Source organism: Triticum aestivum, chromosome 4B (assembly GCF_018294505.1).
Source record: "Triticum aestivum cultivar Chinese Spring chromosome 4B, IWGSC CS RefSeq v2.1, whole genome shotgun sequence".
Lineage (NCBI taxonomy): Eukaryota > Viridiplantae > Streptophyta > Magnoliopsida > Poales > Poaceae > Triticum > Triticum aestivum.
This window is the reverse complement of record NC_057804.1, coordinates 303,339,624-303,411,712: the sequence shown is the minus strand read 5'-3', so window position 1 is coordinate 303,411,712 and position 72,089 is coordinate 303,339,624.

The window sequence follows — 72,089 nt, the reverse complement described above, 5'->3', positions numbered from 1 at the left end:
AATGGAAACAACAAATATGAACATTTTAAATGTTGTTATCATGATGCGAATGACAGTGCAAGTTTTAAGCAATTTTATGAAAATGTTGACATGATCATATTATGAAGCATTTGTCGTCGTGGCAAAAACGAAAGGGGAGCCATGGCAACGACAACGGAAATGGTGCCACGGCAACATTACGGTTCCGATAACTCGATTGAGATGTCGGTGCAAAAGGAAGTGTGACGGGAGCGAGTAGAGCAAGATGGTTTGGTGTTCCCGGTTACCGGGTTCCCACGAGACGATGGCATGGCAACAAGGAGAAACATGCAAGCGACAATTTCGGACACGGTGCAAACGCGGGCATCTCATACAACACACATGCATTCGTCCACGGGTCATTGTCTCAGCGGTTATACCTTCGAAGCGTTCAAACGGGACGGTTCAGGTTCGGTGCAATGTAGAGGAAGTTGACGTTCACGGGTCGTCATGGGAAGTAGTTGCACTCACGGGCTTGGTGACGGTAGTTGTACACGTTTGAAGACGATCGAGTCATCTGTAGAGGAACTTGGCGGTCCATGGGGTCGACGGTAGTGGAACTTGACGCATCGCCGTGTGTAGTCGTACTCGGTGTCCTCGGGGCATCGGCTGTAGTCGAAGTACTTGGCGTGCATCAACTGTTGACCAACAGTGTACAGGAGGCAGCAAGGCATGGCCGACTTGGTGTGCAACCAAAGATGGACTCCGGGCGTCTGGGTTGACTTGGCCACGACAAAGGCAGCAAGGCCAATGGGGCAGCCAGCTTGTCTTGGAGGGGAGCCCTATCGAATAGAGTAGCTCGCGAGGACATCGGTGGCTCGCGAGGCACCCACAGCAGCAGGACGAGGCAAGAAAAACCGACATCACGGCAACCATGAAGGAGGCGCACGTGGTCGTGGTGCTCGAGCAGAAGGCCATGGAGGAGCGACGGGGATGCAGACTAGGCAGGAGGCGGCGGAGACATGGCCATCGATGTGCGACCGTTTGGAGGTGGGGCGCCACGTAGCTGCGGCTGCTCCCAGCCGAAGCTCGGGCCTCCATGCCGTCGAGGCGCCACAAAGGAAGATGGAAGGATGGATGGGCGCGATCGAGGGTAGCAATCCGGCGAAGGAGCAGAGGCGCAGCAGAGAAAAAGGGCAGGAGCACCGGGCGAGGAGGAAGACAGAGATGGCACGGAGCAGCGACCTGCTGGTGGTTGCCTTCGCGGGCAAGACAAGGGGCGGCAGAGCGCCATGGCTTGGGTGGTGTGCGGCATGGAAGCAGAGGAACGGTGCGAGGGAAGGTCCCGCGGTGAGGGACACCGGCGAACGGAGGCGAGAGGCGGAGGGCATTCACGGGCAGGAGGGCTCGGTGGCGCTTCTGTTGCCGATCGGGACGAAGAAGGAGGTCGAGCGGGTGATGGGATCGGGCACGATGCGGCGGCGGGCACGGGAACAAGAGGGAGAGATGGGGACGGGGGCTCGGGGCCAGGGTTATAGGTTTAGGTGGGCTGGATAGGCATGACGCAAATGGGCCGGCCTGGCTGCAGGTTGTGGCTGGGCTATCTCTCACTACTAAAAGAAAAGAAAAAAACAGAGATTAAGAGAGAAAAGAAAGAGGGGTTAGGGTAACAAGTTGGACACGCAGATAATTTTTTCCGGACTCACAAAAATGTGCTTGTTCCGAGAAAATAGAAAAGGCCAAGATTGAAATATTTGAATTCAACTCATTTGATTTAGAATTCAAATGATTTGAATAGGAAGTGAGGGTAGGGAAGGTCCAAATATGTTTGGAATTTAGGAGGAGCCTTGAGAATATGATGAAAGAATATATGGCAAGGTTGGAGACCAAGAATTAAGATAACAAGGCATTGGGATATTTTGCAAGTGTTTTATGGTTAATTCCAAATAAATGGAATAATCTTATTATAGCTCCCTAATATTGGGAGGATATGTTATAAAGAGAAGTCACCATGTGAATTCCCTCAATTTAAATGGATCGAATATTAAAACAATTTATTTATTTGAGTTTTAAAAGGGGAATGCATGATTACATGATGCAAAGATGAATGCACGAACAAAACAAAAAAAAACGAAAGACAAAACCCAACCACGAAGGAAAATATCATCTCGTATCTCCAGAAAAGGCAAGAGTCATTGTTACATATATGGAAAGTTGTATCCGGGGTGTTACAGTTTGCACACTCCAATCCCATCCCTTTACTTTCTTGCAATTAGCATGCTTTACTCTTTCCGCTGCTTATACTCTTGCCATGCTTGCTTTAAATGTATAGTGCATGCTTAAAATTGTGCTAAAACTCCACCTCAGCTTGAAGAACTTAAAAACTGCCAATTTTGTTTGTTGAGGTTCTAATAACCCCCCCCCCCCTCTAGGTCCTACAATTGGTGTTAGAGAATTTCTTTGCATTGCTTTGGTTTAATCACCATTGGAGGAAGATGGATGAGTCTAGGTTGGGAGTATTAGACGTAGAGTGCCTATGCTTGACGGAGAGTTCTATAGTGCTTGGAAAAATGAAATGCTTGAGATTTTCAATGAATATAATTTGGACAAGTATATTACTAGACCTTGTGTGCCTCCTATTGATCACTTGCATCCTACTCCTGATGAGTATCTTGACATGACCCACACTTAGAGCTATTGATCTTATCATAAGAGGATTGCCTAGAAATTTGCTTGTATGCTTGCCTATATTTGAATGTGCCTATACTATATGGAGATATCTTGAGAAACGCTTTCCAAACTACTCTTTTGAAAAATCTAGATGAGATTCTTGAAAAGTACATTGCTTTTCATAAAATGAATCCTATTGATCCTAATTTTGATGATTATCTATTTGGGCTTCGTGACCTTATGCGTGCCAAAGGAGATGTTGGAGTCATTAGTAGCATCATCTCACAAGTCATTAGAATTCATAAAGATGCACATTGTCATGGTCATAAATCTAATGAATCACTCTCTCTAGGTGATGATCAATCACAAGACGATGTTGAACATGGATATTATGATGAGGATGATGATAGTGACTTTGATCTTGTTGAGTCATTGAGACACTTTGGTCCTATGGCTAACCTTCATTGTTACATGGCCGGAGGAAAGGAATGGGTTCTTGATAGTGGATGTACCGATCACATGACTGGAGACAAGGATATGTTTCAAGAGCTTACTGAAAATGATGGTCCCCGAAAGTACGTCACTTTTGGTGATAACTCAAAGAGTAAGGTGAATGGCCTTGGTAAGGTGGCCATCTCACATGACAGCTCCATCCAAAATGTTATGCTCATTGAATCTCTTGGCTATATTTTACTTTCCGTATCTAGACTAGCTGATTTTTGTTTCGATGTTCTATTTACTGAAGTACATTGCCAAGTGTTTCAAAGATATAATCATAATTTGGTCTTTACCGGTATACGTAGAGGTGATCCATACATTGTTCATTTCTCTAAAATAGCTCAACCTAGAACTTTCTTAATTGCTAAATCCTCTAAAGGCTGGTTATGGCATAGAAGGTTAGGTCACATGGGCATCCGAAATCTTGATAAGCTTATTAAAGATGATCATATCCTTGGTGTTAAAGATGTAATATTTGACAAGGATAGACTTTGCAGTGCTTGTCAAGCAGGAAAAAAAGTTGGAGGAAGTCATCCCATGAAAAACATCATGACCACGAGAAGACCAGTCGAGCTACTTCATATGGAACTTTTTGGTCCCAATGCCTACAAGAGTCTCGGTGGTAACTCATTCGGATTGGTCATTGTTGATGATTTTTCAAGATTTACGTGGGTGTTCCTTATCGATGATAAATCGCAGGTGCAAAAGATCTTCAAGAACTTCCCTAGGAAGGCCCAAAATCTATTTGAAGTGAATATCAAGAAGGTTCGGAGCAACAACAAAATGGAGTGCAACAACGCCAATGTGGATACCTTTCTTGACAAAAAAGTGATTTCACATGAGTTCTCGGCTACGTACACACCTCAACAAAATGGAGTTGTTGCGAGGAAGAACCGGGCACTCATTAAGATGGCGAGAACGATGCTTGTTGAATGCAAGACGCCAAGACCCTTTTGGGCAGAAGCGGTTGAGACAGCTTGTCATGCAACAAATCAACTATATCTTCACAAACTTCTCGGCAAGACGGCATATGAGCACCTCACTGGTAACAAATCCCAAGTTGGATACTTTCGAGTATTTGGCTCAAAGTGTTACATTGTTGATAAGCATCATCGTTCGAAATTTGCCCCTAAATCTCATGAAGATTTCCTACTCGGTTATGGCTCAAACTCTCACATGTACTGTATCTACAAAAATTTCAAGACTTTTCTATTGGCAAGATTCGCCCAACAGAGGTAAAGGAGGGCACTTCGTCCATTCAAGTGGAAGCCTCAACCTCACAACAAGGTGAACCACAAGTTGACTTGGAGGCATCCACGCGTGGAACACGTCAAGACTAAGGAAACAAGGAAGTACAATAGGATGAACCTCATTGATCTCCTTCTCCACCTCCACAAGAAAATAATAACGCCAACAACAATGAAGAAGGACAAGAGGAAGTACAAAACAATGAAGAGGATGTTCCACCCCGATCAAAACAAAAGCTCTCACGAGTTCGAGTAAGATTCTCAAGAGATCATCCCGTCGAACACATCTTTGATGATATTCAAACCGGGAGAATTACTCGCTCTAAAACTCATTGGCTAACTTTTGTGAATAATTCTCATTCATTTCTAGTATTGAACCTATGAAGGTTGAAGAAGCTCTGATGATCCGAATTGGGTGAACGCTATGCATGAAGAGCTAAACAATTTTGAGAGGAATCAAGTATGGACGTTGGATGAAAAGCCCGATGAGAAGCACAATGTCATTGGAACAAATTTTTGTTTCGCAATAAGCAAGATGAGGATGGATAAGCTGTACACAACAAGGCCCATCTCGTCGCCCAAGGCTAAACTCAAGTCGAAGGTATGGACTATGGTGAGACATAGGCCCCCGTTGCTAGACTTCAGTCCGTACGCATCTTACTTGCTTATGCCAATCATCATGATATCACTTTGTACCAAATGGACTTAAAAAGTGCTTTTATAAATGGTGAAATTGAGGAGGAAGTTTATGTTAAACACCCTCCCGGCTTTGTTAATCCCAAGAAACCCGATCATGTTTACAAACTTCACAAAGCTCTTTATGGTCTTAAACAAGCTCCTACAGCTTTGTATAAATGCTTGACTAAGTTTCTTATTGAAAAAGGTTTTGAAATTGGGAAGATTGATTCTACACTTTTTACTAAAAGGTTTAATGGTGAATTATATGTGTGCTAAATTTATGTGGATGATATCATATTTAGTTCAACTAACCCTCATTTCAGTGAAAAGTTTGGAAGGCTCATGTCGGAGATGTTTCAGATGTCTATGATGAGTGAACTGAAATTATTTCTTGGTTTGCAAATGAAGAAAACTAAGGAAGGTACCTTTGTCTCTCAAACAACGTACACCAAGGACTTATTCAAAAAGTTCAACTTGCAAGAAAGCAAAGGTATGAAAACACCCATACCTACTAGTGGATATCTCAGCTTGACAAAGAATGGCAAACCGGTTGACCACATGGTTTACACTTTTATGATTGGTCCATTGTTATATCTATATGCCTCCCGTCCCAATATTATGCTAAGTGTGCGCATGTGTGCACGATATCAAGAGGCCCTAAAGAATGTCATCTTAAGGGTGTGAAAAGGATAGTGAGATACTTAATTCATACACCAAATTTTGGCATTTGCTATCCTAAGAGGTCTTCTTTTGATCTTGTTGGATACTCCGATTCATACTATGCCGGTGACAAGGTTGATCGAAAGTCTAATTCAGGTACTTGTCAATTTCTTGGTAGATCTCTTGTGTCTTGGTCCTCTAGGAAACAAAACTCAGTATCCTTATCCACCGCCGAAGCAGAATACATTGCCGCCGGATCATGTTGTGCTCAATTACTTTGGATGACCCAAACCCTTAAGGATTATGTGATAGATGTGAAACATGTTCCATTGCTTTGTGATAATGAGAGTGCTATTAAAATTGCTCACAATCCCGTGCAACATTCTCTAACTAAGAATATTGAAGTTTGACATAATTTCATTCGAGATCATGTTGCTAAAGGAGACATCAATCTTAAGCATGTTCATACCGATAAGAAATTGGTGGTTATATTCACCAAACCGCTTGATGATAAAGTGTTGTGAGATTTGAGAGGTGAATTGAGCATCATTATCCCTCAAATCTGGAGTAGAAACTCCATCTAGATGCATTCAAGGCATGAGCATTTTTATGACTAATCCTTGATAATTCTCTTATGATGATCATATGTCTTGGATCTAAACTTGTACCCTTGCATGTTATCTAATCCTTGTAGGTACTTGGATGCGCCCAAATCTATGAGACTGCAAGTCACTCATGTCTTAAGCAATCTCTACATCACCAAGATTTTACTATATGGTTGTGGAATACAAGGAAAGATGAACTCACCCAATATATCCTTTGAAAATTTCTATGTATCAAATTTCATTTGGTATCAAGTTTCATGATTGTCATTTTGGATATACAAGTGCTCTTTGTCGGTGTACTAGAGTAGGGGTACCCTAGCACCCCGAACTTGTGCACGGGCAGTTGCAGCGCCCCGCGGCAAGGCTTGCCGGGTGACCGCCAAGACCCTCCGTGGTTCCCTTGAAGACCATTCAAGAACAAAGTACTCAAACCAAGACCCCGGCAAGAGGAGCTTGCTGGGAAGGGACAAGACCCCGGCAAGAGGAGCTTGCTGGGAAGGCCACTCAAGGCATACCAAGAAAGCTTGCCGCGACGCACCCTGCGTCCCGGCAAGATCCGGCGAGCGACAAGCTTCCGGACGCGACAAGACGACGGCCGCGGCAAGGAGCTTGCCGCGGGAAACCCCCACTTCGTGCCTGCGCTCCAGCACACATGCTAACGTGTCGCTCTAGGGCTCTCCCAAGCACACGTGGCAGGAGGCCGTGCAGCTAGGGGTACGTGGTGGCAAGCAGAGAAGAAGAGAAGCCCATCGTGGCAAACGGTGGCGCTCCTAACGGTCACCTTTTGCACTGTTTAGGAGACTCAGACAGGCATTTAATGCCCTTGTCCCCTGCCATCAGAGTTAGGTAGGGCGCACTGTATCCACAGTAGCGGTAGCTGCACCTACCGCATCCTTTTCCATTTTTACCCTTCTTGTCTACATTGCCCCCTGTCGGTGACCCCTTGAGAGTATAAAAGGAGGCCCAGGCGCAACGTAGAGGGGGTTCAACTAGTTGGAGGTTCGGCCATTTCGGCTCATTCAACACCAGGAACACTCTCACGCTCAGTCCGGCAACGTCCATCGCTCCTGAGCAAGAATCCAATATACACAAACAAGCAGCAGTAGGGTTTTACGCATCCGTGCGGCCCGAAGTTGGGTAAAATCACCCGCATGTACTGCCTCGATCCGCTCTTTGTGCGCTCTCCGCCCCCCACCGAACCGAAAGGGGCCCTGTCCCCATAGGTGTCGGTGGAATCAGCATTTCCCCCGCCGACATCTCTGGCGCGCCAGGTAGGGGGCGTCGAGATTGTGCGAACCCGATCCGGCGTGCACGCAAGCTAAATCTTCATCGTCTTCATCGACATGCCACCAAAGAAGAAGGATTCGGAGGCAGCTGTTCCGTCCGCGTCGCTTCCACCGCCTCCGGAGCAAACGGGTGGTGGAGTGGACGCCGGCGGAGGAATGGGCGTTGATGAGGGAGCCCACAATGCTGCCATGTCCAAGGACAAGGCGACACAGACCTCGGCGTCCATGCGCGCACCGCGTCCCTCTCAAGAGGCGCGGGACCAGCAGCGTCATAGCGTTCGCAGCGCCATACGTCCGCTGACCCAAGATCAAGCTGGTGGTTCGCGTGGCGTTCAAGACCAGCATGCACGCCAGCATGCTGGCCCCAGCGAGGTGTGGTCGCCGGGACGGGATGCTGCTCCTTCTAACGTGGTTAGGAGTCCGAGCACGCCCCTCTCCTCGCACCGTTCACCTCCGCTGCCCACCAGCCCAGCAGAAGCCTTGGCGCGGGCCCAGCTGCTCCTGGACTATCCTCCGACAGCGGACAAGACCGATGAATGGAGGGCCACTATCCAGAGCCTCATCGGCTTCGCCAATGGCGACACTGCGCAGCGACCAAGTACCTCGCTGCCGCGGCAGGACAGCCGGACGCGAGCCGATGGCAACAAGACTGAGGGAGGTGCGACTTCCATGCACTCTCCGCTACGAAGGCAAAAATCGCCGACTCGCCAGATCCACCCCAACAGCGGCTCCACCGCGTCGTCGTACCCACGAGCTCGTCGCGACCAGCGCCAAGTTCTCCATGAACGACAACAAGAAGACGCTCGAACCCGCATCGAACGCCGAAGAGAAGAGCGACGTCAATCCGACAAGCGCGTTGTGCTCTCTGTTGACATGCATGCGCCAGGGGAACCAGGCGATCTGCCGTACGCGGTAGGTTGTCCTGCGTTCACCCGTGAGCTGCGGCAAGTCCAGTGGCCCAGCATAAAGAATTTCAAGCCAGACGTGCCGGAGAAGTACGACGGCAAGACGCACCCGTCGGAGTTCCTCAGCATCTACACCATTGCGGTGCAGGCTGCCGGGGGACGAGATGACAAGATACTTGCCAACTACTTCCCCCTGGTGCTCAAGCCCAATGTCAGATCCTGGCTCATGCACTTGCCGGACAACTCCATATCCTCCTGGGCTGATCTGTGCCATCAGTTTGTTGGCGCCATTACAAGTGGCCACAAGCCACATGGCCAAGAAAGCGATCTTCATCTGCTCGCCCAGAAGGAAGGAGAGCCACTGCGCAAGTACATTCAGAGATTCAGTCGTGTACAGCACAACATCCCAGACGTCCACCCTGCCGCAATCATTAGCGCGTTCCATCAGAACATGCGAAACCAAAGGATGAGGGAGGAGATGGCGATGTGTAAAGTCAGAGACATCAGTAAGCTTTATGCCCTGGCTAACAAGTGTGCACGCGCTGAAGAGGGGAGGAGGCTCCCCGGAGAGAGTACAGGAGCAGGAGGATCTGACAGTGAGGATGCCGCCCCGGCAAGGAAAGGCCGGCGGCGGAACAATAGAAGGAATAAGGGTAAGGAAGTTCTAGCTGTCGAGCAGATCGGCAACGGAGGTGGCGCCAAGGAAGCTAAGGCTGGTGGCTCCGACAAGGAGTCCCATCCTGTGGCGGCCGCCGACAAGCAGGACAGCTCCGGCAGGCAGTATTGCAAGATTCACCGCACCAAGGGTCACGATCTCCAGAACTGCAAGAAGGTCGAACAGCTTGCTGAGCAGCAGAAAGTTGAATACGAGCGACGCGACAAAGAGAAGGCCCAGGAAGGAACTAGTGGATCCGGCAAGAAACGCCCCGGCCGGGGAGGACGCCGCGGCAAGGCCAAACAGCGGCTAGGAGACAGACCTCCCCGCGGCCGCGACAACGATGAAGATGACAACAATGACGAAGACGTGGATGATGATGAGGCCGATGAGCAGGAATTTCAGAAAGCCACAGAGGTCCTGTGCGTTGACGGTGGCGCCTCTCTGCATACTTCGCACCGCCAGCTCAAACAGTGGATGCGGGAAGTGAATGCAGCAGAGCCATCCATAGAGTCACGCAAGCCCCTGAAATGGTCCAGCACACCTATCATCTTCGACATTGGGGATCACCCTGATCGCGTAACTGCGGTCGGGTGCTTGCCGATGTTGGTCTCACCAACTATCCGCAACCTCAAGGTCACAAAGATGCTAGTTGACGGCGGGGCCGGCTTGAATCTCATCTCCTCCGCGGTCCTTCACAAACTCCAGATCCCTGACAGCGAGCTCGAAGAGACCGGCACATCCCAAGGAATCAACCCGGGAAGGAGCAAGCCGAAAGGGAAGATCACGCTACCGGTCACATTTGGCAGCGAGCTGAATTTCAGAACTGAGAGGGTCACATTTGACGTTGCCGATTTTCCATTGCCCTACAATGGGATCCTTGGCCGTCCAGCGCTCGCCAAGTTTATGGTAGCCTCTCACTATGCATATAACATGCTCAAAATGCCAGGCCCGATAAGTGTCATCTCTGTCCCCGGCGACAAGAAGGATGCCCTTATCTGCGCTGACAAGATCTACCGGGAAGCAGCAGCCGCAACTGATCACCACACGCTTGCCGCTGAAGCTCCCGGGGGGAAGAAGAAGGCCAAGTCCGGCAAGAGCTCTGATGCCCACTCCGGCAAGCGCACCTCTTCGGAGTGCTGCGCTACCGTCGAGGACGCACCATCGAGCTCCACCGGCAAGTGCAAGAAGACGATGGCAGCTCCACCCGAGACCAAGAAGGTGTCCGCCAAGGAGGACAGCACTGGTGGTACATTCACCATCAGTGCCACGCTTGACCCCAAATAGGAAAGCGTGCTCGTTGCTTTCCTGTGGGCGAATGTCGACGTGTTTGCATGGCAACCGTCTGATATCCCCGGTGTTCCCAGGAAAGTAATCGAGCACCACCTTGCCGTCTGTCCTCATGCGTGGCCCGTCAAGCAAAGAGTGGCTGATGTACTTTGATGGTGCCCTCTCGCTGCAAGGCGCCGGTGCTGGCGTGCTGCTTATCGCACCCACCGGAGAGCACCTCAAGTACGTAGTCCAGATGCACTTTCCCAAAGAGCAAGCAACCAACAATACTGCAGAGTATGAAGGATTGCTTGCCGGTCTCAGAATCGCAGCCGACCTTGGCATCAAGAAGCTCATTATCAGGGGTGACTCGCAGCTTGTCGTCCACCAAGTGAACAAGAACTACCAGAGCCCGTTGATGGAAGCATATGTTGATGAAGTGAGGAAGCTACAAGAGAGCTTTGACGGCCTACAAATGGAGCATATCCCAAGAGCTCAGAATGACATTGATGATGGCCTGTCAAAATGCGCTGCACTAAAGTTGCCTGTGGAACCAGGGATCTTTGTGCTCAAGCTGACTCAACCTTCCGTGACACCATCAACTGGACAGAATAAGTAGAGGAAGTTGGTTTCTGGTGACTACTTTCCGGCAGAGCTCCCCGAAGCCGCCGCCAAGAAAGTCCCCAAGATCAACACCAAGGATGCTGAGGGGCAGTCTGCTCTGGCAAACCTTATGGTTTGTTCCGTCGAAGCAAACACTCCCGACAAGTTCTGCTCCGGCAAGCTTGCCGGGGAATATCACGCTCTGGCAGAGCCGCAGGATCTTGCCATAGAAGCGGATGTTCCCGCAGCAACAGATAGGCCTTTAGTCCTTGTTGTCGAGCCGCAAGCTCCAGCATGGGCACAGCAGATCGTCCATTTCCTTCAGACAGGAGAGCTTCCCGAAGAGCAAGAAGAAGCTGAAAAAGTAGCCCGGCAGTCAAGTATGTACAAGTTTGTCGACAGCACACTGTACAGAATAAGACTCAACGGTGTGAAATTGAAGTGCATTCGCCGGGAAGATGGACAACAGCTGTTGGTAGAGATACATGGAGGCATATGTGGTCACCACATTGGCTCAAGAGCACTTTTCGGCAAAGCATTCCGACAAGGCTTCTTCTGGCCGACAGCCCTCCAGGATGCAACTGCACAAGTAACCAAGTGTGAAGCGTGCCAGTTCCATTCCAAACAGATACACCAGCCAGCTCAAGCTCTCTAGACGATCCCTTTATCCTGGCCCTTTTCGGTCTGGGGGCTCGACATCCTCGGCCCCTTCCCCCGAGCTGTCGGGGGCTTTGAGTTCTTGTACGTTGCAATCGACAAGTTCACAAAGTGGCCGGAAGTGGAACCAGTGAGGAAGGTGACAACACAGTCATCAGTCAAGTTCTTCAGGTCGATTGTTTGCCGTTTCGGGATCCCGAACATGATCATCACCGACAATGGCACGCAATTTACGAGCCGCACCTTCATGCAGTACATCCAAGATCTTGGCGCCAAGGTCTGCTTCGCTTCTGTTGCTCATCCAAGAAGCAACGGTCAAGCGGAGAGGGAAAATGCTAAAGTGCTGCGAGGCCTCAAGACCAGAACTTTTGACAGACTGCACAAGTGCGGAAGAAACTGGATCGAGGAGCTGCCGGTGGTTCTTTGGTCGATCAGACGACGCCAAATCGAGCCACTGGCCAGACACCCTTCGCTCTAGTGTATGGAGCGGAGGCAGTTCTCCCCATGGAACTCGTATACGGGTCACCTCGAGTGCTCGGTTATGATGAGCTCGAGCAAGAGCAGCTGCGGCAAGATGGCACGCTGCTCCTTGAGGAAGACCGTCTCCAGGCTGCTGTGCGAGCCGCTCGCTACCAGCAAGCTCTGCGCCGCTACCATAGCCGCAGAGTCAATGCCAGGAGTCTCGAGGAAGGCGACCTTGTTCTTCGGCGCGTTCAGTCGGCCAAGAATTCGAACAAGTTGACGCCGAAGTGGGAAGGCCCATATCGGGTGAAACGAGTCACTAGGCCCGGCGCTGTCCGCCTTGAGACCGAAGATGGCATTCCGGTGAGAAACTCCTGGAACATCGAGCATCTTCTTAAGTTTTACCCGTAAGGCGCGGTTGTCGGACCCTGTCCGGCAACCACCTTTCTGTACAAGTCTTGCCGCTGTTGCATGTAATCCTTTGTACAGAGCCGGGCGCAGACCCCGTGCACTAGTAAAGTTCATGTGCCCCGCACATCTTGTCAGTTTCCTTATGCTATAATCCTTTTTCGCATATATTATCTGACACTTTGTGCAGCACCAGACCCCGGTAAGCGATAACAAGCCCAAGGCTCCATATCATTGCTTTATTTCTCTGTCTCTTTCTCAAAAGAAGGAAGGTTCCCTCGCCCACAAGGTTTACCGGGGGGGAGGAGAAGATAATGGTGTGGACCAGGCCGTTCAAAAAAAAAGTTTCTCCTTGCCGAGAAGCAGACGACAGAAAAGCTAAGTTGCTAAAGCTTGAGCAATCAGTTTTTTAAGTTTTTGAGTTATTTTCCTTGAACGACCGTGCTTTGTATGGAAAACCTGTGCGCGGAGGAACCAATTCACAGCTAGCTGCGCCCTTACTTTGTTTTGAGTCCGCTCAACAACTTAAGTGAGCTGCTAGCGCCCTTACTTTGCTTCGAGTCCGCTCAGCAACTTAAGTGAGCCGCTAGCGCCCTTACTTTGTTTCGAGTCCGCTCAACAACTTAAGTGAGCTGCAACTAGTTGCGACAAGGTTGCTTGTCGGTAGCGACCCCGCCAGCAGGCTGCTGAAGTTCCGCACTCGGCGCTCGCGGCAAGGGTGCCTGCACCGGCAAGTTTCCCTAGAAAGCGTAGGGCAGGACCATACAAAGCCAAGAGTCGAGTAAAGGAAGTAACACAGCTATTTGTTGCCTAAGATAGAGTTATATTACAAAAATAACTTGTCGCGCCTCTAATAAAGTGTTCCCATGACATGACTGGCAGCGACAAGAGAAGAAGAAAACGGATGGCCTAATCTACGCGACCGCTGTCAACCCTTTTGACCTCGTTCACCCTGTCGACAATGGGTGCGACGAGGGCCTGAAGTGTGTCAAGATCAGCGTCCGCCGGCAGCTTCTTGAGGACGTTGGTGAGGTTGAGGCCCGGATTGCGGAAGGCCACCTTCACCGGCACCTTCTCCAGAACTCTGTCACAAATCGAGCATGACTCGTCGGCCAACTGCTTTGGGATCCGTTCCCGGAGTTGCTGGAGCACCGCCGCCACGCGTTTGAAGAACAAAGTGAGCTTGGCGCTGGGTTGGAGGTTCTCGTCGGAGGAGTACCCGAAGCCTTCCACCCCCAATTGCACCAGCTCCTCTTGGATGACTGCAGCAATGTTCACGAGGCCCTCCGTCCAGAGCTCCACAGTATCTCTGAGAAGATTCTGGGTTTCGGCGGCCCTCGCTAGCAGCGCCTCGTTGGCCTCAATGTCCTTCTTCAAGTCTGCCTCCCGTTTCCTGGCGCTGTCCAACGTCTCCGTCAAGGTGGCCAGCTTCAGCGTCAGAACAGCGTTGGGGGTGAAGTCAAGGAGGTGGAGTCCGTAGGTGTTCATGATATCACAGAAGAAATCAGAGAATGGCGGGCAGATCCCGCAGTAGAAGAACACGACGAAGAAAGGATATCCGTCAGCTGGAGCTGCTTGCGAGGCGACGGCGGAGAGTACCTTTGTGCGCGGATGCGCCCGTGTCTCCGTCGACCAGAAGAGATAGTACCACTCCCTCAGCTCCTCCGCGGAGAGCTCGGGGGGGGGGGGGATAGTGGCCCGCTCCTTCCGCAGCGCCTCAAGCCGCTGCGCTTCGGTCGACTTCACAGCTTTCGCGGCCGCGGCCTTCGTGGCCTTCCCCTTCCCGGGCTTCGGAGGCATGGCGGAGGCGGTGGGGGAGATCGACGGCGCTGGTGGTGGCGACGGCAATGGGAGTGGAGCGCTGCTCTCTTTCGACTTTGGAAGCGGAAGAGGGCGGCGGAGGTTTCTGAGATTGCAGCAGCAAATGGCGAAGATGGAGGAAATGCCCCTGTTTCCCCTGCTTATAAAGAGGGACGGGGCGGATGTTTCGGCCTTCCAAATGAACAACCTCCCACGATCTCTCCCACGACGCCGCGTTTGACGCGTGCCGTTCTGGGCATGCGCGGTGGGAGCGGAGTTAGATTCGGCGTGACCTAGGCCGCGCATGCCCGTGCACTGTTTTGGGCCTGGCCCAACAGCGCTCGGCACCGTGTATGGCCCAGGCCCGGGGGCTCCTGTCGGTGTACTAGAGTAGGGGTACCCTAGCACCCCGAACTTGTGCACGGGCAGTTGCAGCGCCCCGCGGCAAGGCTTGCCGGGTGACCGCCAAGACCCTCCGTGGTTCCCTTGAAGACCATTCAAGAACAAAGTACTCAAACCAAGACCCCGGCAAGAGGAGCTTGTCGGGAAGGGACAAGACCCCGGCAAGAGGAACTTGCCGGGAAGGCCACTCAAGGCATACCAAGAAAGCTTGCCGCGACGCACCCTGCGTCCCGGCAAGATCCGGCGAGCGACAAGCTACCGGACGCGACAAGACGACGGCCGCGGCAAGGAGCTTGCCGCAGGAAACCCCCACTTCGTGCCTGCGCTCCAGCACACCTGCTAACGTGTCGCTCTAGGGCTCTCCCAAGCACACGTGGCAGGAGGCCGTGCAGCTAGGGGTACGTGGTGGCAAGCAGAGATGAAGAGAAGCCCATCGTGGCAAACGGTGGCGCTCTTAACGGTCACCTTTTGCACTGTTTAGGAGACTCAGACAGGCATTTAATGCCCTTGTCCCCTGCCGTCAGAGTTAGGTAGGGCGCACTGTATCCACAGTAGCGGTAGCTGCACCTACCGCATCCTTTTCCATTTTTACCCTTCTTGTCTACGTTGCCCCCTGTCGGTGACCCCTTGAGAGTATAAAAGGAGGCCCAGGCGCAACGTAGAGGGGGTTCAGCTAGTTGGAGGTTCGGCCATTTCGGCTCATTCAACACCAGGAACACTCTCACGCTCAGTCCGGCAGAGTCCATCGCTCCTGAGCAAGAATCCAATATACACAAACAAGCGGCAGTAGGGTTTTACGCATCCGTGCGGCTTGAAGCTGGGTAAAATCGCCCGTGTGTACTGCCTCGATCCGCTCTTTGTGTGCTCTCCGCCCCCACCGAACCGAAAGGGGCCCTGTCCCCATAGGTGTCGGTGGAATCAGCATTTCCCCCGCCGACACTCTTCCTTGCAAAAACTAACCCATGTAGGAAGATGAACTCAAACTACAAGTGGTGCTCTCAACTCTTGATGGAATACATCAAACTTGAGCATCCAACCCAAGTTCAACTACATGACCAAGATCAACATAACCCAAGGTATGTTATTCCATCTTAGAGAAGCTTTGACCAAAGTCATGAGTCAAAGCAACTCAACGAGATGTGAATACATCAAAATGCTTAAAAGAAGAATGGTAACCCCATTTTGAGCTTAAATGATGAGTATGACCTACGATCAAGTGTTATCACTTGACTCCTCAGTCAATATACTCTAACATAGGTGACTTTGTCACCGATCCCCACTCTAGATGAAGTTCACTAGTGTTTCTTTGTTCACTTCATCTAGATCTCTTCTCTGCACATCTTTCTATTTAATTCATTGCAAATCCTAGTGAGATTTAATTGGTCTAGTGAGCTGAGTTGACAGATCTTTTACTCTGCATTGAACTCGGACTCACCGATTCATGCCTATCTGCTAGACCGAACTCCAAGAATTACTTGTAGATAGTTCATCAGAACAACCGACATGGACTAACCCAGTCTGACTGATATGCATCATCCCTGACATTGCCAACTCGGTGTCATCGATGAAAACAGGTCGGCGTTACCAATTTCACTATTGAGAAAACTTTTTTTCATTGCATATTTCTTTTCTTCTCCAGCTCCACTCAATGATTCTTATCCTCTACCCGCATCATAAACTACATGATGCTTTGTAATGTGTCTCAGGGACCAAACCTATTTGACTCATACTCCAGAAGTTCCCTTCTATGAAATTGATGTCAAAGGGGGAAAGAGAGCACATCAAAGCTCATCACATGGGAGAGAAAGCACATCTTAGCTTCTCCAGATGCATGTTAATAGTAGAGGAGAGAAGTCACATGTCTTTAAGAGGGTAAAGACATTGTTGCGGGAAACCACGACCACCTATGGGGCTACGAGCCCCATTTTTGTTCGTTGGGGGAATGTGCACATTGCACAAAGAGCGAAGAAGCATTGCGTAGCATGGAAGAAATCACACAGGCAATTTTACCCAGGTTTGGGCCGCCGTGATGCGTAAAACCATACTCCTCTTTTGGTGAATTGATGGTCGAAAAGATGGTGGTGGACGCAATGCACTTTTCCCGGCAGGGTTGCCTCAGGCGAAGTGGTTACATGTGTGTGGGTACGTGAGGGCCTAAGCTTGGCAACCTCGTGAACCCGAACCCTTTTTACATTTGCCATGGGCCTCATTTTATAGACCAAGGGGTAACCATAGAGACAAATCAGTCTTTGCGTACTGATTAGATAGCAAATAATGCTATCATACCTAACTCTGCAGGCTGACAGATCACATTAAATGTGTCGTCTAGTGTCACCTCACAGCGTGCCCGACAGCCCTTCCTGGCTATTTTGCCAGCTTCGCGCTTGCTTGCTTGACACATCCCAGGATGAGTGTCATATGGAGGCGTTGCTCTAGAAACTTGCTGCCATGTGGCGAAAAGCAGGTACTTAGTCATCTTGGGGCTTGACACCGCACTGACCTATGACTTGTGTCGCTCATGAGGTGGAGAGGTGGCATAGCTTGCCTCCGCCAGTACCGTCAGGGCCTGCCGGGACGATCTGGAAGTATGCTTTCGGTGCAAAACCCATCCCCGGCAGGCTCGCCTGCCCAGCAAGGGTGGTTGTTTCCTTAGTGCTATCTTGCTTGTCTGGCTCGTCTTGGCCTTCCTGATGTGTACTTGAATCTTCCAAAGGAGTCAATCCTCCTTGATTAGTCCTATCTTGGTGCTGGTCCTGCCTTTGAGCCTATGCACAGTCTGGGTAACAGACCTAGGGTTTGTTGTACCGATAGGAGCCCCCAGGCCTGGCACGAATGCGCCGCTGTGCGTCGTCGGGGTAGGTCCTAATCAGTGCACAGGCAGGAGCGCAAAGGGTGGCTCCACCCCTTGGGACCTTCTTTGCTTCTCTCTTAACTTCAATTCCGATCAGCTCCCAGTTTTCCCGCATGTCCTATAATGCCAAACTTGGTGGGGATATCCTTGTAATGGCTCGTGAATGACTTCAATGCACGGGCGGGTAACTACCAATTCACTCATCCCACCACGAACTTATCGTCAGACATGTATGTGCATGCATTGAGTGGAGTAGGTAATGAAGGTGCATGGTGCGGAAGAGCATCAAGGCAGAGGCTCGGTCTTCTGGGATTGGTGGAGGAGGGCGGTGGTTACCCATCGGGGAATCAGCCCCCAACCCCCAGCTCGCCTATAAAAGGAGGAGCGAGGGAGGAATGGAGGCACTCATCCACACCCGTTTCTCTCTCCATCCTCTGATTTATCTCTAGTATGCTAAAGGGGAGAGCCCGAGAGCAGGCTCCGGGCCTTAGCTTGTAGTTGATGACGCCAAGTAATCATGATGATGCTCGGGGAGTGAGTCTTGTCCAGGTCCAAGGCGTAGGGCTTGGGATCATTAGAAATCCCAGTACTACCGCTTTCCTTGGAACTAGGGTTGATGTCGATTAGGAGAGCGCCTTCTTGCCCGCCAAGGTGGGGAGCGGTGTGCTTGGGGTGTCCTGGTTGTTGCGGTCTTCCACTGTCTCCCTAGCGGAAGTGCCGGACTGAGAGGTCGACACTTCTCTAGAGTGGTGTTGATGAAGATGAAGCCAGGGAAGACGTAGAAGGCCGGAGGCAGGCCGCCAGGTTGGAGTACGATTGCACCAATGCGTTTGTCTCATACTGGTGTCCTGCCGCCTCGTCTTTTGCTTCTCCCCTTCCTCTCCCGGCACCGTCGTCACCGGCCTCCCGGTTTCCGGGGAGGGGGTTGCTCTCTTGGTGCCTTCGTCTCCTCTAGCATCCTTCTAGCTGAGCCCCGATGGCCCTTCCTGCCGGGGCCTGTGCTAGGGCTTCTAACTGGCCATGGAGGTGTGAGCAGGGCCCCACCGAGCTGCTCCTTCTGCGTCCCCTTCTTCGCAGCCTCGCCACTCCTGATCTTGTTAGGCTACGACTGGCAAGACACGACGAGACCGGGGCGGGCTCCCGTTTGGGAACTTCTCCTGTACTCTTCTCTTCCCACCGCAGTATCTTGCATCAGAGTAACAGGGAGAGGAGTTTACGGGGTGCTTATCTTTTCTCAATCTTAAATATGCATGCAATCGCCAAATTTTAGTTCAAATAAAGTAATCCCTCGAATCCATGTGTGTCTCTGTAAGGTATGTACTTGTTTGATCTACATATTAATGAAAAGATGAACCTTGCTGAGGGACTCGTGCATGTGTATGTCCATGCAGAGGTGGGCTGCCTCTATATTTTCAGATAAACAAGTTTCTCCCGGCAGGGTATCCGGTCGGCACCCTTTATGTTGTTGCCGGGAATTAAAGCCTACTGGGCATAAATTACACAGAAGGAACAGCCCCCTGCCGTTCCTTGTCCATCAAAGGCCGTTGCGACCACCCTGACTGAAGCCGCATTCGAGTCGAAGAGTGGGAGCACCTAATTTTCAAAGGGTCGCATGGTTTTCTTATGCACATGCCTTTACTTACAGAAGACGTATGGATAAGAGGATCAACTTATCTGTTTGGCTTGCCGGAGACCGCAGTGCTGGCTTATCATCTCATCTCCTCTTAGGGACTAAGTCCATGATAGAGCCAGCAGTTTATGCATGTGAAGATGATGCCAGATGCGATCTTATCTACATGAAAATTCAATGCTCATGATATGCTTATGCATCCATGCACTTGTCGGGGCCCCCAACACTTCATTTATTTCTCTGTTCCTCAGGGTCTCCACCTGGCTTTGTACAAGGGGTTACCTGCAACTAAGGCAAGGCATGTACAAAAGGTTGGCTACCGGGCAGGGCCCGACAGCCACGCCTTACGGGTAGAACTTGCGGAGATGCTCAATATTCCATTAGTTTTGCAATTGAATGTCATCTCCAGTCTCCAGACGGACTACGCCAGGTCTAGTGACTCGTACTACCCGGTAAGGGCCTTCCCACTTTGGTGATAACTTGTTTGCACCATTGGCGGACTAAATGCGCCTAACGACAAGGTCACCTTCCTCAAAACACCAGGACAAACCATGCGGCTATGATAGCAGTGTAGGGCTTGCTGGTAGCGTGCAGCACGAGTAGCAGCCCGGAGACGGTTCTCCTTGAGAAGCACAAGGACAAGGTCACGCCGGTTCTGTTCCTGCGCTACTTCATCATAGGCAAGTACTCGAGGTGACCCGTAAATGAGTTCCGTGGGGATAAATGCTTCTGCCCCATAGGCTAGGGAGAAGGGAATCTGCCTGGTAGCCCGATTTGGTGTCGTTTCGAGGGACTAGAGGACCGTCGGCAGCTCATTGATCCATCGCCTGCCGCACTTCACATCTTATCAAATGTTCTTGTCTTGAGGCCCCGCAACACCTCAGTGTTTGCCCTCCACTTGTCCATTGCTTCTGGTATGTGCAATAGAGGCAAATGAGATCTTGCTTCCGAGGGCATGAACATATTGCATGATGGCGCCGTGTAGCGACCAGACCTCAAACAGTCTAGTCTCTATGCATCAGTGTCATCCTTGGATCGGTAATGCTGACACGCACATTACTTGAGGATTTATAACAGAGTTTCAATCACACACTTATTACATCGAATGTCTCAAAAGAGAACTTATTACAATAATAAGGCTTAAGGCCACCTAAAAACAATAACAACGGAAGGCTTGGAAGATAAAGTGAGTCCATCAACTCCAATGGCATAGCTGAGTGAACGACAACGACCTATGGCAGCTTACTCGTCGTCTGAAAAGTCTGCAAAATGAAATATTGCAGCCCGAAACGGGTCAGCACATGGAATATGCTGGCAATGTAACACATAGAGTAATGAACAGAATTAATTCTATCACTAATTGCATATACGGCTGGTGGAAAGCTCTATGGTTACAGTTTTGCATAAAGCCAATTTTCCCCTACAACGAAGGAATACATTTTATTTAACTATCATGGTGGTTTATAAATATTGAGAAGGTTCCACCAACTCAATCCAAATTAAGCATCATCATTAAACCCAACAAATTAATTTAGAGTGATGAGATCAATATGACAATCCAAGAACCAGATACTCAAGATGTCCATAACTGGGGACACGGCTAACCATGAGTAGTTTGTACACTCTGCAGAGGTTTACGCACTTTTCCCCACAAGACTCGAACACATCCATGATCGTTGATTCGAGACATAGTCTTTCTGAAGCATTAACGCTCTACTACGGGTAGACAGTACCACCTACAACCCACTACATCTTCTAGTCTACCTCTTCAAGAGCTTCACGCAACTTACTCAACTATGTGAGAGCCCATATTGGCTTGTGGCTGCACACGGAAGTTTCCAGCAAGAAAAATCTTATGATCCCTTTGAGCTTGGGTGGCGAACCATAGGATAATCACACGGGTACTCCGGGATATCCTAGGACAACACTTGATTCTCCAGGTGCCCTGACAACCACTTGGTACTCCAGGGTGCCTCAACCAATCCACCCAGATGTGTATTTAAGTGGCCACCTTAAGTTAATCATTAATTAACGAAACTCACATCTGTCATGGATACACTCACCCAATCAACGTCTACGAGCATAACATAGCATTATAAGCATAACGTAAAAGTAACTCCCAAAGGTTTGATAATAAATAGGGCAATAGGTTCTACCTCATCATCTACTTCCCAAAAACCCACATGTTATTCAGATCCTAACCATGCAATGTTTGAGGGTTGATCTAGTGCATAAAAACTGGGTAATAAATAAGGTATGATTAAAGTTTTACTTGCCTTGCTGATGATCCCCAAAACCTAGAGACTCGTAGTAGCACGCTTCACACTCCGGGTACTCTATCACAATCAAACAATAACATACATAAGCACTCAACTAGAAGCACGGGTAAAACTCAAATAAGAGATCTAACCAGAAAGCTCAACTGAAGAACTCCGGTTTGCAAAAAGAATCAAATCAAAAGGAGCAATGAAATTCAAACTACAAAAGAAACAAGATTCATTAACTAATCTGGACTAAAGCCAAATCTTACAGTACCAAAATCTTTTTCAAGTTGGTTAAACAGAAAGAGGGCTTCGAGACGAAGATCTTGGCGCTTGAATCACCTGATTCCGATAAATGAGCAAAAAGATAAACTAAGACGAAGATCAGGGCAGAAATCACGATCGAAAATAATCGCGAAAAACCCTGGAAAAATAAAACACGACAAACAGGCTATCGAACGAACGTTCGTTGTCAGCGGCTAACGGGCGAACAACGTTCGCTAAAATGAATGTACGAACGAACGTCCACTATTTAACTAAACCAGAAAAAATGAACCAATCTATAAAAATAAACCTAGGATTTCTCGTGAAAACCGGCGGCGGCAGCGGCTACCTCGACGGGCGCGACGGAGGCTGCGAGCGGCGGCTCCGGTGAGGCAGGCAGGTCGGCGACGGTAGGTGGCAGCGGCGGGCGGCTCCGGCGGCATCGCGGTGGCGGCAGGAAGCGGCGGCGGCGGCGAGTGGCGGCGGCGGCGGCTCGGGCGAGGCTAGGGTTTCGGTAGGGGTCGGGCCTCCCGGCTTATAAAGGTCGGCCAAGGCAGAGTCCTAGCCGGACACGACCCGATTAGGTCAGTTACTTTTTTTTAAAAATAAATCGCGATGTAGAAAAACTAACAAAAGAAATACTAAACGGAGTCCAAAAATCCCGAAATATATTTTCACGGTCCTCTAGTAATATTGCGGAAAAAGTGAATGTTTATTTGGGCCCCTAGAGCAATTTTGAAAAACGCATTTTTCCTAATTCAAATAAAATAGCAATAAAATTCCGAATAAAACTCTTATTTGATTTTAATATTTTTTCTCCAATATTTCTTCATTTTGGAGAAGTCATTTTATCCCCTCTCTTTTATTTTATTTTTGGAAATATTCGTAGAGAAAAATAATTAAAATCAAATGATCCTCTTTCCAAAATTTGAGAAAACTCAAATATGAAAATAACGAAATCCCCAACTCTCTCCGCGGGTCCTTGAGTGGCGTAGAATTTCTAGGAGCAACCAAAATGCAATAAAATATGATATTCAATGATGATCCAATGTATAACATTCCAAATTGAAAATTTGTGATGTTACAAACCTACCCCCTTAAGAAGAATCTCGCCCTCAAGATTCGGGTTGGCTAGTAAATAGGTTTGGGTGGTCCTTCCGTAGGTCTTCCTCTCGTTCCCAGGTGGCTTCATCCTCGGTATGGTGGATCCACTGAACTTTGTAGAACTTGATAACCTTGCTGCGTGTGACTCGACTGGCAAACTCAAGAATCTTCACTGGTTTCTCCTCATAAGTCACATCACTATCCAGCTGTATCGCTTCCAATGGCACTGTATCTCTCAAAGGAATATCGGCCATGTCTGCATGGCACTTCTTCAACTGGCAAACGTGGAACACATCATGAAATCCCGACAATCCTTCGGGCAATTCCAGCTTGTAAGCAATTTCTCCCATAAACTCCAAAACTTTGTATGGCCCCACAAAACGTGGCGCTAACTTTCCCTTAACTACAAAACGTTTAACTCCTTGAAGTGGGGACACACAAAGATATACTCTGTCTCCGACTTCGTAAACTGTCTCTTTGCATTTAGAATCCGCATAGCTCTTCTTCCTAGACTGGGCTACCTTGAGTCTATCGCGAATCAGCTTAACTTTCACTTTAGACTCCTTAACCAAATCTGGTCCAAACAACTGACGGTCTCCAACTTCATCCCATAGCAAAGGTGTCCTGCACCTCCTTCCGTACAAAGCTTCAAAAGGGGCCATCTTCAAACTGGCTTGGTAACTGTTGTTGTAAGAGAACTCTGCATATGGAAAATTGTCGTCCCAACTAGATCCATAATCTAGCGCACAAGCTCTCAACATGTCCTCCAGAATCTGATTGACTCTCCCGGTCTGTCTATCTGTCTGTGGACGAAAGGCTGTACTAAATTCTAGCCTGGTACCCAAAGTTCCATGCAACTGATTCCAGAACTTTGAGGTAAACTAGGTTCCTCTATCTGTTACAATGGTCCTTGGAACTCCATGCAGACATACGATCCTGGTCATGTATATCTTTGCCAACTTAGCACTGGTGTAAGTGGTCTTCACTGGGATGAAATGGGCTACCTTCATCAACCGATCGACTACAATCCATATCGAGTCATAGCCTGAACGAGTCCTGGGCAATCCTGTGATAAAATCCATGCCTAGCTTGTCCCACTTCCATTCGGGTATCGGCAATGGCTGTAGAAAACCTGCTGGCTTCTGATACTCTGCCTTCACTCTTTGACATACATCACATACTGCTACATACTCAGCAATATCTTTCTTCATTCCAGTCCACTAGAAATTGTCCTTCAAATCCAGATACATCTTGGTATATCCTGGGTGAATCGAATACGGTGAATCATGGGCCTCCTGCAGAATCAACTTCCTGATTTCTGGGTCATTAGGCACATATACGCGATCCTCAAACCATAAAGTATCATGCTCATCCTCACGAAATCCTTTAGCTTTTCCTTTGCTCATCCTTTCCTTTATCTCGGCAGTCAGTCTTCTAAGCTTCTCTGATCTTATCAAATCAAGGTAGATTGGATTTCCAACGCTGCTACATAACCTCTCGGAACTATTTCCAAACATAGCTCGTGAAGATCCTCTGCTAACTCCTTGGGTAATCCTCCGGTCATGAGTGTATTGACATGAATCTTGCGACTCAACGCATCGGACACTACATTAGCCTTTCCTGGATGATAATGCAACTTCATATCATAATCCTTAATGACCCCCAACCATCTCATCTGCCTGAGATTCAACTCCTTCTGCGTGAAGATATACTTCAAACACTTGTGATCCGTGTACACCTCACAATGGCTTCCGATGAGAAAATGTCTCCAGGTCTTCAACACATGCACTACGGCTCTAGCTCCAAATCATGTGTAGCATAATTCAACTCATGGGGTTTGAGCTATTGTGAGGCATATGAAACAAGTCTTCCCTCCTGCATAAGCACTGCTCCAAGTCCTCGACATGAAGCATCGCAATACACTTGATAATCCTTCTGTTCATCTGGAAGAATCAACACTGGGGCTGTAACCAAACGTTCCTTCAACTCCTGAAAACTTGCCTCACAATCCTCAGTAGAATTGAACTTGGTGTCCTTCTTCAACAAATCTGTCATGGGCTTTGCAATCTTAGAAAAATTCTCAACGAACCTCATGTAGTATCCTGCGAGTCCAAGAAAACTCCGGATCTCTTCAACCGACGTGGGTGATTCCCATTTAGTCATAGTGACAACCTTGACGGGGGTCTACTGCTATTCCTTCTCCGGATATAACATGCCCGAGGAATCCAACTTCCTTCAATCAAAACTCACACTTGCTAAACTTGGCATATAATTGACGTTCTCTGAGCTTCCCAAGTACCAAACACAAATGCTCCTTATGCTCCTCTTCATTCTTCGAGTAGACCAATATGTCATCAATGAACACCACAACAAACTTATCCAAAAACTCCATAAACACCTTGTTCATCATGTTCACGAAATAGGCAGGCGCATTAGTCATAACAAATGACATAACGGTATACTCATATAGCCCGTACCTTGTGGTAAAAGTTTTCTTAGGTATATCCTGCTCTAGAATCTTCAGCTGACGGTATCCTGATGGCAGATCGATCTTGGAAAATACTTTAGCTCCTTGCAACTGGTAAAAAATTTCATTATTCATCGGCAGCGGGTACTTGTTCTTGATCGTCACTTCGTTCAACCCATGATAATCAACAACCGTCCTCAACAATCCATCCTTCTTCTCCACTAGAAGCACTGGTGATCCCCAAGGTGACGAACTTGGGCGAATATAGCCTTTATCCAGTAACACCTTAATCTGGTTATTAATTTCTTCCAAATCCTTTGCGGGCATCCGATACGATCTCTTAGATATTGGTCCTGTGCCTGGCAAAAGCTCAATCAAAAACTCAATGTCTCTATCCGGTGGCATGCCTTGCAACTCCTCTGGAAATATGTCAGGGAAATCCTTCACAACTGGTACTTCCTCCTGTACAACTCCTGATAAGGAATTCACTTGAGTCCTCTTCGGCACATGCCAGGATACATACTTGATCCTTCTTCCTTCTGGGGTAGTGAGCAAAATCGACTTACTGACACAGTTAATGTTCCGTCCATACTTTGATAACCAATCCATGCCTAATATTACATCCAGTCCTTGTGACTCCAATACTATTAGGTCTGAGGGGAACATGTAGTTAGCAATCCTTACTGGTAACCGATCACACCATAGGCTAGCCATATACTCTGTCCTGGCGAGGTTACTAACATGGGTGACCTAAGGGCTTGGGTTGGCAGGTTATACTTATCCACAAATCCCCTTGATATGTATGAATGCAATGCACCAGTATCAAAAAGAACGATTGCAGTAAATGACTTAACCGAAAACTTACCTATAACTGCATCGGGTTGCGCTTCAACCTCCTCCGTGCTAACATGGTTCACTTGTCCCCTGTTGAAAGGGTTGGGCTTCTTCGCAGAGCCTCTATTGCCATTTCCATTCTTTGCTTCAGAACACTCCGTGGCGTAATGTCCATTCTTCCCGCACTTGAAACAAGTAATGTGGCTTAGATCCTTCTTGGCAGGCGTTGCTGGGTTGGAACGGTTCTGGCTGTTGCTTCCTCCATTCCAATTCCCATTCTTGGGGCCACTATGGTTATGCGAACTCCCTCCATTGAAATTATGGCCTCCATTGTTATGGTGAATGTGTCCTCCAGAATTCGGTGTAAAACGGGGCCACTACTGAGCTCCTGAATTGTACTTCCCTTGTCCATACTTCCTCTTGCGGTTGTCAATCTGCTGCTGCTTCCATTCAATCATGAGAGCTCTATCTACCAACTCTTGGTAGTTGTTGAAGGTTGCCAACATCAAATGCATGCTCAGCTCATCATTCAGTCCTTCCAGAAGCTTCTCCTACTTAGCAGCATCTGTAGCTACGTCATCAGGGGCATAACATGCTAACTTACTAAAATCATCCACATACTGGCCCACTGTGCGTCCTCCTTGGCGCAAATTGCGAAACTCGTGCTTCTTCATGGCCATAGCTCCTGCTGAAACATGGGTAGTGTGGAAAGCCTGCTGGAACTCATCCCACGTGAAAGTGTCAATGGGGTAAGTGGCTGTGAAATTCTCCCACCATGATGCTGCGGGTCCATCAAGATGATGTGTGGCAAAACGCACTCTCTCCGCATATGTGCATCCTGCAGTGGTCAACTCCCTTCCAATCCTACGGAGCCAATCATCTGCAAGAATCGGCTCGGTGCTACTAGAGAACACCGTCGGATTCAGCCTTAGAAAATAGGCTAAGTGATCAATCGGTGGTGGTGGTGGTGGGTTGTTGTTGTTGTTGTTGTTCCCCTGGTTCGGATTCTTGACTAGTAGCTGCATCAGGGTATTCTGCTGCTAGACCAACTAGGTGAGCTCCGGCGGCAAAGCAAATCCATTGTCACATCTCGGAGGCATCTGATGGGTTTAGAAAAGGTGAGAAAACAGAGTAGAATGAGGTCTAGAGGGAAAACACTACCCATATGCACATGAGACAAACACAATCATATGACTTAAATCAATTCAAACAAGGGCATACAATCGGTCTAACTATCGTTACAAAAGTGCTCGGACTATACTATATACATTGGGGAATACTACTACTGATATGGTGGTCGACTAGAAGTTTTAATCAATAGAAGACTCCATGATATCTGCTCCAGCTTCATCAACATAGTCATCATCGCTATCATCAGGGTCCGTGTCGGTGCGTGGATGATGATGTAGTCCTCCGAATGAATGCCCTTGGAATCGTTGTCATCTCCTCCTGGCGCGGTGTCTCCCATGAATACTCCTAGATTCCTCCTCAGATCCATCGCATGTAGACTTGAGTTCCTCCTCTAGCTCCGTGATCCTGGTCATTGCCTTCTTCAGATCTATCATGCCTACGCACCTTTGGTTCTCCTGGCGACGAATGTGCTGATTTAACTCCTGGATGAAAGCTGCAATGGACCTATCCCTCCTGGTGCTGATCATCTCCCATTGCTCATCTCGGCGCCCACAAATCTGGTAGGTAGTATCCTTAAGATCCTTGTGGTAAACTTCTCCAATGCGTCCCATGGTGATGTGGGCTGCCATGCTCTTTCCTAGACTCCAGGTTGGTGCATCAAAGGAAAACTCTATGGGCTCAGTGACTAGCATGAACGTCCTTCCTAGAACTGGAACTCGAATCATCCAATGCTCCTCTTCTGGTAAAGTGGCGATGTAGGTCCCGGTGAAGCTTGGTATTTTGATATTTAGGTACCTAGTAACTTCCTTCAAGTGTCTTCCAAAAGGAGTGTCTTCATCCGGTTGTGTGAACTTGTTCCTTGCATCCGCCATCCTATAGAGTACAAAAGGGACAGGTGTCAGAAATGAGAAGAGAGGAGTGACCTATGGATTTAGCCTAGTGGTCGTGTCCTACAGTCAGCGTGTGCTATGATACCATCTTGTAGCGACCAGACCTCAAACAGTCTAGTGTCTGTGCCTTGGTGTCATCCCTGGATCGGTAATGCTAACACGCACAGTACTTGAGGATTTATAAGAGAGTTTCAATCACACACTCATTACATCAAATGTCTCAAAAGAGAACTTATTACAATAATATGGCTTAAGGCCATCTAAAAACTATAACAGCGGAAGGCTTGGAAGATAAATTGAGTCCATCAACTCCAACGGCATGCTGAGTGAACGACAACGACCTATGGCACCTTACTCGTCGTTTGAAAAGTCTGCAACATGAAATGTTGCAGCCCGAAACAGGTCAGCACATGGAATATGCTGGCATTGTAAGACATAGAGCAATGAACAGAATGAATGCTATCACTACATGCATATACGGCTGGTGGAAAGCTCTATGGTTATAGTTTTGCATAAAGCCAGTTTTTCCCTGCAACAAAGAAATAAATTTTATTTAACCATCATGGTGGTTTATAAACATTGAGAAGGTTCCTCCAACTCAATCCCAATTAAGCATCATCATTAAACCCAAAAAATTAATTTAGAGTGATGAGATCAACATGATAATCCAAGAACCAAATACTCAAGATGTCCATAACTGGGGACACGGCTAACCATGATTAGTTTGTACACTCTGCGGAGGTTTGCGCACTTTTCCCCACAAGACTCAAACTTATCCACGATCGAAGATTCGAGACATAGTCTTTTTGAAGCATTAACTCTCTACTCTGGTTAGACAGTACAACCTACAACCCACTACATCTGCTAGTCTACCTCTTCAAGAGCTTCATGTAACTTACTCAACTATGCTAGAGTCCATATTGGCTTGTGGCTACACACGGAAGTTTCTAGCATGGAAAATCTTATGATCCCGTTGAGCCTGGGTGGCGAACCATAGGATAATCACATGGGTACACTGGGATATCCTAGGACAACACTGGATTCTCCAGGTGCCTTGACAACCACTGGGTACTCTAGGGTGCCTCAACAAATCCACCCAGATGTTTATTTAAGTGACCACCTTAAGTTAACCATTAATTAACAAAACTCACATCTGTCATGGATACACTCACCCAATCCACTTCTATGAGCAGAGCATAGCATTATAAGCATAACATAGAAGTAACTCCCAAACGTTTGATAATAACAGGTCAATAGGTTCTACCTCATCATCTACTTCCCAAAAACCCACATGTTTTTCAGATGCTAACCATGCTATGTTTGAGGGTTGATCTAATGCATAAAAACTAGGTAATAAATAGGTATGATCAAAGTGTTACTTGCCTTGCTGATGATCCATAAAACCTAGAGACTCGTAGTAGCACGCTTCGCACTCCGGGTACTCTATCGCAATCAAACAGTAACATACATAAGCACTCAACTAGAAGCACGGGTAAAACTCAAATAAGAGATCTAACCAGAAAGTTCAACTGAAGAACTTCGGTTTGCATAAAGAATCAAATCAAAAAGAGCAACGAAACTCAAACTACGAAAGAAACAAGATAGCGAAAAGAGCACCCATGCGCGCTTGACGGCAGGAAGTAAATTATAAACTTACGCTGGGGGTTGTGCTGGGGGCTTCTTTGGGGAGTAGTTGCCGGGTCCGTCAAGGTGGTCTCAGACACACCCCCTGCTGACACGGTGGGATCATCTTCGATGACAATCACCGGGGCCTTGGCTCTCTTCGCCTCTCTCTGGGCCAGCATCCTGAAAAGGAATGGATTCAGATCGAAGCAAGCCAGACACAAGACGAAAGCAACAAGATAGCGAGAATTGAAGAACTACGAGGACAGCAAGGGGATCTTACTCTTCTTCTTTGTCGTCAGAGCTGAGCGCGGAGAGATCAAAGTCCGGCTCGCCTCCGGTGCGGCGAGGCGGAGGGGTAGGATCCCTCGCCCATTTGGCAGGAGTAGCAGGGGTGGACCAGGAAGACCCCGCTCCAGTTTCCGCAGCGGCGTGAGGCGCTCCCGCGGCAACCGTGCTTGCTGCAGTAGAGCGTGTCGCGCGGCTCGGCGGCTGTGGACCCGTCTGCCGCCCCGCTACGTCCGCAGCCTTCCGGAGACGCCTTCCTGGCGGGGCCGGGGGCTCCACCTGCGGCAAGCTGTCTGAAGGCTCGGGCTCTTCCTCGCCGGGCTCGCTCGGCTCAGCTTCAGGGCCGGCAAGATCTTCCTCGCCAGCAAACTCTGCGCGCTCGGAAAGGCTCGCCGCCTCTGCTGCCTCTGCCTCCACCATGGTGAACCCGAACTCGCCCGCGGCAACTACTGCCGCCACCTCTTCCAGCCTGGTGGCGATGCGCTGCATCTCATCATCAGTGGTGTCGCAGGTGAGACTCTTCTGCTCATCAGTGCGGACCCGCACTTCCACCAAGTCGTCGAAGAACGCCCGCACGACGTCATCCGCAGGTTCCTGCCAAGTTGGGGCGATTCCGTGCGAATCGCACAACGGCATCATTGCGCGGATCCGGTCGATCGAAGAATTGTTGCACAAAGGAACAATGGTCATCGGCAATGTGAAGGGATGCTGAGGATCGCGTTTGAACAACTCCAGGAGCATCGCATCCAGCTCCAGGACGGTGAAGTTGAAGTTGTGGCCCGGGCGCAGCCTCATGATATCCGCCGAGTTCTTGAACTCCCAGGCGGGTCTCCCTGTAACGCCCCAAGACCGATGCTTCAGAAGACTTCCAGCTATTCCGAGTTTTGCCATGTGTTTCTTTTGTGCTTGCTCTTTTATTTTTGCATTGCATCATGTCTTCATGCCATCATGCCATTTAATTTTTAAAACTCAACTAAATAAATTGTACGGATCTTCGATCCATTTAAATCGAGGGAAGGGTGACTTCTCTTTATAACATACCCTCCCGATATTTAGGGAGCTATAATAAAATATTCCATTGTTTTGGAATCACCTTAACACACTTGCAAAATATCCCAATGCCTTTATTATCTTAATTCTTGGTCTCCAACTCTGCCCATAAATTATTTCATCATTTTCCGGAGCTCCACCAAAAATCCGAACATTTTTGGACCTTACCAAACCCTCACTTCCGTTCAAACCCATTTGAATTAAATTCAAATGAGTTTGAATTTAAATCTTTCAATCATGCCTCTTTCTATTTTTCTTGGATCAGACTCATTTTTTGTGAGTCCGGGAAAATTGTCCACTTGCGCATAATCTTTCCCTAACCCTCTCTTTCTTTTCCTCTCTCTATTTCTTTTCTGATAGAGATTAGTGAGAGAGAGAGAGCCCAGCCCAGCTGCCCAGCTAGGCCTCTGGCCACTTCTTTCTCCACTGGGCCGGCCTCCCAAGGCCCACCTAACCCCTCTAACCCTAGGCCCCGACTCTCTCCATCGATCTCTCTCCCTCTCATTCCCTGCCCGCCGCCACGCGCACGCCCGCTGCCAGGAAGGGCTTCGCCCGATCCTCGCGATCCCCATCTCCCTCTCGATCTTCCTCCCCTGCGCCCGATCCCCTCGCCGCGACCACGCCCCTGTCGAACCCAGCGCCAGGCTCCCATCTCCTTCCTCTCGCTCACCTCCTCCCTCATCTCCCTCGCAGCCTCTCTTCCTCCCCAGCGCCGCGGCCTCGCCCTTCTCCTCCTGCATCGGGCATCCCCGTCGCCTCTGCGCGCGAGCGCCGCCGCCCTCAACCCTCCTCGCCGAGGCCATGGCCGCCGCTGCGCCTTGCTCCCCGCCGCCTTGCTGCCTCCTCTCCGCCGCGAGTCCTTCCCCTCGTCGCCTCCTCTGCGCCCCGGTGAACCGCGCCCGTCCGCATCAGCCGGCCTCCACCGCCTCCTCGCCAGCGCTCGGCCTCCTCCCCGAGCTCATGCTCCCTTCGTCCATGGCCACGCCTGCGCCTACCTCGCCGGACCCCGCGTTCCGCCCTCGCCGGAGAAACGGACCAGGCCGGGGCTCCTCTGCGCCCCACCTCTCCATCTCCCCCTCGCTCGCGTCCCGAGCTCCGCCACACCTCTGCTCCTGCTTCCCCTTCGTGCACCTGCCGACCACCATTGCAACGTTGGGACATCTACCCCAGAGTACCTCAAGTCCGTCTACGACTAGGCGGACTCGCCTAGTAACACAACCATCGCGTTTTGTTTCATCACCGCCAAGGCCGAGTGGACGCCAAGTACCAGGACGTCAAGTTCCTCGCCGGACCCGAACATCCACGAAAACATGTACCACTACCGCCGCCGAAGACCGTCACGTGTACGACTACTTCCCACGACGACCGTTGCGAGAACGTCTACTTCCATCTACACCGCATCGAACTCGAACCGCCCCGAAACGCACGCTTCAAAGGTATAACCGCCGAGAACGACCGCCGTGGAATGAATGCATGTGTGTTGTATGAGATGCCCGCGTTTGCACCGTGTCCGAAATTGTCGCGTGCATGTTTCTCCTCGTTGCCATGCCACCATCTTGTGGGAACCCGGTATCCGGGATCACCCCACCTTCTATCGCATGTCACGCTCTCGTCACTTTTCCTTTTGCACCGGTATCTCCATGAGCTATCGGAACCGGAATGTTGTCGTGGCATCATTTTCGTTATCTTTGTCGTGGCACCCTTTTCGTTCCGCCATGGTGACCAAATGCTTCATAACATGCTCATGTCAACATTTTCATAAAAACGCTTAAAATTGCATGAACTTGTTCATGTCATCTGCATCATGATAACAACAATTAAAAATATTTAAATTGTTGTTTGTATTAATTTGCTATATGCATATGGGGATTTACCGGATTTGTCATTTGCTATATCCGGCCCCATTTAAATTGTTTAGATAGACAATCCCTTTATGTTTCACCTCTTGCCATGCTTAAACAACATTTAATATTGTTGAGTACCTAACGAGAGAGAACTAAATAAGTCATGTGGTGTTTCGTCAATATGCAACGGAGTTGCATGTTGAGCTCCACTTAATTTGTAGGATTGTTTGTGCATTTTGCCATGCCATGCTTCATTAAACCGGACATGCATCATACTCGTTTGTGCTTCATGCCATGTTGATGTGTTGTTGTTTACTATGTTGTTTGCTTCTTTCCGGTGTTGCTTCTTCGGGTTGTTTCCGGCAACGTCGCGTTTGTGAGGAACCGTTCGTCTACGTCCGTTTGTCTTCTTCATGGACTCGTTCTTCTTCCTTGCGGGATTTAAGGCAAGATGATCATACCCTCGAAATCACTACTATCTTTGCTATGCTAGTTTGCTCGCTCTTGCTATGCCAATGCTTCGATGCCTACCATTTGCTTGTCAGCCTCCCAATTGCCATGTCAAACCTCTAACTCACCATGTCCTAGCAAACCGTTGATTGGCTATGTTACCGCTTGCTCAGCCCCTCTTATAGCGTTGCTAGTTGCAGGTGAAGTTGAAGATTTCTCCATGGTGGACAGGATTTTGGTTGGGATATCACAATATATCTTATATAATTAATGCATCTATATACTTGGTAAAGGGTGGAAGGCTTGGCCTTTTGCCTGGTGTTTTGTTCCACTCTTGCCGGCCTAGTTTCCGTCATACCGGTGTTATGTTCCCGGATTTTGCGTTCCTTACGCGGTCGGGTGATTTATGGGACCCCCTTGACAGTTCGCTTTGAATAAAACTCCTCCAGCAAGGCCCAACATTGACTTTTACCATTTGCCTCACCACCACCTACTTTTCCCTTGGGAGTCGCTCTCTCAAGGGTCATCTTTATTATAGCCCCCCCGGGCCAGTGCTTGTCTAAGTGTTGGTCCGAACCAGAGCCACTTGCAGCGCCACCTCGGGGAAACTCGAGGTCTGGTTTTAGTTGTACGTAGTGTTCATCCGGTGTTGCCCTGAGAACGAGATATGTGCAGCTCCTATCGGGATTGTCGGCGCATCGGATGGTCTTGCTGGTCTTGTTTTACCATTGTCGAAATGTCTTGTAAACCGGGATTCCGAGTCTGATCGGGTCTTCCTGGGAGAAGGTCTATTCCTTCGTTGATCGCGAGAGCTTGTCATGGGCTAAGTTGGGACACCCCTGCAGGGTATAATCTTCTGAAAGTCGTGCCTGCGGTTATAGGCAGATGGGAATTTGTTAATGTCCGGTTGTAGATAACTTGACACCAGATCCGAAATAAAACGCATCAACTGCGTGTGTAACCGTGATGGTCTCTTTCCGGCGGAGTCCGGGAAGTGAACACGGTTGTTGGAGTTATGCTTGACGTAAGTAGTCCAGGATCACTTCTTGATCATACTTTTATCGACCGTGCTTTGCCTTCTCTTCTCGCTCTCAGTTGCGTATGTTAGCCACCATATATGCTAGTCGCTTGCTGCAGCTCCACCTCATACCTTTACCTTACCCATAAGCTTAAATAGTCTTGATCGCGAGGGTGTGAGATTGCTGAGTCCCTGTGGCTCACAGATACTTCCAAAACCAGCTTGTAGGTGCCGATGAGTCCGTGCAGATGACGCAACCAAGCTCAGGAGGAGCTCGATGACGACCTTGTCCTTTGTGTTGTTTCGTTCTAGTTGATCAGTAGTGGAGCCCAGTTGGGGTCGATCGGGGACCTTTGTCGCATTTGGGGTTCTTCTTTTATTTTGGTTCCGTAGTCGGACCATGAGTGTATTTGATTGATGTAATGTTTATTCATGTAATGGTGTGAAGTGGCGATTGTAAGCCAACTATGTATCTCTTTCCCTTATGTATTACATGGGTTGTGTGACGATTACCTCACTTGCGACATATGCCTTCAATGCGATTATGTCTCTAAGTCGTGCCTCGACACGTGGGAGCTATAGTCGCATCGAGGGTGTTACAAGTTGGTAATCAGAGCCTTCCCCGACCTTAGGAGCCCCATTGCTTGATCGTTTTTAGTGGCCGAGTTGTGTCTAGAAAAATGTTTTGAGTCATTTAGGAATTATATATCGGAGAGTTTAGGAATTCTTTTTACTCCTCAGTCCCTTCGTCACTCTTGCGAGGCATCCTGACGTAGAGTTTTGACTCTTCTCTTCTCAAATTTCACTAAAAAAATTTTAGGATCACGCGGGTATCTTGGAATCGTTCCGATGGTTTTATGATGAGATCATTGTCTTGGTGCCTCCTGTCAGGGGTTTTGTGGAAGTGTCCCGGGGAGTTGAGCTCTGAGGTGTTGTCATCATAATTTTATCGTTGCAGTTCTGGAATACCTGAGTTTAGTACGCCGACATCGAAAATCTCTTTTATGCAGTTCGTTGGTGAGATAACCTCGACGCCACCCAGTACTGGGGCGGGAGTTCGGGAGTATTGCCATAACTTGTATAACAGATGCTTTTCGAAGGTCGAGGTAGATGATTTTCGAAGGTTTCTTGGTTATGTGTTGAAGGATGGAGACAGCTGGATGTAGGATTTGCTAGTTTGGGTGAGATATTATGCTTCCCTGTATCCCCAACACCTGATTGCATAACCGGAAAATTTCGGGAGTTTCATAGGTGGGAATTCAAGTAGCTCTTAGGATATCTTTTCGACAGATGTATGATATGAAATTGGGGTTCGACGTCTAGTGGTCCGCCTTTCCACAGTCGTTTTTACAGTGGTCTCGTTGTGTCTTAAAGAACCCTTGGCTATGCTAGTTCGGGGACACTTCGTATGTCATGTGCACTACCTTGTACATGATGGTGCTGTACACTCGAGCCCGTGTGGGCCTCACCACGAAAACTTCAGACGGAATCTCTATCATATGTTTGTTCCGGCTTATTCTGCAAGCCAATCCTTTGTTTTGTTTTATTTGTGGTATTCGAGTTGCTTCGAGTCAAATGTTGAATCCATACCTTTCTTAAATGGTGTTCTCATATTTCTATGGGAGTGCTAATCCTTTCGATCATCGAGATTGTCATGTCAATTGTTTCCAACCGGTGTGCTTCTTTTCAAGTGGATCCGATCATTTCCACATTTGCAAGATCACCTCTAAGTTTTCTCAACAGTGTTTGTTTCATCCGTCCCAAGTTGTCTTTGTTTTCCCGCCCTCCCACCCCTTTTTCTTCAAGGACTCATTTATTTTAATCAAGTATCCATTTATTCATGTGAAGTCACTTCACTCTTTTCGATCAATGTTATGATCCGGTGATCCCTCGTGAAGATGCTCACGAGCTTCAAGTTCATCATCCTTCATTATTGTTTCTTCTCCGGTGGTGTTAATTTCAAGCTTTCGGTGTTGATCATATTTTTTTCCTCGTGTCAAATGCTTGTTCATACCGGTGCACCTCTTAATCTTTCACTTCTCGCTTTTCATTTGTTCTGGAGTGCTCAAGATATCTCGGAAGACTTGTGTTTCCATTCTCAATCCGTTCAAGATATTTCGAGGTTGTTATCTTATTCAAGCCATTTAATTCAACCGGTGCAATCCCCCCTTTCAATCAATTTTTTAACGGTGTTTTCTTTTGAGTGGGCCCTAACTTTTTCCCAGGATCTTACCTGACTCTTCTAATTATTCTGGTGCTATTCCCAAATTCTTTTCAAAGTGTGACGTAAGAATGGATTCCATCAGTCACATGCCTTCTCCAAGATCGCTTTGAAATATTTTCATCGTTGGTTCAACCTTTCCAATTTTCATTCCAGAGTATCTCAACAATTCATGGTGGTTCTCATCATCTTTCTCAACTTTTGAAGACCGAAGAAGGATTTCTCTTAAATCTTGGTCCATTCTCTTGAAGATTCATGGTTCTAGCTTGATGCTATCCTCATAATTGTTTTGATTGTGACAATTCTTTTCAACCATCTGATGCATTTCAGGAGTTGCTTCCTTTCTTGATAATCCGAATGCCATCATTTATGAATATTACTCATTCTCAACCTTCAACTCTTGTTCTCCAAATCTTACCGGTGATTTGTTCATATACCCTCTAGTCAGCTCATGATCTCTTCGTTCTCATGTTTCTAAATCGCCTCAAGTATCTTCATTCGTTTTTCAATTCTTCCCGGTGAATTGTGCCTTTGTTACTTTCATTTTCAATTCTTACGGTGGTTCGTTCAAGAGTTCTCTTTCCTTGGTTATCATATCAATTCATTCGTTGTTTCCAAATTCCACCGGTGGTTCATGAAGATTTTCTAAAGTTTGCGCCATATCTATCTTGATCCTTTCTATGAGACTAAGTAGTATGCCAAATCTGTTGCTTGTCATCAATTTAAATTGGTGAAGGATAGGCATGACATAATTCTTATTCTTGTTTCATCCAAGTGATTAATTCCTTCTTCCAGAGATTGTTCATGATGAAGTAATTCTCGGTTCTAATATTCATCTTTTCTTTCCCAGAGTTCCAAGCTCTAATTATCATTCCAAAGATCTATCTAAATCTTTACAAGGTTTCACCTTGTATTTTCAACTTCTCTTTCTTTTCGTTTGATCATTCTTTTGTTACCGGAGTTTCTTCATGGAGGCTATACATGATGGTTCATCAAGGATTTTATTCCTTCTTGAAGTTTTCATCGAGATTCTTTTCAAGGAGCTAAAGCATTCTTCATCTCGCATTCCAAAGTGCATTTTCTTTCTACCGTATCATTGGAGGTGGTATTATGTCATTCTTGATAATTTACCTTTGTGCTTCGTGTTTCACAAGTTATCAAGTATGAGATATTTTAAATCCACTAATCTCTTTGTTGGAGTTATCTTGGTATAGATTTCACCTAAAGCCTTCCCTAAGGAATGTTGCTATTGTGGTGCTTATCTAAGATCCAAGTTTTTCTCCTATCCTCTCGGCGAAAGGAGTTGTCATCTCCATGTTGACCTCTATACAATCTATTGTTTCCGTTAGTGGCAGAATTTCGCCTCAATTTTGGGATGTTTTCCATATGCCCACTACAAACTTATTCTTTTCGTTGTTGGTCTTCCAACAACTTTGTTCTTACCTTCCTGCAAGGATTCTTTCCAAATTAAATTGTGGTAGGAGTTGACATTTCCTTCTCTGTCCCTTTATCCCAACAATCTAACTTCTATTCTTTCGTTCCGGGGGCATTGTGATGTTGTGCTTTTCACTCATCATCTCGAATTGTGAGGATCGTGTTCTTTTCCTTGCTTATCCATTTAACCGGAGTCTCATCCAAGTGCTTTCATTTTGCCAAATTCATGTTATTTTCCTTCCATGTTCAACCGGGGTGCTGCCCAAATTCTTTCTCTCTCATCTTGTTTTAACCGGAGTGGTTTCGAATTCTATCTTGTCCATTAAACTCTTGATTCGTGTCTTTGCAACCTTCAAGTTCCCGTAATGTTCCTCGTTCCTCTTTTCTAATGGATTGTTTGCAATCTCGTTCATCTCTAATTGCTCAACCTCTCAAGGTTCGTGGTTTCACTCATTGGTCGAAGAAGCAACTTAGTTTTACCGCTTATCTCCCTCTTCCGTTTCCCTCCGGTGCCATCCTAGATCTCGGGACGAGATCCTCTCGTAGTGGTGGAGTGTTGTAACGCCCCAAGACCGATGCTTCAGAAGACTTCTAGCTATTCCGAGTTTTGCCATGTGTTTCTTTTGTGCTTGCTCTTTTATTTTTGCATTGCATCATGACATCATGCCATCATGCCATTTAATTTTTAAAACTCAACTAAATAAATTGTATGGATCTTCGATCCATTTAAATCGAGGGAAGGGTGACTTCTCTTTATAACATACCCTCCCGATATTTAGGGAGCTATAATAAAATATTCCATTGTTTTGGAATCACCTTAACACACTTGCAAAAAATCCCAATGCCTTTATTATCTTAATTCTTGGTCTCCAACTCTGCCCATAAATTATTTCATCATTTTCCGGAGCTCCACCAAAAATCCGAACATTTTTGGACCTTCCCAAACCCTCACTTCCGTTCAAACCCATTTGAATTAAATTCAAATGACTTTGAATTTAAATCTTTCAATCATGCCTCTTTCTATTTTTCTTGGATCAGACTCATTTTTGTGAGTCCGGGAAAATTGTCCACTTGCGCATAATCTTTCCCTAACACTCTCTTTCTTTTCCTCTCTCTATTTCTTTTCTGATAGAGATTAGTGAGAGAGAGAGAGCCTAGCCCAGCTGCCCAGCTAGGCCTCTGGCCACTTCTTTCTCCACTGGGCCGGCCTCCCAAGGCCCACCTAACCCCTCTAACCCTAGGCCCCGACTCTCTCCATCGATCTCTCTCCCTCTCATTCCCTGCCTGCCGCCACGCGCACGCCTGCTGCCAGGAAGGGCTTTGCCCGATCCTCGTGATCCCCATCTCCCTCTCGATCTTCCTCCCCTGCGCCCGATCCCCTCGCCGCGACCACGCCCTTGTCGAACCCAGTGCCAGGCTCCCATCACCTTCCTCTCGCTCACCTCCTCCCTCATCTCCCTCGCAGCCTCTCTTCCTCCCCAGCGCCGCGGCCTCGCCCTTCTCCTCCTGCATCAGGCATCCCCGTCGCCTCTGCGCGCGAGCATCGCCGCCCTCAACCCTCCTCGCCGAGGCCATGGCCGCCGCTGCGCCTTGCTCCCCGCCGCCTTGCTGCCTCCTCTCCGCCGCGAGTCCTTCCCCTCGTCGCCTCCTCTGCGCCCCGGTGAACCGCGCCCGTCCGCATCAGCCGGCCTCCACCGCCTCCTCGCCAGCGCTGGGCCTCCTCCCCGAGCTCATGCTCCCTTCGTCCATGGCCACGCCTGCGCCTACCTCGCCGGACCCCGCATTTCGCCCTCACCGGAGAAACGGACCAGGCCGGGGCTCCTCTGCGCCCCACCTCTCCATCTCCCCCTCGCTCGTGTCCCGAGCTCCGCCACACCTTTGTTCCTGCTTCCCCTTCGTGCACCTGCCGACCACCGTTGCAACGTTGGGACATCTGCCCCAGAGTACCTCAAGTCCGTCTACGACTAGGCGGACTCGCCTAGTAACACAACCATCGCATTTTGTTTCATCACCGCCAAGGCCGAGTGGACGCCAAGTACCAGGACGTCAAGTTCCTCGCTGGACCCGAACATCCACGAAAACATGTACCACTACCGCCGCCGAAGACCGTCACGTGTACGACTACTTCCCATGACGACCGTTGCGAGAACGTCTACTTCCATCTACACCGCATCGAGCTCGAACCGCCCCGAAACGCACGCTTCAAAGGTATAACCGCCGAGAACGACCGCCGTGGAACGAATGCATGTGTGTTGTATGAGATGCTCGCGTTTGCACCGTGTCCGAAATTGTCGCGTGCATGTTTCTCCTCGTTGCCATGCCACCATCTTGTGGGAACCGGTATCCGGGATCACCCCACCTTCTATCGCATGTCACGCTCTCGTCACTTTTCCTTTTGCACTGGTATCTCCATGAGCTATCGGAACCGGAATGTTGTCGTGGCATCATTTTCGTTATCTTTGTCGTGGCACCCTTTTCGTTCCGCCATGGTGACCAAATGCTTCATAACATGCTCATGTCAACATTTTCATAAAAACGCTTAAAATTGCATGAACTTGTTCATGTCATCTGCATCATGATAACAACAATTAAAAATATTTAAATTGTTGTTTGTATTAATTTGCTATATGCATATGGGGATTTACCGGATTTGTCATTTGCTATATCCGGCCCCATTTAAATTGTTTAGATAGACAATCCCTTTATGTTTCACCTCTTGCCATGCTTAAACAACATTTAATATTGTTGAGTACCTAACGAGAGAGAACTAAATAAGTCATGTGGTGTTTCGTCAATATGCAACGGAGTTGCATGTTGAGCTCCACTTAATTTGTAGGATTGTTTGTGCATTTTGCCATGCCGTGCCTCATTAAACCGGACATGCATCATACTCGTTTGTGCTTCATGCCATGTTGATGTGTTTGTTGTTTACTATGTTGTTTGCTTCTTTCCGGTGTGCTTCTTCGGGTTGTTTCCGGCAACGTCGCGTTTGTGAGGAACCGTTCGTCTACGTCCGTTTGTCTTCTTCATGGACTCGTTCTTCTTCCTTGCGGGATTTAAGGCAAGATGATCATACCCTCGAAATCACTACTATCTTTGCTATGCTAGTTTGCTCGCTCTTGCTATGCCAATGCTTCGATGCCTACCATTTGCTTGTCAGCCTCCCAATTGCCATGTCAAACCTCTAACTCACCATGTCCTAGCAAACCGTTGATTGGCTATGTTACCGCTTGCTCAGCCCCTCTTATAGCGTTGCTAGTTGCAGGTGAAGTTGAAGATTTCTCCATGGTGGACAGGATTTTGGTTGGGATATCACAATATATCTTATATAATTAATGCATCTATATACTTGGTAAAGGGTGGAAGGCTTGGCCTTTTGCCTGGTGTTTTGTTCCACTCTTGCCGGCCTAGTTTCCGTCATACCGGTGTTATGTTCCCGGATTTTGCGTTCCTTACGCGGTCGGGTGATTTATGGGACCCCCTTGACAGTTCGCTTTGAATAAAACTCCTCCAGCAAGGCCCAACATTGACTTTTACCATTTGCCTCACCACCACCTACTTTTCCCTTGGGAGTCGCTCTCTCGAGGGTCATCTTTATTATAGCCCCCTCGGGGAAACTCGAGGTCTAGTTTTAGTTGTACGTAGTGTTCATCCGGTGTTGCCCTGAGAACGAGATATGTGCAGCTCCTATCGGGATTGTCGGCGCATCGGGCGGTCTTGCTGGTCTTGTTTTACCATTGTCAAAATGTCTTGTAAACCGGGATTCCGAGTCTGATCGGGTCTTCCTGGGAGAAGGTCTATTCCTTCATTGATCGCGAGAGCTTGTCATGGGCTAAGTTGGGACACCCCTGCAGGGTATAATCTTTCGAAAGCCGTGCCTGCGGTTATAGGCAGATGGGAATTTGTTAATGTCCGGTTGTAGATAACTTGACACCAGACCCAAAATAAAACGCATCAACTGCGTGCGAACCGTGATGGTCTCTTTCCGGCGGAGTCCGGGAAGTGAACACGGTTGTTGGAGTTATGCTTGACATAAGTAGTCCAGGATCACTTCTTGATCATACTTTTATCGACCGTGCTTTGCCTTCTCTTCTTGCTCTCAGTTGCGTATGTTAGCCACCATATATGCTAGTCGCTTGCTGCAGCTCCACCTCATACCTTTACCTTACCCATAAGCTTAAATAGTCTTGATCGTGAGGGTGTGAGATTGCTGAGTCCCTGTGGCTCACAGATACTTCCAAACCAGCTTGTAGGTGCCGATGAGTCCGTGCAGATGACGCAACCAAGCTCAGGAGGAGCTCGATGACGACCTTGTCCTTTGTGTTGTTTCGTTCTAGTTGATCAGTAGTGGAGCCCAGTTGGGGTCGATCGGGGACCTTTGTCGCATTTGGGGTTCTTCTTTTATTTTGGTTCCGTAGTCGGACCATGAGTGTATTTGATTGATGTAATGTTTATTTATGTAATGGTGTGAAGTGGCGATTGTAAGCCAACTATGTATCTCTTTCCCTTATGTATTACATGGGTTGTGTGACGATTACCTCACTTGCGACATATGCCTTCAATGCGATTATGTCTCTAAGTCGTGCCTCGACACGTGGGAGCTATAGTCGCATCGAGGGTGTTACACTCCCCCTCTCCTGCAAGGGGGCGATGCGGCGGCGAAGGAAATCTGCGCCTATAGCGCCTACAGTGAGCCCGGCAAGCCTGAGGTGAAGGATGCGGGTGACGGCAATCTTCAGCCTGTCATCTTCCTGGGCCACATTGCTCCAATCATTGCCGCGTACTATTGGGGCTTGGCGCACGGTAGTGAATGGCTGCGGGTTCTCCTCGACGATCAAACACCACTCTGCTCTCCACTCCTCCCACTTGCTGCGGAGCTCACCCTCTAGATATGCTTTCTTCTTGCCGACTCTCAAGATCCAAGCGATCCTGCCGGCAAGAAGCTCTCCTCTCTCAACCCGAGGCATGAAGAAGTGGCGGAAAAGGGCTACGTTTGGGTGGACTCCGACAAAGTTTTCGCACAGATGTGCGAAAACTGCCATGATCAGAACGGCATTGGGGGTGAAATCAAGGAGGCAGAACCCGTAGGTGTTCATGATGTCGCAAAAGAATTCAGAGAAGGGCGGGCAGAGCCCGCAGTAGAAGAACAGCGCGAAAAAGGGGTACCCGTTCGGAGCCAGTCTCGAAGCGGTGGCCGGGAGTACCCTCGTGCGCGGATGCGCTCGCGTCTTCGTCGACCGGAAGAGGTAGAAGTACTCCCTCAGCTCCTTCGCGCCAAGCTGAGGGGAGAAGAGGGCCCGCTCCTTCCGCAGCGCTGCGAGCCGCTGCGCCTCGGCCGATTTCACGCCCTTCCCCTTGTCGGCTTTCAGATCCATGGCGGAGGTGGCGAGGGAGATCGGTGGCGTTGGTGGCACCGATGGCAATGGGGGGTGGAGCGCTGCTCTCCTTCGGCTTCGGGAAGAAGGGAGGAGCGGCGGAGATTTTTGGAGTTGGAGCAACAGACGGCGAGGTGGGCGAACTGCCCCTGCTTCCTCTGCTTATAAAGAGGGAGGGGGCGGACGTTTCGCCCTTCCGAATAAAGAAACCACCCACGATCTCTCCCACGATGCCGCATTCAACGCGTGCCATTCGGGAAGGGCGCGGTGGATACGGAGCAGGATACGGCGTGGCCCAGGCCGCATGTGCCCGTGCTCTGTTTTGGGACTGGCCCACAGCGCTCGGCACCGTGTGTGGCCTAGGCCCGGGGGCTCCTGTCGGTGTACTAGAGTAGGGGTACCCTAGTATCCCGGACTTGTGCATGGGCAGTTGCAGCACCCCGCGGCAAGGCTTGCCGGGCGACCGCCAAGGTCCTCCGTGGTTCCCTTGGAGCCATTCAAGAACAAAGTATTTAAGCCAAGGAGACAAGGCCCCGGCAAGAGGAGCTTGCCAGGAAGGCCAACCAAGGCATCCCAAGGAACTTGCCGTGACGCGCCACGCGTCCCGGCAAGGCAACAAGGCCCCGGCAAGAGGAGCTTGCCGGGAAGACCAACCAAGGCATCTCAAGGCCTGGTGAGCAACAACCTTCCGGGCGCGACAAGACGACGACCACGGCAAGGCGCTTGCCGCGGCAAGTGACCACTCTGTACCCACGCTCCAGCACATCCGCCAACGTGTCGCTCTGGGGGCCTTTCCAGGTGCGCGTGGTGTGAGGCTGTGCAGCCAGCGGTGCGCGGTGCCATGCGACGCTGACAAGATCGCCATCGTGGCGAACGGTGGCGTCCCTGACGGTCCCTTTCTGCACTGTTTGGGCGACATAGACGGGCATTCAATGCCTTTGTCCCCTGCCGTCAGGGTTAGGTAGGATACACTGTGCAAGTAGGTGTACCAACCGCAGCACTTTTTACGCTTTTACCCTTCTCTGCGTTGCCATCTGTCGATGACCCCTTGAGCATATAAAAGGAGGCCCATGCGCAATGTAGGGGGGGTTCGGCTCATTCGGAAGCCAGAAAAACACTTAGCAGTATTATCTCACCGGAGAGCTCCGAAGCTGGGTAAACTGCTTGTGTGCTTCGCCTTGATCCGCTCTTCGTGCGATCTCCGCCCCCACGCCGAACCGAAAGGGGCCACGGTCCGCCGGCCCCATAGGTGTTCGTGGATCAGTTTCCCCGACACAAGACGCATATAATGCCACACGAATACAACATCATCATACATAAGAGCACCATCCGACTATGGATGAAACACAAATAGAAACTCGAACGACATCCACCGTGCTAGCCTAGGCTACCGACCTGGAACCTATCCCCCGATCAAAGAAGAAGAACTCCAAAACAAGTAACATCGCTCTTTCGTCATGATCATCGCATAACCTGCACCTACACCTGTTGTTGTAGTAATCTATGAGCCACGAGGACTCAGCAATCCCATTACCATGGGTATCAAGACTAGCAAAGCTTAATGGGCAAGGAAGGGGTAAAGTGGTGAGGTTGCAGCACCGGCTAAGCATGATATGGTGGCTAACATACGCAAATAAGAGCGAGAAGAGAGCAAATGGAACGGTCGTGAAGCTAGAAATGATCAAGAGGTGATCCTGAACTCCTACTTACGTCAATCATAACCCAAAACCGTCTTCACTTCCCGGACTCCGCCGAAAAGAGACCATCACGGATACACATGCGGTTGATGTGTTTTAATTCAGATCTGGTGTCAAGTTATCTACAACCGGATATTAACAAATTCCCATCTGCCACATAACCGCGGGCACGGCTCTTGAAAGTTTATACCATGCAGGGTTGTCCCAACTTAGCCATGATAAGCTCTCGCGATCAATGAAGGATATTTCTTCTCCCAGGAAGACCCGATCAGTCTCGGAATCCCAGTTTACAAGACATTTCGACAATGGTAAAACAAGACCAGCAAAGCTGCTCGATGTGCCGACAATCCCGATAGGAACTGCACATATCTCGTTCTCAGGGCAACACCGGATGAGACTAGCTACGAGTAAAACTAGACCTCAAGTTTCCCTGAGGTGGCCCCGCAGGCAGCTCGGTTCAAACCAGCACTTAGAGAAGCACTGGCCCGGGGGGGCTAAAATAAAGATGACCCTCGAGAGAGCGACTCTCAAGGGAAAAGTAGGTGGTGGTGAGGCAAATGGTAAAACCAAGGTTGCGCCTTTCTGGAGGAGTTTTATTCAAAGCGAACTATCAAGGGGGTCCCATAAATCACCTAACCGTATAAGGAACACAAAATCAAGGAACATAACACCCGTATGAGAGAAACTAGGGCGGCAAGAGTGGAACAAAACACCAGGCATAAGGCCATGTCTTCAAACCTTTACCAAGTATAGGGATGCATTAATTAAATAAGAGATATTGTGATATCCCAACCATAATCCTGTCCACCATGGAACAATCTTCAACTTCACCTGCAACTAACAACGCTATAAGAGGGGCTGAGCAAAAGCGGTAACATAGCCAAGCAACGGTTTGCTAGGAAGGGTGAAAAGGTTAGAGGCTGACATGGCACTTTGGGAGGCTTGAAGAGCAAAAGATAGGTAGCGCAGCAAAGCAATAGAACAAAGCAACTAGCATATAAATGATAGTAGTGAGATCTAGAGTAGCGGTCATCTTGCCTGAAATCCCGCTAGGAAGAAGAACGAGTCCTCACGATCGCAACGAAACAGGAACTATCGAGAAGAAGCACACAACATGGTAAACACACCACACATAGACAAGAGATGATGCACAACAAGCATGTTGTATGAGAATACTACATGGATCTACTGATGGCAAGAGATGATGCATACAAGAGCAACACATCAAAGCAAGTTTAAATGAGGCCAGAAACAACATATAACAATTCCGGTAAGTCCTCATATGCAAATTTAGAAATTGGTCCAGAACTGAATAACCCTTATGTTCAAGTTGTTAAACAGCAAGTTAAGATGCACCAAGATGTACTACACGAGATTCTAGTCAAGTTACATATAAAGTTCAATTAATTCGGAGCTACGGCCTAGAAGATATGAGCAAAACAAGTTAAACATGGCATTGCTGCAAAATGCATACAAACAACAAGCAAACACTCTCAAAACATGGATGCAACATGATAATATGAAACTACATGCAAAATCAGGCAAGTTCCATATAGAGCACAATCAAAACGGAGCAACGGTGCAACACATACACATGAAACAAATTTGAAGGACAAGTTGTCCAAAATAGCAACTAGGCATCTAGGAAGCATCAAAATAATATGCCACAGCACCTCAACATAAGAACAAAAGTCATGGGAATGAAGTACACGTAAAGCATGACAAAACATGAACACTGAGCTATCTCCAGAAAACAATATAACATGCTCAAAAGGACATGGCAAGATTGCAAATCATAACAGTTTCAGACTTAGCAGAAATAACATCAGGTTGCAATGTTTAGAGCTATCAAACAACATATTACAGGAACTTAACATGGCAAACAAAGGCATTGAATGCTAATACTAAAGACAAAGAACAAAACTCCCTTACCGAACTAATTCCAAAGATCAACAGAAAAGATGGTAGCATCCTTGCAAACATGGCAAATGATATGACAGATTCAGACATGGCAGGAACAACGATAAGTAGGCATGTCGGTGAGCTTGTACCACCCACTACAGAGAAAAAAATGGCATGAAAAGGTTACCAATAGTAAGATGGCATATTTATGATGCCAAACATGTCAAGAGCAAGTTCATAGCATGCTTGGATCACTAACAACAATCATGGCAACATTGAACTTAATGTTAACAGGCTCACAACAACATTATTTAGCAAGTTTGGAGCAAGATAACAAGTTATAGCAGGCTATAAATGAAACCATGGGCATGAATGGATAGAGCATGACATGTATAACAACACATCCTTAGTGAACATCTCCAGATTATGCGTAGAATGACTTGTAGCAGCAAGTTAACCTAGCATCAGGATATAGCAGATTGAGCCTAGCAAAATAGTAACAGCAACTACCCTACTTCACGAGCTCGATAAACTCACTACAAGGCAAAAAAAAATACATGGATGACACTAATTTAAAGATGACATGCTGTATCTCAAAACTCATGTAGACATCAAGCTCATAGGATGCACACAGAAAATGCAATTAAAAAGACAAATCATCAAGTTCTGTTAACAAACAGCAGTTAATATCATGTAGCACTCTTGCAACAATGATTAGGGCGTCAAGATGAACTCAAACAGACATGGAACAATGGAATGAAATGAAGAGCATCTCATGGTGAACATTTTGATATATCATGCACGCAAAACGGAGCAACAGTCATGGAGTTATGGCATGATGAACAGGGCATGAAAATACTAAAGAAAAAGGACTTAGAAGAATTAGACCTCTCCGAGATCTAGGGTTGACCCGGGCACGGACTATGAGGTTCGCCGGAGTTCGTCAGGATCTCGCCGGAGAACGTGGGGAAGGCGGCGCCGGAGTTGGATCCGGCCGGTCCCATCCCGGATCCGGCCGGGGGAGGCGCAACCGGGCGCGGCGACGTCGGGCAGAGCACGGCGGTGGCTGGTGGCGCGCTGGGTGGCGAGGGGCAATGCGGTCACCGGGCGGCGGCGGAGCGGGCGCCAGCGTGGAGGCGCGGGCGGGCGGCGCGGGCGGCGGCGGGGCGCGACGAGGGAGCGGCCGCGGGCCGGGGAGGGCCTGCCTCGGGCCCGAGCGGGCCAGCGGCGACTGGCGGTGGGGGGTGCCGTGTGGCGCGCCCAGATTGTCGCGGGCAGCGGCGGCGGTTTCGTCCGGTGGCGGCGGACTTGTCCGGTGGCGGCGGGGAGGATTTTTACGGTTTGAGGGGAGAATTCATCCGCGAATTTCAGCGGGAGGTGCTAATTTATGGATAGAGGGAGCTAGGAGAGTCCAAATGAGGTGCGGTTTTCGCCCATACGATCGTGATCGAACGGCCGAGAGCATGGAGGGGGTTTGGATGGGTTATTGGGACACTTTGGAGGGCTGTTGGGCTTCAAACAAAAGAGGCTTTTGCAGCTACCCAATTAACCATGGAAGTATCAAACGGACGCCAAATGGCACGTAACTTGACAGGCCGGCTACCGGTGGTGTACCAAGGCTGCTTGGCAAACCATGGTCCATTCCGAGATTTTTTAACACCCGCTCACAACAAGAGACAATAGGGGGACGCCGGAGGACATAGGAGTGCCGGATTGCAAAACGGACAACGGGGAAAATGCTCGGATGCATGAGACGAACACGTATGCAAAAATGAGATGCATATGATGACATGGCAAAATGCAACACTCAAGAAAATGACATGGAAATGACGGCGAATAACTAACAGACACCTGGCGCATTGAATCCGGGGCGTTACAACTTGCTTGAGATACCCTATGCTTTTGTGTGATACTTGGATGATCATGTGTTTGATCATATGCTATGCTACATTAATGCTTGTTGGATGATATTATGTCTTATATTCTCATATGATCATTCACTTTGCTTGGTGATGAGTCCATGTGTTTAATTATTATCATTTTGAGCGCTCCACCAAGATGTATGCGACATGGAAGAGGAACCCATGATCCTAACTCATTTTGTATTTGTAGTCCAAAGAAAATTTTAAATAATGCACAAATTTAGGGGGAGCTCTTGCTTTTCACATACTTCTCAAAGCGACAATGTTTTTCACTCTTATTATCATTTGTCAAAGCTTTGATCTATATGTTGTCATCAATTACCAAAAAGGGGGAGATTGAATGTGCAACTATCCCTAGGTGGTTTTGGTAATTCCTAACAACATATAGCTCATTGAGCTAATGCTATTTCAAGATAAATATTTCAGGAAAGCTCAATGATTGACATGGCTTGGATGAGAAAAGTGGACCCCTCAAAATGCTAAGGACAAAAGGATTTGCTCAAGCTCAAAGCTCAAGACTCTACATTTTCTATTTTAGTGATCCAAGATCACATTGAGTCTATGGGAAAAGCCAATACTATCAAGGAGGGATAAGGTGTTGCTTAATGAGGTTCTTGCGCAAAATGCTTAGTGATATGCTCCACAGCCCTCAACTAATTTCTCACATCCACATATGACCTAAACCAAATGTTAAACTCGGCCCCACCGATTCTTCTATCCGGCGCCATCGAGTTTAGATGACATAGCCACTGCCACAAACCCTAGGCAAATCAGTCTCACCGATAGGGATCTCGGTCTCACCGAGATGGGATTGTAATCTCTCTGTTTCCCTTCGTAGCGTTTCGGTCCCACCGATATGAGCGATCGATCCCACCGAGATTGCAATGTAAACTCTCTATTTCCCTTTTGTAACATTCCGGTCTCACCGAAATGATTGAATTGGTCCCACCGAGTTTACCTGATCAACTCTCTGGTTAGCTTATTACCAAAATCGGTCTCACCGAGTTTGTGTAATCGGTCCCACCGAGATTACATTATGCCCTAACCCTAACCATATCGGTCCTACCGAGTTTCATGTCGGTCCCATCGAAAATCCTAACGGTCAATAGATTTTCTGAATCGGTCCGACCGAGTTTCTCAATTCGGTGCCACCGAGATTGGCAAGTTGTGTGTAACGGTTAGATTTTGTGTGGAGGCTATATATACCCCTCCACCCACTCTTCATTCATGGATAGAGCCATCAGAACAAACCTAGACTTCCAACTTACATTTTCTGAGAGAGAACCACCTACACTTGTGTTGAAGCCAATATATTCCATTCCTACCATATGAATCTTGATCTCTAGCCTTCCCCAAGTTGCTTTCCACTCAAATCTTCTCTCCACCAAATCCAAATCCTGTGAGAGAGAGTTGAGTGTTGGGGAGACTATCATTTGAAGCACAAGAGCAAGGAGTTCATCATCAACACACCATTAATTTGTTACTTCTTGGAGAGTGGTGTCTCCTAGATTGGCTAGGTGTCACTTGGGAGCCTCCGAACAGATTGTGGAGTTGAACCAAGGAGTTTGTAAGGGAATGGAGATCGCCTACTTCATGAAGATCTACCGCTAGTGAGGCAAGTCCTACATGGGCGACGACCATGGTTGCTTCTTCATGGACCCTTCGTGGGCAGAGCCCTCCGTGGACTCGCGCAATCGTTACCCTTCGTGTGTTGAAGTCTCCATCAACATGGATGTACGATAGCACCACCTATCGGAACCATGACAAAAACATCCGTGTATCCTATTGCGTTTGCACTCTCCAAACCCTTCCATTTACATTCTTGCAAGTTGCATGCTTTACTTTCCGCTGCTCATGCACTCTTTGCTTGCTTGCTTGAATTGTGTTAAGATTGCTTGAACCGTGCTAAGTTGCTAAAATCTGCCAAGCACTAAAATTGGGAAAAGGATAGATTTTTATTTGGTCAAGTAGTCTAATCACCCCCCCTCTATACATACTTTCTATCCTACAGATTTTCCACGTGTAAAATTATCATTGGCTGGAGGAAATATGTGTCGGCTCCTCGGTGGGCCAGATGTCATCCGTCCAATGGAGGAGACATACCTATGATACGTCAACACGTGGCAGGGCCCAACCGAGGCCCATATAGGTTAAGAAGGCCGACCCAGTCAAAGGCCCATAGCATTTACTAAGGTACTAGTGGGCCAACCAAATAACGCTCTATTTAAACATGGCCCATTTATGGCCCGAAGCCAGATCTGGCCCGTTAATTGTTCGCCGAATATTTGGGCCGGCCCAGTGACATTACGGCATGTTAGAGGCCTGATGTAGACAAGGGCCCATTTCAGCCCGGTGTGTCTTTCGGTTTGGGAATGGTCCGTGCTGCCCATGGGCCATATATGGTCTGATGCGACATCCGGCCCTCTAACAGCCCATGATAAAGGTGGCAACAATTCAGCCCAACGTGACTTCGGGCTTGTTAAAGGCCTGTAGTATAATTCGGCCCGTTGATGCCTCTACTGAGCTTTCGGCCTCTTAAAGGCCCATGATATCTGTGGGCCAACTAAGGCTCGAGATATGTTTCGGCCTGGTAAAGGCACGTCATATAGCTGGGCCAAAAAAGGCCTGGTCTACATTTCAGCCTGCAGAAGGCTCGTCGACGACTAGTGAAAATTGAGGCCCAACATGCATTTTGGCATGCTAAAGGCCCATGGTTTCTTCTGGGCCATAATAGGCTAGCAGAATATTCAGCCTGTTAATGGCCCAAAGCTACATCAGCCCAACTAAGCGCTGGGTCCACTAAAGGCCCAACTAAACTTTGGGCCGAATTTAGGTCCATGTAAGTTATGGGCCTAGCGCAAAGTGTGAAGTCCCCAATGGCCTTTCAGGCCCAAGAAAGTTGCAGGCCGGCCCAATTGTGGGCCGCTAAAATGCGGGCCAGTTAGAGGCGAATGTTTCGGCCAGGTCGACTACATCAGATTTTCTCCATTTTTTCCAGATAGTGATGATGGCAGTAACTAGTAGGAATTAATAACAAACCTACTCTATACAATAAAGAAATTACGGCATAGTAACTTAGAATAAACCTACACTATACAATAAAGAATTTATGGTATATTACATCCACTGGGCATCGAAGTTCGCCACCAGTGATCATAAAGCGCAACGAAGACGTAGATTACAAAAATTGGGCGCCATTGCAGTGTAACAAAATAATACTGAACCAAGACCACTTCCAAGACAGTTCAAGAAAGGTTAGCCTTGCGCGAGAAGTGCTGCGCAAGATGCTCATGAAGGCTGAGAGACCTGCCTAGCATGTCGGTCATAGTTTCCAGGTGTAGCTGTTTAGCAATGAGGTTGTCATTGGTGTTCTCCGCAATCTTTCTTAGACATAGGATTTCAAGGTGAAGTTGAGTTGTAGAATGCCTTTCTGACAGAACTTGGGACTGAAGAAGTTGAACTGATTCAGATAGCGAATTCTGTGAGCTTGTCTGATTGCTAGTCTCAAGTAACTTGAACAATCCATCAAGACAAGACTTTGGGGTTGTCTCGCTATCGTCAAGATGTTTTGCCTTCTTTGCTGCAATATATGCTGGGTTTGCCTCACAGTCTTTAGTAGACTTGTGCATGCCATCAGGCATATCACCCTGAAACAAGCACAGAGATGACATGTTTTGCACGTGTATAAACAAAGATGATAATTGTGCTATTAATTCCATCTAATTTCAAATTAGAAAATAAAGAGTAAGTTCAAAATATCAATAACATAATTTGGCATTGTTCATAATGCGGGGAGCTTCACCACACTACTTGATTACCATGTCAACATAACAAGCATAGATGAAGGGCAAAGACAATCATTTTATCTATTTTGGTTAATGTGCATGGCATGTTGTTCATGTGATCATCCACATCAGTAAGATAAAAACAGGATATGACAAGGTGCAAATGTGGAATGCTTCACCACACACTGGATTATAGATCCACAAAAACAAGCATACATATAGGGAGTATTGAATAATGTGCATGGTATGAATAAGGAATTGGGTTTTACAAGTAAAACTTGGAACTTACGGTTGTTGCGAACATGCATTTTGATAGAAACAACAAACTAAACTGCAGTTAACGATAGGGAGCATGAGGAAATGAAACAACTGTTGAGGATAAAGGGTTTAGAAGGACTAACTTACATTAACAGTTAACACCGGCTTTATAATGCCCTTCTCCATGTCAAGGGAAGGATAACTCAAGATTTTCAGCATAGAATCTTCTTCATAAGCATTGCATGTACTCTACATTTTGTACAGAGTAATTATAGATTTGATAATACTGGTAGGGATAGAATATAATGAAGATAATATGCAGATTGATACTACATAATCAACTACCAATCCCTCGAAGTATAATCGTCATAGGACGAAATGTACTGACAAGGGCAATGGGCTACACTTCTGCACTAGCATTGTATGTGTATTCAACTTTTTGGTAAGATTAAATATAGATATAATATTTTCTAGTAAATGGTGGGCGATGGAGATAAGATGCAGAATACTACACAATGAACCAATCACTCTTCCCATAATATAAGTGTTTTGAACACTGGTGTACTGTACAAAACGTAATTTATTATGGGACCTAGGGAGTAGCTGTCACAGCCCTAGAATTTGGTTGTAGTTGGTCGCATAAGCATTCATGTCATCATGTTTAATTTCAAATGAATTTGAAATGGGGATGTTGAAACCCTAGCACCAGAAGAACTCAAATAGGTTCAACCAAAATATTTTCAATGAACTCAAAATATCCTTAGAAAATGTTCATGATTTATGGAAAAAGGTGAAAGCCTCTACCAAAGATGATGCATATTTTTCCAGGACATTTTGGTCATTGAATTAAATCATAATTGTATTTGAGTTGGAGCAAATAAATTCTATAAATATTTTTATTGCTCCAATGATCCTGGAATGTTTTGTGGAGCTCTAGGATAAACCTTATTACATCCACAATAATTTCCAGGGAGCTGCAAAAAATAATTTGGTTAGCAAACCAAATTAAAGCAAATCTGTAAAAATTAGAAAAACAGAAATACAAAAGAGAGAGAAAGAACCAACCTGGCCTTACCTGGCAGCCCACTAGCGGCCCAGTACACAGCCGGCCTGCTAGGCCCAGCCGAGCCCACCGCAGCCGCCACCATCTTCAACCTCCTACCAGTAGGCAGGAGGGCGTGTGGCCGCCGTGTGCGCACACGCGTGCGCCACCTCCTGCTTCCCGCCGCTGCTCTGATGCGCCTGGAGACGCCATGACACCCGTGGCCTCTCTCTCACTCTCCCTGGACCCTTCCCCCTCCTCCGTTCTCTCTCTTGCATGCATCCGAGAGCATCCGCCACTGCCGTTCACTGCCACCATGCCCAGAGCCACCCCCTCACCCTTCCAACATGCCAAAAGGCTCTACCTCGACACGACGGAGCTTCAAGACGAAGCACGTGCCCGCGGGACACCCGAAGCGACTCCATCATCTTCATCTTTGTCGTCGGCCGCCGGAGATCCCCCTTGCCGTCCCGACTACTCCGGACCGTCTCCGAGCTCGCCGGCCTCCTCGTCCGACTCGCCATGAGCCTCTGCCCCCGTCCATCCCTCTCTTCTTCCTAGTAGGCTACCATAGCCACCAAACCACCTACGCCCGAACCCGCCGCCTCCCGCGCTCGTCGCCAGCATGGCCCCAGTGACCTAACAGCCCCGTGTGTGCATTCGTTGTGCTTGCCACATCGCGTAGAGGCTCTTGAGCGCATTAGTTCGTGCGTTTGCATGCTCCAGCCATGTTCCCGTGCACCCCCGAGCTCCGGCCGCCGCCTGGCTTGACGTCGGCGTCATCTCCGGCCACCCCCGCACACACCGCCTGCACCACTCGACGCGCGAGGCCACCAGCAGCCGTAGCGCATCTCCGCCGTCGATTTGGTCAATGGAGGACCAAAACTGAAGCCTACCGCCACATCTGGCCTCGCCGGCGGCTAAACGCCGGCGGGTTGACTGCTTTGACCGGCAGGGTTTGACCCCGTCTGTCCCAGGGGTTTGACCACTCTCTCTCACTGACGAGTGGGCCCAGGGCCCTGTTTAATGAGTGCTACGTTTAATTAGTGTTAATTAACTAGTTAATTAGATGATCCACTGACACATGGGCCCCGCACTGCTGACAGCTTAGTTAGGGCTAGTTTAGCACTAATTATCTCAGTTAGTTAACTGAGTCACTGACCAGTGGGTCCCACAGGTCAGGTTTGACCTGGCCGACCCAGTTGACCTGCTAACGTCATGCTGATGCAGTAATCTGTTTTCTGGATTTTCAATAAATCTTAAATAATTTATTTATTTCAGAAAAATAACCAAAACTTTGAAAAATCATAGAAATTAATCTATAGCTCCAAATGAAATAAGTTATATATGAAAAATTATCAGAAAAATTCAAGGAATCTGTTTATGGCATTTGCATGCATGTTTGAACAACCTAAGGTTGCTGTATATGGCAATTTTCAGAATTGACATTTAATTAAGCACATATGGAGTTTGAATTTGAACCCTTGGTTCAAACCAACTTCATTTAATCTGGTTTCTAGTTGCATTAGCTCAAACACAAGCATATTGCCATATCATGATCATTCATCATATTGTGCATTGCATTGATCATGTGTTCTTTCTCTGTTCCTGGTGTTTGTCCCCTAACAGTAAACATGGTTCCGACGATTATTCGATGACACCGATGGAGAACTATATTATCTTCAGAAGTGTCAAGCAAGCAAAACCCCCTTATTCATTCCGATACAATCCCTTCAGGTCTTGACAGTAGTTGTTAATCTAAGTACAGTGATGGACGATGTTTAGTCCTTACAATAGTACTGCAGAGCTAAACCTCTTCAAAAGCATTGGGTTGATTCTAAATTTATGTAAGAGTCCATAGTCTTATAATGTCCACCAAATGGATGATAACAAGGCTAACATGAGAAGTGATGCTACATAATCAACCAGCTATGAAAGTAAGTATGGTCATATATGGCAAGAGGTACTCACAAGAGCAATGTAGTGTGCAGTATAGTTGCGAGATTCCATGGTCCCTTGAGAATGAATGTTCTTCTGCAAATAGTTTTCGTACAAGTGAGACGTTAAGGCACATGCAGAAATGTAGTTCAAATTGTGATGTGATATCATACACAGTACCTTACGCTGCAGACGAGACCCATGTATAACAAGATTATTCCAGTCACTTTCTCATAAATGTAACACCAGAGACTTTACAGAAATTTCATTTAGAGGCTTGCTATTGAAGTGCGCTTACCTCAGGTAGGGACGATATTTCATCAACGAGTGCTTGAAAAGGGCAACCAACCCTTGCTCGTCTTGACAATCCAGTTTGGTCCTCGCCTATTTAAAAGAATGAAATCTTATGTCTTCTGTCAGCAGAAACATATGCAGTAGTTACCATGAATAACATTAGTACATTGCTTATGCATAAGTTGCGGAGGAAGATTGGAAATTGTTCTTTGTCTATGGTATAATCTTTCCATGAAGGAAAGATGCACACAAAGTTCCTGACAACAATATACGCTTCATCTTGTAAACTGGGAAGAAGTGGAACATGAGTCCTATTTGCTACAATTGGAGCTCTCTCTCATTCGAAAAGGGATTTGGAAAATGGATTTGGTGTACTCTTTGCTGGAATGGGGGTTTTGTGTCGTAGAGGTGGTGCTATGTCAACTGTCATCATCATACTGTTTGCGGCAGTTGTGGTCTGCTGAGTTGGGGCATCAGAGATTGCTAGTGTAGTAGGGCTAGAGTTTTCTAGAGTTGTGGTCATGTTTTCTAGGCCTGGTGATACATCAACTACACCTATGGGCTATTTGATTTATCAAGTGTCACTATCAGGTATCACCCTCTTCCTTTTGAACGTATGATACACAAGAACATCACTTGAGTGGATAAATATGGTATGATGACAGATGGAATATATACTGAAAATGGATAGGCAGGGCGTATTCACATACACAATGTGTAAACTAAGCTAATGGCAGTGCAACAAAGTAGAAGCAATGCAAAGCATCAGTTGTAAGATATGTGCGACCAATATAACCTTGGAAAGTTAGAGCAAGCACCTTGATGGGTGAATAAGATAGGACATTTGCCTCTGACTCCTCCACTAGGGAGCTACATTGACTTAGGTCTCCCTCTAGCACAGAATCACTGTTAGGATCATATTCTGAGCATGAATCTGTAGGTAGAGAGCGTTTGCATTGCATTGTATCCAGACTTGATTGCAGTCCCTTAAAGCCAAGTTTGACAACCATGGCATTGTTCTGCTTTATTCTTTTCATGCGTGCAAGCTCATAATCATTATGATGTTGTTCAATATTTGAGTTTCATGAAAACAAAAAAGTAGTTAGATTATATATGGAATGCATTGCGGATTTAATTTGAAGAGTGTCTCCCTATAAACCCCTGCATATGCAAAGTTCACCCCCCAACAGTGCTGACCAAACCACACACAGAAATACAAACCTCTTATGACTCTATAACAGGCGGACACACATTTTAAAACTGAAGTAGGAACATTGGAATCATATCAAATTTGTATTTGAACAAATAAACTAAGGGTGGAGTGCTGGTAGTGCGACACAGAGCAAGTAGGCAGATTGTATTCCATGTAAAAGATCACAGTCTATGTAAAAGGTGGAAATGACACGTTCTTTCTGTACAATGAAGTGTTCGTTGCCCACACATGATGGAAGAGATCACACAAAGAAATACTATTCACTCATGTCTGCGGTTCAAGTATTTTGAAACAGGGTGGTCCACCCTAAAGGAATATGTCGGCATCCTGGATTCGGTGGTATCAAGCCCTGCCTGCCTGCGGCCCACCACGTGGCTCCATCGACGGCCTGGTATGGCCCAGCTTCAACACCAACACCACAAGACCCTCGCCAGGGGCCAAGCCTCGCGAGGCGGGCAACGCCAAGACCCCAGAAGGGATTGGCCTCCTCAGGAGGGCTCATGAGGGGCGGAGAGTTCTATGCAAGCTGCCTCACGAGGCACAGCTGACGTGAGCCATGACGACCAAGGCCAGGCGGGCGCAGGTGGGTGCAGAGCGCAGGTTTCCTCTTTGGTGCAAAGGAGGAAAGCCACCGGCGCGGAATTAGCCAAAGGTTTCCATTCCGGTGCAACAAGACCAAGACCGCCACGACAGCAGGACAGAGGTCATCAACGAGCCCACCACAGCGTCAAGATCAGAGGCTTTTCTCAGGCGAAAACTACTTTTGTCAGGATAGACTGTATTATTGTCTTTTTTAAATCCCGCCATTGTGGGATTCCCGCTCATATTCAGGAAGAGGACCAAAGCCACTATAAATAGGACTAGCCACCACCATATAAAGGGAACGAGTTCAGAACAAGTAGATCTAGCATACACCACACCAGCTCAAGAACACCTCACCTCCTGAGGCTTGTTCAACCTCTGTACTAGTTCATCCTCAGCCCCCCGAGGCTATCCACCACACCACACTGGAATAGGGTATTACACCAAAATGGTTGCCCGAACTAGTATCAATCTCTGTGTCTTTGTGTCTCTTTGAGCTCGACGCGATATGCTTAGGAGGATCGCAAGTAGGCAGGCTGAGCAGGTTAAGATCTTCGCACGCAACCCAGAGTTTGAACCTCTCAAGGGTTTAAGGATCTCTAAATCCGACATTTGGCACGCAAGGTAGGGGTGCATCATAATCTTCTTCCTCGACCTCTAAATCATGCCACTAGCTCCTATGGCGGGCGCTCCTTCGTCAGCCCGGTCGACACACGTATCCGAGGAAGCATCGGGGCTATGTTGTTTCACCATCTCCCTGCGGCAGGTGCAGTGGCCACCAAAGTTCCACCCGGAGATGCCACTGCGCTACGACAGCATGGCAGATCCAACCCCATTTCTTCAAGCATACGAGGAGGCAGTTTGGGCGGCCGGCGGAGACGACAAGGTGAAGGCCAACTGGCTCCCCATGGCTCTTGTAGGCGCGCCACGCACCTGGTTGCTCAACCTGTCGGCATCTTCTGTGGCCTCCTTGGAGTAGCTGCGTGACCTCTTCCTCTCCCACTACGTGGCACCGGCGCCCCCGGTTATCGCGGCTCTCCTAGGTGGCTCGCACGCACCACCTCTCGACCACCACATCAAGCAGTTCTACCAGCGGGTAGGCGCCACTCAGGCGAGCACGGGGGCTCCCCCAGGCTGGGCGGCGCCCCAAGCTCACCTCACCTTCAGCCCCAAGGATCACACCGTTGCCACGACGGGAGTAGGCGCACTCCCAATGCTCTGCACCCCCACCGTCTGCCACGTGGCGATCACCAGGACCCTCATCGACGGTGGAGCCGGCCTCAACGTGCTCTCCCCAGAAGCGTTCGACCTGCTCCACGTGCCGCCCAGCCGGCTCCGCCCCTCCAAGCCTTTCTCCGGGGTCGGCGGCGGCTCCACCAGGCTCCTGGGGCAGATCCGCCTCCCTGTCACCTTCGAGACCCGCAACAACTACCGCAGCGAGCTCATCGACTTCGACATCACCAAGTTCGACCTGCCATACAATGCTATTCTAGGATACCCGGCCTTGGCCCAGTTTATGGTTCCGACCCACCCCGCATACAACCTCATGAAGGTGCCTGGCAGCAACGGTGTCCTCACGGTGGCGGGGGATACCAAAGGCGCACTGTAGGCCCTCAAGCTTGCCTTCAAGGCAGTCGCGCCCGTGCTGCCCGGCGAGAAGAAAGGTTAGGAGGCTCTATAAGTAGCGCCGGCCAAGAAGAAGCAGTTGTTCTCCCAAGACCGAGCCGAGATGAAGCAAGTGCCGGTTTGTGAGGATGGAACGGCCAGCGCTACCTTCACCATAGGGGCTGGCCTCCCTCAAGATCAGCAGGAGGCATTGATCAAATTTTTACAAGCCAACAAGGATGTATTTGCTTGGGAACCCAAACACCTGGTTGGGGTCCCAAGGGGGATAATCGAGCACTACCTGAGGGGATATACAAATGTGCGGCCAGTGAAGTAGAAGGCTCGCCGCCAGTCCAGCGAGAAGCAGGCCTTCATCATCCAGGAAACTCGTAAGCTACAAGCCACAAGGGTCATCAGAGAGGTATGGTACCCAGAGTGGCTGGCGAACCCCATCATCGTGCCCAAGAAAGGAGGGAAGGAGCACGCCTGTGTCGACTTCACCATTCTCAACAAGGCCTGCCCGCAAGATCCATTCCCGCTCCCTTGCATCTACCAGATCGTCGACTCCACCACCGAGTGTGACCTGTTGTGCTTCCTGGATGCCTTTTCTATCTACCACCAGATCAAGATGGCCGTGGAGGATGTGGAGAAAACGGTTTTCCTCACGCCATGCGGGGTGTACTGCTACACGTGCATGCCCTTCGGGCTGCGTAACACCGGAGTAACCTTCCAGCGGTTGATGCATATTGCCCTGGGTTCGCAGCTCGGGAGGAACACAGAGGCCTATGTTGATGACATAGTGGTGAAGTCTCGGGAGGCCAAGACTCTGATAGATGATCTGGAGGAGACGTTCGCCATCTTGCGCATGGTGGATCTCTGGCTTAACCCCGAGAAGTGTGTGTTCGGGGTCCCGTCCGGCAAGCTGCTGGGCTTCTTTGTGTCGCACAAAGGGATCGAGGCCAACTCGGAGAAGGTCAAGGCGATAGAGGACATGAACCCGCCACAGACCCTGAAGGAGATGCAGAAGCTGGCGGGTTGTGTAACCTCACTTGGGCGTTTCATTTCCAAGATGGGGGAGCGTGCCCTCCCGTTTTTCAAGCTGATGAAGAGGAAGGAGCCATGCGAGTGGACCCCAGAGGCAGACGCTGCCTTCCAGGACCTCAAGAAATATTTGACCATCCCTCCGGTGATGGTGGCACCACGCCCTCTCGAGCCGTTGGTGCTCTATCTGGAAGCAACCCCTCACTCAGCCAGCGTCGCCTTGGTGGTGCTAAGAAAGGAACACCCAATCAAGAAGGCTCAGTAGGATGGACATCCGTCAAGCAAGGCACAGCACCCTCAGGGTGAGGCACCTAGGGTTGTGACCAGCGCGGTGGACGACATTCCTCCCGAGGCCACGATTGATCCTGTGGCTATCAAAGCTCCTGAGGAAGGGCCACATGAGGCCCTGGAGGACCTGTGCCCTCGTGAAGAACAAGATTTCGCTGATGCCTCCCCCCTCGCCGAGCACCCTGTCTAGTTCGTCAGCACAGTACTGAGGGAGGCCCGGGCGGGCTACCCCATGCACCAGAAGCTCTTGCTCGCACTCCTAGTAGCCTCCAGGAAACTGCACCACTACTTTCAAGGCCACCCCGTCAAGGTTGTTTCAGCGTGCCCACTGGGGAGGGTGCTCCGGAACCCGAACACAGCCGGGCGAGTTGCTGAATCGAACATTGAGCTTCAGGCATTCAATCTCGAGTTCAGCACCACCAGGGTCATCAAGGGCGCGGGCCTCACGGACTTCATGGCCAAGTGGACTGACGCTCCCGACCACGGAGTAGGCGAGGACTGCTTCCTCCTGCCAGGAGATGAAGAGCCTGACGGATGGATCATGTACTTCGATGGGGCGTTTGCGCAACAAGGCGCAGGAGCGGGGGCCATCCTCATGTCACCCACCATGGACAAGCTCTATTACACAGTGCAACTCTGCTTTCAGCAGGGCGAGAAGGTCTCCAATAACATCACAGAATTCGAAGGCTTGCTCACCGGACTCAAGGCCGCGGCCACGCTGGGAGTGAAGCACCTCACCATCAAGGGCAACTCTCAGCTTCTCGTCAACTCCTCCAACAAGGAGTACACGCCTAAGGACGAGCACATGGAAGCGTACCTGGAGGAGGTGCGCAAAATGGATAAGCGGTTCCTGGGCATGGAGCTGCAGCACGTTCCATGCGGGACTAACAAGGGAGCGGACGACATCGCCAAAAAAGCCTCTCACAGGCTCCCTCAAGAGCCGGGGGTGTTTCAGGAGCGGCTCTTCAAGCGGTCTGTTACCCCCCACGTCGCGACTCCAGCACCACCTCAGGAGGACTTGCCACAGGCACCCGAGACGGGCTCCCTAGCTTGTGGTCACCCCTCGGGAGCCCGCCTGCTGCTCGCGCTCGAGCCTCAGGAGGGGTGCTAGACCGAAGAGTTCAAGGCGTACTTGCTTCAAGGGACCCAGCCAAAGAAGGAGGAGGACGCCAAGCACGTGGCCCGTCAGGCCACCGCGTACTTCATCAAGGATGGTGAGTTATATCGCAGGAGGCCCAATGACGTTTCGTTGTGGTGCATCTCCAGGGAACAGGGGCTCGAGCTGCTGGCGGATATATACGGTGGGGACTGCGGGCATCATTCCTCGTCGCGCACCCTGGTGGGCTAGGCATTACATAGCGGCTTCTACTGGCCCACCGCACTCAACGACGCTACAGAGCTAGTGCGCTCTTGTGAAGCATGCTAGTTTCACACCAAGCAGATCCACCAGCCCGCGCAGGGCCTCCAGACGATCCCGCTCACGTGGCCATTCACGGTCGGGGTGCTGGACATCCTGGCACATTCCCCCCCGCGCCAGGGGGCTAACAATACCTCTATGTCGCCATCGACAGGTTCACCAAGTGGGCGGAGGAAGAAGCCATGCGCAGCATCCCAGCAAGATGGGTCGTCAAGTTCATCAAAGGAATCATGAGCCGGTTTGTGGTCCCCAACCACATCATCATCGGCAACGGCTCGCAGTTCACCAGCAATCTTTTCAAAACATACTATGCTAACCTTGGAACGCAGATCTGCTACGCCTCAGTAGCACACCCATGGAGTAATGGGCCGGCCAAGAGGGCCAATGCGGAAGTCCTGAGGGGCCTCAAGACCCGGAACTTCAAGAAGAAGCTCGAGGCCTGTGGCAGGGGCTGGCATGACGAGCTGCAGTCCATGTTGTTGTACATCCGCACCACCGCAACCAAGCCAACAGGAGAAACGCCGTTCTTCCTCGTCTATGGAGCAGAAACAGTTCTCCCTCACGAGGTCAAGCATCACTCCACGCGGGTCCTGGCGTTCAATGAGATGCAGCAGGACGCCACGTGGGGGATGGATCTTGTGCTGGGGGACGAACGCCGCCGTCAAGCCTCGCTCCGAGCGGCGAGGTACCAGCAGGCGCTGTGGTGGTACCACTGCCACAGCATCTACTCCAGGATGTTAGAGGTGGGCGATGGAGGGTGCTCTCCAGGGAGGGGCTGCACAAGCTCTCTCCCATGTGGGAGGGCCTGTTTAGGATTGCCCGTGTCTCCAGGCTTGGTGCCCCGCGCCTAGAGACACATGACGGGGTCCCCATCCAGAACGCCTGGAACATCCAGCACCTCTGGAAGTTCTACCCCTGAAGAAAGGCTCCGGCCTTTGACGGTATCCGCTCCTGACACTCTCAAGTAATAATGAGTGGCGATGTACATGCCCTAGAGTCTCCTAAGAGCCACTCTGGGGCCTCATCGGGGCTCCCTCCCACGTCCTAGTGGCAGCACTTAGCTCCGCACTGGTGAGAAGACTAGATTAGGAGCCGGACGCGGCTGTTCATTTGCTTTCTGAAGTTACTTGCAGTTTCTTAGTAATCTTTCAATGGATTTGGTATTCTCAAATGATGGTTCCTCGAACTATTTTCTTCTACTAAGCTGTTTTTGGTCTACGGACGTGAGAGAGGTGGCAGTCGCCCGCCACTTCTCCTCGCGCTACTCACGCGTGGGGCTAGGTGTGTACATCCTGGGCTTGCCTTTGTGCGCATGCACCGCGCCGAGCCTTGGTATTTCGGCTTCATCCTCGCGAGGAGCCCTTGAACAAGTCCACGGGTACCAGCACCCCTCATGTCCTTGCCCCCCGGACAGCGTGACACGGTGCTTCAGGTCCGAACTAATCTTTGGCAAGGGCCTAGCGAAAGGGGGAGTGAGTCGCTCGACAAATTTTCTCTTCCTTCAAAGGTCAGCTCTGCCCTGCCGCGGCTCCTAAGGGCACAAGGTGTATCTTCTAAGGGCACAAGGTGTATCTCCTGGGGGCCCCGTCAAGTACCTAAGGTCAGGTTCTCGTGAGGCGGAGACGACTGCACATACCAAGCTAAGCCTTCCTACCTTAACCCACTTAGATTGCAAACATTATAGCACAGCATCAAGAAAGCAATTATAACATAAAAGGCATAGCAACAACAGTTCATTACACGCCCCCACAAGGTACATTTTTCTTTTTTCGGATTGCAAGAGAAAGGAAAAGCTAAACAAAGAGGGCCCGAAGGCGTACGAGCTTGGCACCAGCACCACATCCTCAAGCAGCGCCTCAAGGTGACCCGACGCTCCACCAGTTCTCCCATTGGTGACCCGGGGCCACCAGCCTTGAGTCCAAGTTCGTCGGCCCCCAGCTTCATGTCGGGCTCCTCTCTAGCTTCACTAGAGCGCTGCGGCGGGACGAACCCCCGACATCCTCGACCCGAGCACGACGACGCAGGGGCGGATCGTAGCCTCTGTCGGTGTCAAACCCGGCGGATCACGAACTATGCATCTAAAGCTAATGTTAATAGGAGGCGGTGGACACAATCTTTACCCAGGTTCGGGCCCTCTCGATGGAGGTAATACCCTACTTCCTTCTTGATTGATCTTGATGATATGAGTATTACAAGACTTTATCTACCACAAGATCGTAGAGGCTAAACCCTAGAAGCTAGCCTATGTTTATGATTGTTGTTGTCCTACGGACTAAACCCTATGGTTTATATAGACACCGGAGGGGGCTAGGGTTACATAGAGTCGGTTACAGAGAAAGGAATCTTTACATCCGAATCGCCAAGCTTGCCTTCCATGCAAAGGAGAGTCCTATCCAGACACGGGATGGAATCTTCTATCTTGTATCTTCATAGTCCAATAGTCCGGCATACGCATATAGTCCGGCTGTCCGAGGACCCCTTAATCCAGGACTCCCTCAGATCCCCTAAACCAGGCTTCAATGGCGATGAGTCCGGCGCGCAGATTGTCTTCGGCATTGCAAGATGGGATCCTTCTCCGAGTACTCCAAAGTAGATCTTAACAAAAGAATCATGTCCGACTCTACAAAACAAATTCCATATACCACTGTAGAGAGTATAATATGTATGAGTCCAATCTGCTGACAACTCATAGCGTGACATCACGCCAGGGCCCGCTCTTTATTCGAACCGTTTTTTATCCTGCCCCTCCATATTTTGAGGCACGCTTTCATCGGCACATCTTGTCGAAGAAGAGATCGTGTCCCCTTATCGCGGCATTCTCATCAATATGGGCATGGGTAACCCAACCGTGCCATCAGCACAACGCTTGGGAAATAAGCGAGTTTTAGGGCGAACGGGGAGGCGCGTGATTTTTACCACCTTTATGAAGGGATAAGGATCCCCCCTTTTCACCCACACCCTCTTCTTCCTCTGCTCATTCATACTCGAGCTCCAGCGCCCAAGCTCCCATCTCTTTCGCCCAAAAAGCACTCCAATCATGTCTGGATCTGGAAAGCGAGGCAAGTGGATGTCCTCCTCCATTCAGGAGAAGGATATCAAGAAGCTCCGAGAGGCCGGATACCTGGCCAAGAAGATCGTACACCATCTCCCAGAGGTGGGACATATCGTCCCTACTCTGGAACCCCATGAGAGGGTTGTATTCCTACCTCACTTCATCCGCGGGCTGGCGTTTCCCCTCCACCCATTTGTTTGCGGCCTTACATAATATTATGGGATAGATTTCCATTATCTATCCCCCAACTCCTTCCTCAATATCTCGACATTCGTTGTTGTGTGCGAGGCCTTCCTCGGCATCCCGCCACACTTCGGGCTATGGCTAAAGATTTTCAACGTGATGCCCCAGGTGGTCAGCGGCGAACACGCCGAGTGTGGAGTAGCCATGGTGAGCAAGATACCCAACGTCAAATGGCCATCGGGTAAATTCAACGAGTCCGTCAAAGGTTGGCAACAACAATGGTTCTATATTACCGAGCCACGCGGTGCCAAATGGGCCACCACCCCTGAATTCCGTTCCGGAGCCCCACTGCGGCTCATGTCCTCGCCTGATAAAGGCCTAGACGGGCCTTTGTCTGATGGGCTGACGGCACTCCAAGCGTGCATCAAGAGCATGGAGGACAAGAGTATCAAACTTGTGGATGTGGTCCAGGTGATGTTAGTTCATCGGATCCTTCCTTGCCAGTGCCGGACTTGCCATCTATGGGAGTTTGATCCGGCCAAGCACCAACCCTTGCTGGGGTTCTTCGGCACGACGCACGAAGACTTCTGGAAGGTGCTATTCTAGCCCGACAAGTCATGGCCGGACACCATCGAGGATCGTGGGCACAAAGCGTCCCGCCCCACAAGTTTAGTGAGTCTTTATATGTTGTCAAGGTCTATCCTCTATTTGTATACCCTGGGGAAAACACCCAATATTTCCCTGGCGATTCTCCCAGCCCTGGATGGAGAAGGCAGAGCGGATCTACTGTCCGGCTCCGCTGCCTGAATAACAAGATGGCCCTCTTCTGATGAATTTGTTGGTCCCGGCGCCATATAAGGCACCGAAGAAGAAGGCCAAGAAGGAGGCCAAGGAGACCAGGGTGGGCTCCGTCGCAAGGGTACTTCAGATGTGGTATCCGAAGACACCAAAGCCCGCACCTTTGCCGAAAAAGACGAGGAAGAGGATGATGAAGAAGAGGAAAGCTAATCTCCCCTGGCCAGGGGGGGGGAGAAGACGATGGCCTCCACACGTTTGGAGGCCAAAAGGTCTAAGAAGGGGAAAGCCTCCCTTCCAAACGAATCCACCGCGGCTGTCGACAGCAGCCCGGAGTGGGAAGCCAGGGTCAAGCCCTTGGCCAAATCGTGAGTACAAAGAAAACCCGGACATCTTCAGATATCCAGTCTCACTTTTGCATGGTATTAATGTACCGAGTCTCATATTCTGTAGTCCATCCGGATCCGACATCGGGCGATCTTCATCAAAAGATTCCTTGGACTCGAATGCGATGAACAACAAGACTCTCCCGACGGCCTCCTCCCCCAAAGATATGGACAACACTGAGGTGTCGTCCCAAAGGGGCCCAAGCCAGGGCGAAGCTCGGGAAACCATCGAGGCAATGCCGGAGGGCCAAACCCCGGCGATCGGACACAAGGGGGAGCAGACCCCCCTGGATGCTTAAGGCGAGGGCCATCCTGAATTTGGCACCCAGCGAGAGACAACTCCGGAGACTAATACGGCTCCGAAGTTAAGCCAACAACCTTCTTCAACAGAAGGTGGTGCGCCTATTCCACCGGCAACCTCAGTCCACCCTGAGGTGTCGGATACCTTGTTGGCGGCGATGCAAAGCGCTTCCATCGTTGAAGAGCACCGTACCCTTATGGGTGCGGTGACCGAGAAGGTTCAGTCTGTAAAAAGCGGGCTGACCGAAGCATGCATCAACCTTCTAACAGGCTTTGAGGTAAGTAATGAAGTTAAAAGATTGTCATAATATAGATAGTAGCCCCTGATACACTGTGAGGTGTTTCGAAAAGAAAGCTGGACAGAGGATCAAATACATTTCGCAGGAGACTAACTAGGAAATATCTATGTGAGTAATCAGACGTCGTTATTGACTGCAACTGCTCATACTGCGGAGGTCTCCGGACTGAGGCAGAGACTGAAGCGGGCCGAAAAGGAACTCGGCCAAGTAAAGAAGCAATTGGAGGATAACCAAGGTATGGGATAACATTGTTTGTATTTGAATACAAGTGAGTGGTTATTTTGACTGAAAAAATGTCATGGTATGTAATAGGAGCGGCAACTGTAGTCGAGGCCCTTAAGAAGGCGGTAGCCGAGGCCGAGAAGAGGGCGACCAAGGAGCAGGCCACTCATGAAAACCACGAGGCCCGTGTCATTGAAGTTAAACAAGAGCTTCAAGAAGCCATAGGGAAGTGCGTGACCTTAGAGCAGAGCACAAAGGACCAAGAGTCCGAACTCACCAAGGCTCGCCAATCCGCACACGATGCCCAGGCTCAACTCCAAGGCACCTTCTAGGAAATCCAGGAGGCCTGAAAGATCACCGCTGGTAAGGCCTTTATTATGCAGAGCAAATACATGAAGGAAAGATTTCGTTTACTGACCCGGATTCGGAGTTCTCTAGGGGTGTTTGCGGATCTGCCACGCAGCGTGTCTAACACCGAACGATTCTACCGAGCCGAAGAGGGGAGCTTTGAAGAGAAGCTATTCTGGTCTTAATATCTTGCGCCAGAATACCCAATACCCTTTACCGAATAGCTGAAGCAGCTGGTCGAGCTGCATAGGGCGGCCTAACTAGCCCTCAAGGATTTGATTATCCGGCTATAGCCTGCTGAACCAATTCCCAGCAGCTACTTCGGACTCGTGAAGCGGCTGGTCAGTGCCTGTCCTTGGCTTGACGCCATCAAGCGGTCGGTCTGCATCGAAGGTGCGCGAATGGCTTTTGCCCATGCCAAGGTGCATTGGGCCAAGATGGATGCTGTGAAGCTGATGACCTAAGGGCCGCCCGAAGGGAAAGAGCACTGCAAGCCCGAGCTGTATTATGATAGTGTCCTGAAGGGTTCCCGCCTTGTGGCGGAGCAGTGTTCCAAGGATATTATCTTCTCATGAATGTATGCATGTTATCCTATGCTGTAATATAAAACAAGTTTGTGATGTAAAATAATGATTGTTATCCGAACTATTACCTCCTCTGCGGCCATATTTAAATTAATGCTGAAAGTTGGCCAGTCCACGGCTTTTGCCCCCACGTAAAAAGTACGGGGGTGTTCGAGATTAATCTAAACATTCTTTACTCCAGATTTTTGGTCCTTAAAGGAGGTGTTTAGCGCGACGAACTAGGCAATCGGACTATAAGGCTTTATCACCCTCACTTAGCCATAGGAGTTTGACAAAAGAAAGGTAGACGCAGACCCTAGTGTTCGGAAGACCGAACTTGGGGCATTAGAAAACACCTGATCAGATAAAAACTGATCCGTTGCAGGATGCATTAGTTATCGCATAGTGCAGAAGAAATCGTTAAGGATTTTGTGACCTCTCGAACAGCTGACCATCTCTCGCCGCATCATCACAGTCAGTTTTCAGCTTCCTCTACTGAGGTGCTTGTCCTGAAGAACGGGGACACAATCATAGTATTTCTCCCTTTACTACCCTAGTCGATATAGCGGAACATAGGGTAACAAGCATAGGAGCCGGGCAACCCAAATGTAGACCAAAGACATGATTCGGAGCCAATGCATATAATGCTATATGTTCGGGGTGCTGAACTACATTGTAAAAGTGTTCAGACTTTCTTGCCATGTTATGGGCTACAATAAAGCCCCTGGCGAATCAAGGCGTACCAGAATGTACGGGTGCGATGAAAAATAAATAGACAAGGAAGAGCCAGGTAACGAAAACACTGCCAATTAATTTTCATTGAAATTGGATTAATACGTCAAGGCGTATGAGCAGTGTAATAAGCAAATAATGGTATTTAGCATGCCACGACTAAGAGCGAGCTGCGTGCGGGTAGTTAAAGCAGGTATGACGATCATTAGCAGAGACCACCAGGGTATTCCCTTGTACGTCCTCGCCCCTAGCTTTCTTGGTGTATTCGTCCCGCTATGGATCCGATGAGCAAGTTTATCAGAAAAGGCTTCAAGAAGAGAAGAAACCTGAAAGAAAGAGAAAAAGTGAAGGTATGCGGATCCATGAGTGGTTGAGCCGCATTGTGGATCGTGGTCTAGCGGTGCCTCCACCCGTTCCCATGGTATTTTAAGTGCGTAGTTATGTACGTGCGGAACGAATTTCAGCACTTTGTTGGGAATGGAACGAAGGCCGAATTGCTACCTAAGCTCTGAACGAGCTGGATGGCTCTGTAGTAGTGTAGCACGGACCCTCTTAACATTGTCTGGGGGCTTTATTGCCGAATTGAGTTTTTGCCTAAGAAGGCTATTCTGTACTTCTGCTGCAAGGGCTGCGGTGTGCTCCTCGGTACGGAGGGAGCGCTCCGTATTTCCATTGACTGTTATAACACCGCGAGGTCCGGGCATCTTTGAGCTTAAGGTAGGCATAGTGTGGAACCGCATTGAAACGAGCGAATGCGGTTTGTCCGAGCTGTGTGTGATAACCACTACGGAAGATGATGATATCGAAGAGTAACTCTTTGTTTCAGAAATTATCCGGGGATTCGAAGATAACTTCCAGTGTGATTGAGCCCGTACGGCAGGCCTCCAACCTGGTATGACACCTTTAAAGGTGGTCTTGATGGGCTTTATCCATGAGGGGTCAATACCGATTTGGCGCACTGTATCCTCATAAAGCAGGTTCAGGCTACTACCACCATCCATGAGGACACGTGTGAGGTGGGATCCGTCAATGATAGGGTCAAGCACCAGTGCGGCTGAACCACCGTGACGGATACTCGTCAGATGGTCCCTTCGATCGAAGGTGATCAAACAAGAGGACCACGTGTTGTATTTTGGGGCGACTGGCTCCATCGCATAGATGTCCCTTAGTGCACGCTTCCGCTCCCTTTTGGGGATATGGGTAGCATATATCATATTCACTGTTTTCACCTGGGGAGGAAACTTCTTCTGTCCCCCTGTGTTTGGTGGCCGGGGCTCCTCGCCGTCGTCTCTTTGCAATCCCTTTTCTCCGTTTTTGGTGTTTAACTTGCCGGTCTGTTTAAAGACCCAACATCCTCTGTTGGTATTATTGGCTGGCTTGTCGAAGGTGTCGTGGATTTGGGACGGACGATCGAGTATGTGTTCCAGGCTGGAAGGGCCCGGGTTGTTTCTATTAAATGGCCTTTTCCGCTGCCCGGACTTGGGGCCACTGAATCCGGCATTGACGGGCGTGTCCTCGGAGTTATTGCCATTATTTCGATGCTTGTGTTTACTCGGGGCTTGCCATTGCTATCTTTGGTTTCCGAAGTGCCAGGTTTGCTTGAGATGCTGTTGCTGAGAGCTAGCCAGCTGTCGTGGCCCCGCACAGAAGCGGGTCATTAGCATGGTGAGGGCTGCCATGGACTTCGGCTTTTCTTGGCCGAGGTGTCGGGCTAGCCACTCGTCACGGATGTTGTGCTTAAAGGCTGCTAGGGCTTCAGCATTCGGACAGTCGACGATTTGGTTGGTTTTAGTTAAGAACTGAGTCCAGAATTTCTTGGCTGACTCTCCGGGCTGTTGGATTATATGACTTAGGTCATCGGCATCCGGAGGTCGGACATAAGTACCCTAGAAGTTGTCAAGGAATGCATCTTCCAGGTTCTCCCAATTGCCAATACTGTTTTCGGGCAGACTGTTCAGCCAGTGCCTAGTTGGTCCCTTGAATTTTAGCGGGAGATACTTGATGGCATGGAGGTCATCGCCGCAGGCCATATGTATATGGAGAAGGAAGTCCTCGATCCATACCACGGGATCTATTGTTCCATTGTATGATTCAATTTTTACAGGCTTAAACCCTTCTGGGAATTCATGTTCCATTACTTCATCAGTGAAGCATAGGGGGTGCACGGCGCCTCTGTGCTGAGCTACGTCGCGACCCAGCTCTAATGGAGCCGCTCTGCGGTATTCAGCCTGGACAGGTGTGTATTGTCATATCCGGCGTGGTGGTCGTCGTTGCACATTAGGGCACATCCTCGTGATCCATAGATCGATCTGGTATGGCATGCTTTGTTCTCCAAGTCGTACCACAGGTCATGTCTGTATCGCCCAGTTGTTGTGTTCCTATTTTTTCGGTGACGCGGTGCCGGCTTGTGTTCGGGCTGAATTGCCGCTTTGTCTCGACCACGCGGTGGCCGGTCAACTGTATTATGCGCTGGTAGTTCTGGCTCCAGCGCCGCGTCATCGAATTGAGGAAGCTCACCGGAGAAGAAGCGCGGGAGGCGAAGCGAGGTGCCAGGAGGGCTCTCCGACAACACCATGAACTCACGGCGCACGTCCAGCAATGAAAAGCACGGTAGAGGCAGGCACACGATCAAGACGCGCCTCCCTTCATCATGGGGGCTGCTCCGAAGCCGGTGGCCTCCTACGCGGGAAGAGATGCCATTGCAGGCGCCTAGAGCAATGCTGCCTC